Source organism: Acinonyx jubatus, chromosome C1, assembly GCF_027475565.1.
Source record: "Acinonyx jubatus isolate Ajub_Pintada_27869175 chromosome C1, VMU_Ajub_asm_v1.0, whole genome shotgun sequence".
Taxonomy (NCBI): Eukaryota; Metazoa; Chordata; class Mammalia; order Carnivora; family Felidae; genus Acinonyx; species Acinonyx jubatus.
The window spans coordinates 136,370,927-136,443,015 of NC_069381.1; the positions used below are offsets into that span (position 1 = coordinate 136,370,927).

Genomic DNA, 72,089 nt, shown 5'->3' on the forward strand with positions numbered 1-72,089 from the left:
ACCAAGCCTCTATATCATCCAAAGTTACCATCATGCCAGACTATAGCCAATGGGAGTGAAGAATTATCCAAGAGCAGTGAATATGGTAAGCAGCTTCCACCGTTGAGCAAAATTCTTTTCTAGTAGTCTGTGGCCCAAACTTGGGAGAGTAGGAGTAGGTGAGCATAAAACATTCTCAGAACAGTTTGGTTGCCACCCACAATAGGGAGGACAGTAATGGTGGCACAACAGCATCATCTGCAGCCAGCACAAGCCTCATAATGGAACAAGCAATCCACCGTTAAGGTAACCTCAGCTTCCCCTAAAGATTCAACTGTTGTTGAATGACACAGTTATGCCAGTCATTCTCTTATAGGACAAGCTGGACCACTATTGCCTACTACCTGGCTCTCAAGGTCAACAGAGTGCAAAATCACTAATAATAATGGACCATTTACTGAGAACTAATGCCACACACTGAATTCAACACCTTTTCCTGCTTTATCTCATTTTGTCCTTGCCTTAACTCAATGAGGTTGGAACTATTCTCATTTCCATCTTCCAAGAGAGGACATTTACCAAGAGACAACTTAGAGACTTAAGTTTTCCTGCTCAAGATCATGTGGCAGATAAGTAACAGAGCTGGATTCAAACCCAGGAAATGTGACTCCAAAGCCACTTTTTATCTCTGATTCACAAGAAAGACTGTCATCATTAGGGCAGGGATTTCCTCACATAGGCATGGGTATGTGATTTCATTCTTCAGACCGCAGCACTGCACTGATTCCACAAAGTGGACCAATATTCCTCACATCTGTTTATGTGTGCCTTTCTTAGTGTGATATATATATATATATATATATATATATATATATATATATATTGACTTAAGAAAGGACTTTAGATGTTCAGTAACTCTTGATGATCTAGGAAAGTTTTCTAGGAGATCTGAAGCAGAGACTAACATCAGTTCTTAGATGTCTAGTGGCATTCTGAAGTATAGCTACACAAAATAGAGCAGAGCTGGATCTTTTGAGAAGCCTCCCTCTCTCCTGTGGTGATGGAAAATGACTATGACACAATACCATCAACTCTGACCCACCTGACCAAAGTCCATGAAGCTCAGCAATTTTCTCTGGCAGTCTACTTAGCATCTGTCAGAGCCAAGCTTTACTGGGAAGGACGGGCATTCTAGAAAAACTGTCAAATAAGATTTACATTCCAGAAGTTGTACTGGACATTTCTCCTATGTCAGCTGCTTTTAAAAACTGTGTGGGCCCCCCTATAAAGTATCCTAAATCCTACTGGCACCCTGGGATCAAGGAGGGGGGGTTCTCCTTGGTACAGAAAACCCACTAAGCAATCACACTTAGCTTCCTCATCTTTCCTCCCTCGGGGGCTGTCAGTGGGGTCTTTAATAGAGTAAAGAAGGAGAATTAGGTGCTATCTTTCTCCTCGATGGAAAGCTTTAGCAAGGTCATTAACATTACCTTGAGAAATCTCCCATTTTTCATTAAAACTGTGGCATTGAAATCCTTGATCAACCCAAAAAAAGTTTAAATCTATCAACTGCTACTGGTTTTTTGAGCACTGGAAAAAAGATAGAAAGGACATGGTCCTGCCCTCAAGGAGCACACAAACTAGTTGGCTAGTGTATCAGATATACATTCCCACAAAAAATGCTGAATAACAAATAATCATGCAAAGTAAGCACTTAGTATTTACATATCTGGGGTTGTTAGGTGAATTTGCTGATCTTGGGTGGCTTTTCTCACATGTCTAGGGGTTGGTTGTCTATAGGCTGGTCAAGTATGGCCTTAGCTAGTTTGACAAGGGTGACTAGTGTTTCATTCCCCTTCTGGGACCAGCAAGCTATCTTGGGCATGTCCTTTTCATGGCAACAGTAGAGTGCAAAAGCACAGGCAAAATGCACAAGCACTTTTTAAATAGGATCTGCTAATATCTTATTAACCAAGGCAAGTCACATGTCCAAATCCAGATTGAAGGGTGGAAAATAGACTTTGCCTATTTAGTGAGAAGTACTGCAATGTCACGAGACAAGGGGCAAGGATACAGAAAAGGCTGAGATGTGGGTCCATGAATGGAATCAACCCATAGCAGACAGGTAAGAGAGAAATGCAAAAGTGTATACATGACCACGCTCCCTGGCATGGTTTACCCATGGCTAACTCTGACCTATGGCTTCAATTTACTGTCTCCTTTCACACCCATATCGCTTTCTTCATCTCACTAAGAGACTTGGTGTTCTCTCACATCCTGGCCTTGGTCTAATTTCTATCTGCCTGGAAGGCCATTTCTTCCCCCATCTCACCTGACATTTGCCCAGTTAACTCTACTCATTCTTTAGGCTTCAACTCACACTTCAATTCCTCTGCTAAGTCTTTTTTAAACGCTTGAACCTGAGTTGGGACCCATCTGTGTCCCCTCCTCCCCCCTGTTCTCGCCCCCTGTGGCACGAATAAGCTATATTACCATTTACTGTTTACTTGTCTTTTTCTTCCTCTAGACTGTATATTCCAAGAGGGAGGGACTGTAGCCCCAGAGCCCAGCAGTAAAAGCAGTAAATGCGAGATGAATGAAACTGCTCAGAGTCTTGACACAAGCCGGGAAGGAGAGAAAAAGGACAGTAAACAACACGATCAAGGAGGGAAGAGGAAATTTCCTCCTAAAACAGTTAAATAGGAAAGGTGTAGACTAGAGATGGCCTTGAAAGCTAAAAGAGACATGTAGGTTATGTGGATGGATTCAAATACCACTGAAAGTTTCTGAGAAAGAGTGTGTGGCGACGATTCATTTTCAGCATATACTTAAGAATAGCGCGATCCAACAGAAATAAAACATGAATCACTAATGTGGGCCCACATAGGTAACTTTACATCTTCTGAAAGCCACACTTTAAAAAGTAGAGGTGAAATTTATTTTGCTAAAATATTTTACTTAATCCAGTGTATCCAATATACTATCATTTCTATGTGTAATTAACATAAAAAAATACTAATGCGTTACTTTACATTCTTTTTTTTTATACTGTCTTTGAACCCCGCTGTGTAGTTTACATGTCAAGCACAGCTCCATTTGAATTAGCTACATTTCAAGGGCTCGACAGCCACAGTGGCTATGACTACTGTACTGAACAGTTCAGGTGGGGGCAAAGAAGTCATCCAGGAGTAATTTCAGGGCGGTGATAGCAATGAAAATGTTGACAATGTTGAGAATGGAGAGAAAGGCAAGTGTGTGACATTCTCCTGGCAGAATTAGCATGTCAGTTTGTCTGAAAGAGAGCCTTCGCACTGCTAACGTATATTTACACATTTGGCCTTCAGTCTGCATTGGAAAGGAGAATCAGTTCACATACAAGCTGTGATTTTGTTTATATTTCTGTTCTCAAAGATAGCTATTTGGTAGTGAAACCTACCACCTTTATCCAAGCCATGAAAATAGTGAAAATACTTTTGGAGGCTGATTTCCCTAGTGTGGAATGCAAGATTTGTGAAATTCAAGCATATCTGCTAGAATTCAAGCCCATTTTTATGTGATATGGGTCACAATCAATTCAATTCCACAATCACTGAATGAGTTCCCACTAATTGGAAGCTTGAGCTACTGAGCAATTATCCTTTGCAGAAGAGTAAACAAAAGCATAATTTATTAATTTGCTATTTATTCCCCCAGTTATACAATTAGCTAACTGTTGCAGACTTACATTGTGGTATGTCTGTATGATGTAAAGGTACATAGACATAGTTTATTCAATTTTATGTTAAGCCATACGTGGAGATGATCTATTCTGTGCCTTTTCAGCTATCATGTCTTCATTTTACAAATGAAAAAAATTTAAAAAGAATAAAGGACTTGCCTAAATACAGTCAATGGGAGATTTAATGAGAGTACCCTGAGGTTATTTCTAAGGCTATTTCTATGGCTATATGTGTGTGCATGATAAACGAATAAAACATATTAATTTATTAAATAATTTCCTATCTTTGGAACTATTTTAAGCATATATGTTTCTAATAAAATGAATTGCAAGTAAGACCTCCAGTTCTTAAACAGAACAAAACTTGATTTGTCCCCAAACTGTATCTTCATATTAGCAGAACTCTCTTATTCTTATGAGCATCTTTAACATATCTTTTTAAATGATCTGGATTGACTGTCTAGACTGTTTCAAGTTCCCTGGATAATTTCACAGCTCCCTCTTTGCTCTGACAATGTTCATATGACCTTGAGTTAAATTAGAGAGGTTTCTTTTCTTCTAAATGTTTCATATGCACTACATACATTACTTAATATTGGAGATTTTTGCTTTAAAGGTATAAGGGAAAAAATTTCCTGTTGAGTGATATTAAATATCACTTATCTGAGATTATCAGGTTACATGACTACACATTTTCCAGCCCTTTCTTTCTGAAAAAAAATCCACTGTTATTGAAATGTAAAGAAATTAATGCATTTTTAATCAAATCAATATACATTTGCTATAACAAGAGAACAATCCATTTTGAGTTCAGCACTGTGTTTTTTAAAACTAATAGAATCATGGCAGGTCAAGAAACAAATATATTGGAACTTAACTAAATGTGTCTGTTTTGTTGCTAATACTAATATGATTTCATTAGGAGCATCTGATAAATCTCAAGGGTTTGGACATTCTCTTCTGCTTTTTCATATAACAATGTGGGCAATTAAGAATTCAACAATTACTTTAAGAATTCAGAAATTACTTTCCCCCTGGATAAACTCACCTCATGAGAAGTGAGGACCTGCAAAGGTGAGACACTCTGGATCCAGTAGGGAGTCTCCAATTTTGACACTAAGGAACTTATTATATTCTTATACCATGTCAGCCTCTGAAAGGTAGGGACGCACCCAGAAGCACCCCATAATTTTTTCACTAATCACATACAAAGCCACAGGATGTCAGAGACTCTTGAAGTATTCTCTAATCCAAGCCTTTCAGCTGCAGATTCGATGCAGAACATAAACCTAAACTCTCCCAGAGTTTACTCACATGTCCAGTTAGCGCCTCTCGAGGTAAACTCCCCATCAGCCTCTTCGAATTCTACTCTATTTTCTTTGTAACTAAAGGAATGTTTGCTAAGGTGCAATTAAGTGCAAAGAGTTCACCCTTTAAGCTTTAAGGCATTGCCCTTGGCTTTAGCTTTCAGAGATTTGGTGAGCAAATCTGTATTCACCCTGCTCAGACCCTTCGTGACTTTATAGACTTCAATCACATCCCCGCCAGCCTTCATCTTTCATATTATTCCATCCAAACTAAAGACATCTGAAGATTTGAAACATTTGGAAGCATTCCCTTTCATTTCCAGCCAAGATAAAAATAGAGGCTTCCATTGTGCTCTCAAGGAAAAAAAAAAGTCTATGTTTTCGGTACTTGGGGCTGTCTCAAAAAAAATGAGATCTCACAGACTATATCTCTAGAGAAGGCACATGAACAGGAGACACTTAGGCCCACAAGAGACCCAAATCTAAATACCTACATCCACTCTCACCTTTAAAAGACTCCTCTTGCTTACGCAACCATTCCGGAGTGGGGATGCTGACCCATTTCTTTCTTTTGTATGTATTAAGGGAAAGTTGCCAGAGGAGGAAAGTGTCCCAAAATATTTCTTCCACAAATTATTTCTTCTTTATCTTTATCTTCCACACAGCTGTTGCTGATTTCTTTGATTTAATAAATTGTATGTGTTTTTTCAAGGTAAGAATATTTCTCCTAGCATGAGCTGTAAAACACAAATGTCTCTGAGTTAATTTACCAGTTATCTACACGTAGACTGTGAATTGCTTTAATCAGATTGCTTTCCTTACTGATACTCATGTAAGATGAACACTAAAAGAATTGTGACTTTTTGACAAGAAGAATAAAAACAGAAGCACAGGGCACTAACAAGAAAGTTAGGTTTGAACTGTCAGATCAATAAGGAGCATTGGACTACCAGCAGATAATGTAAGGTCCTGATCCTTGGGTAGGAGAAGAGAAGAAGGAGGAAACACAGGCCAAAGAGACAGAAGAAAGTAGGAAAGAAGCCAATACACCCAGATTGTAGGTATTTTCAAAAGAACATTTGTTGAAAGTTTAATTCTTACAATTGTCTTGCAAATTACAGGTTATTATGCCAATGTACAGATATGAAAACTGAGGCTCAGAGAATCTAATGAAGTTTCAAAGTCTACATCTATCACTTATTGAATATTATATACTAAATATATAAATTTTCTCAGAGAATCCTCAAAATAATTCTAGGAAGTAGGTACTATTGTATGCATTTTAAAGTTGAGAAAACAGGGGCACCTGGGTGGCTCAGTCGGTTAAGCTTCCGACTTCAGCTCATGGTTTGTGGGCTTGAGCCCCACGTCCGGCTCTCTGCTGACAGCTCAGAGCCTGGAGCCTCCTTCGGATTCTGTGTGTGTCTCTCTCTCTCTGCCCCTGCCCCACTTATGCTGTCTCTATTTCTCATAAATAAGTAAACTTTTAAAAAATAAATAAATACACTTGAGATAACAAACAGAGAATTTAAGGTTCCAGGGATCCGGAACTAGTAAAGGACAGAGCTGGGGTTAGAACCCAGGTTTTTCTGACTCCACGGCCAAGGCTCCAAACCACTAAGCAGCACTATCCTTCTACCTCAAAGTCAAAACTGTTCTGCTACACCACAGCAATCCAGCACCCTGCTGGCGATAGAGTTTGCTGCTTGGGGTATTCAGTCAAAGATTTTTTAGCAGGCTTTTTTATAACCCCATCTCCCTTTTTTTGTTGTTGTTCATTAAGATTACCCAGTAAATTCTCATACTATCCTCAGTTATGCAAGTTTGCTCACAAAAGCCTTTCCAAGAAACCGGGTGTCCGTGGTATTGGTTCCAGACATTCTAATGACTACTTATGTGTCTTAGCATCAACCACAGGGACCACTAGGGACAAAGTCACATCAATGAAATGAGAGGATTAGAGCCCTCTTAGCACCAAAATTCCATAATCTTTTTGCAGTCTTCTGTCGACTTGGCGAATTGCAAATCTTCTCCTAAGTATTAAAATTTTGTGTATATTTAGCACAAACTGGAGAAGGTAGAGAACCGTTGCAGATTTGTTGTTAAAGCTCCATTGTTGTCCCTACCGCACACAATGTAATGTTGGAGATAATGTATCTGCGGCTTCCTTGTGTGGATACTCCACAATATTAGCTTTGAGGGTTTGTGTTTGTTTAATTCCATTTGCAAACTGGATTCCACAGTGTCACCAAGAGTAAAGCATCTTGCCATTCAGCATCTATGGAGTAGAGAATATATGCCACAAACTTCAGGAATAAACATGAATGTTGACATATAAATTGTGTTCTGTGAGAACTCACAGTATAGAGGAGGGACCAGACAATTATCATAGCTAGCTAACTTTTAATGAGCATCCGATATATGCCAAGCAGTGCTCTGAGCACTTTACATGGATTGTCTCATTTAATCCTCATGTGTGGAGTATGAGGTAAATACTAGTGATATCCTCATTTGACAGATGAAGAAACCGAGTCTAAAGGAGTTAATTAGCTTTTTTAAAATCACAGAGATAGTAAATGCTGGAGTTTGGATTATACTTCAGGCTTTAGGTTTTAGCTTATACACTGGCCCTTCCTGCTGTACTACTGTCTTATAGTACTTTAGTAAAATTTATGACAAAGGTATCCATGGGAAGCTGTAGGAGCAGAGATAAGGAACATATGACCTAGTCGGGGCTTCAGAAATTTCTGGAAAAGTATGTCTTGAGTTTGAGGTTATTGATTTTTTCTTTGGAGAGGATCTTTTCCTTAGTATTGATGATCAAATAAATTGGAATTAAATACTATTTATTTTTTATACCATTATTATTACAATTGAGACAATTTTTATTTCATTCAAAAAAAGGGATTGGGGAAAACCATCCAGTTGGAAATTACTTATTCAAGTTATCTGTTTGAATTCAACCCAAACTTTAAAATTATTTGAACAAGTTATCAAGAGAATAAATTCTGAATAAATTCAGAGCTATAGAACAAACTGAATGACCTCACATGTAGTATTTTAAAAACCAGCAAAGTGTGTCTTTTTAGAGTTCTCTTAATTGTGCTTCAATTAAAAAATATTAATAATGTGATTTTTGCTTTACTAGTGGGGGAAAAAAGGAACAAGGGAGGTGGTAAATGCTTTCTGACAACACCAACCTGAAACTCTGGCAAAACTGAAGTTTACTTTGGATGTCCTAGGCCAGCCTTATCTGATCAATTTCTGTTATTTTCCTTAAGCATGGCCCTCAATTCCAACTCCATTTTCTTCTATTATGTGATGTTGTTCAAATCAAAATCAAAGATGAAGTTCAGACTAGAGAGTAAAAATGGACTTGTCCATGGGACACATTTGTTGGGGTCAGAAGGGCAAAGGAGTGAAAGCCAGAATGTCGCTGCCTGTAATCATCCCCTCTGATACTACAAAGAACAGACATTCAGTAACCTCTGAGAGATGATGAAACTCTGGAGAGCATTCTCACTACAGGAAGGTGGCAAGGAAGCCAAAATAAACAACACAACTTTTAGGCTCAAGCCCACACATGCTTATGACAAAAGGTATTGACAAACTCATCTTCTCTACCATCACCTCCCACCCTCCACCATACCCTAAGGCAGAGCTGTGAGCCACGCCTGACTTTGAAAACAATTCTTAGGTCATTAGGCACCATCTATAAAGTCCAGGCACTAGCTAACTGGAGGCTTAATGGTACCAAGTATCAGTGGGTAAGAGTCATAAGACTTATTCTCTTCACTTGCCTTCTTCTACTCAAACTGTGGCCCATCTACATTTCCACAAATCCCTAAGGGCAGATTTTACTTACTCACCTTTTACCTACCAACCTGCCAGGCAGTCGCTTACTTTTAAAGATGACTCCCTAAGGGTAGTTAACTGGGAATGCTCTGTGTCTTGAAATGTCTTTAATTGCTTCCTTATTTTTGTCTAGTTTTTTGTGTGTTCCAAAATGACCTTAAGGTCTTTTACTGAGCAAATCTTTTTATATTAGCCTTCTAATCATTTCACGATTTTTTAAAAATTTATTTTACTCTAGTCCAGCCAAAAATCAGAGTACTTAAATAAAACCATCCCTTGGTGTCACTTTCAATTCCAAGATTTCATGATCCCATAAGAATTTTTACTAGAAGTATTGGGGCCAACAAAGAAAAGCAACCATAAAAGTGAAACAGGATTGTTTTAGGTTCAACACAAAGAAGGAATTCTTAAAGATATGAATAAATTAAAAGTAGGACTTTGTATGGGAGCCTGGGTGGCTCAGTTGGTTAAGCAGCCGACTTTGGCTCAGGTCTTGATCTCACAGCTCGTGGGTTTGAGCCCCATTTCGGTTTCTGTGCTGACAGCTCAGAGCTGCAGCCTGCTTCAGAATCTGTATCTCCCTCTCTGCCCGTCCCCCACCCACACTCTGTCTCTAATATATAAATAAATAAATAAATAAATAAATAAATGTAGAACTTTGTATAATACCTTTCTATGGTGGGCCTTGAGAATAAACTATCTTTGAGGATAGATTAGACTTGATTATTTCCTGAGCTCCTTCCTATCCAAAGACAATTGTATTTATACCTTAAATCAGTGTTTCTTAAAATGAGCTCAGGGACCATAACCTCAGAATTAGTATGTTCATAAATATTCAGATTTCTAGGCTTCACCCCAGAATGCACATTTTTAGCAAACCTCCCAGCTAATATTTATGCATCATAAAATTTAAGAACCACTATAGAATTAAGAAGAAACTTCCAAATAGTATTTCTGAATGTTTCTAAAGAGGTGAAAATTAGGTATTAAGGTAGAAATCTTTGCTCTGAAGATTGGCCCCTTCTGTAAATACCAAATCACAATGCTAGAGATCTCTGAAAAAGGAAAGCAGTCTAATAAAAATCCCTTAATCTTTTCGTCTGCTAAAGTATTTTCAAAGATTTTTTTTTAAACTCACTATGAAATGTTTAAAGTCTAAAGAGTTCAGAGTTTGTTCTGATCCAACCCATTCATTTTACAGGAAAGGAAAGTGAGAAGGGAAAGATTACAGCTTACCCATGGTCAGTCAGCTAGGAAGGCCAATGGAAGGCTTACAATTCAATTGTTGGTCCTTGTTCCAGTATTCACCTCAAGGTGAATTTCTGCCTATGTGGACTATTTCTACAATATGTTTTCAACAACGCTCTTTGATTTATTTTGTTTTAATGACAGAGATTTCTTTTTAAACTCAAAGATGAGCAAGTCACAAAATATAACACTTACCACTCAGTATTACAACTCAAATTTTACCAAGATCATTCTTTAGTACTCAAAGTACTAAAGAGTTGTGGTAGCTACAACTATATTTTAGATAAATTGATCTATTGAGCGATTAAAAGATACACAGATGAGACCTATATATGTATGGTAGCTAGGGCAATTCACAGAGACATTTCTAGCAGAGCTATTAAATATTCTAGAAAAGGATTGCCTGTCATTCTGCTCATATAAGTATATCTAATATTCATACATTCATTCAATTTACCAATATTTGTCACATGCCAACCATGTGCCAGGTATTATGCCATTCTATTGTAGTTGCATCTTTTATGGAAATTAGGTTCTAGGATTAGCACTAGAAGCAAAACTCACAGAATCAAAATTACCATTGGGAAAAAAAATCTATTAGGAAGGTTTATAACCCCTTCTCCCAGTTCCTTCTCTGACCGAGCACTAGGTGAAGTTCTTAGTTTGCTTTTAGTGACATGTTGTTGTTAAAATTAAGTCTCCTTAAACATTTGAATCATTGTGCATAGAAGTACTCAGTGTAAGAAGCACATAAGGACTGAGACCAACTCAGGAAACAACTTGGGTTCACATCTATCTCTTGCTCATTTATTGGATGAAAAGGCAAGCAGAATCATCCACTCCATTTAAATTATTTTTTTCTTCTCTTTTTTCCCCCAAGTGGATAGAGTTGAATTCAAGTGATTTAAATCCAAGTATGTTGGGACCTCTTGCCATTTGTCATAACCTGTTGTCATTTTGCATCATACTGTTCAATCTACATGCTATTCTCTTAAATTGGCTCATCTACACCCACTGGAAGGAAAAATGTAAGAGACTTTCTGTCAAGGGGGGAGCCTCAGTTTTAACCTCTCTATTGCTAATATCTTCAGGCTGCTATTCAAGTACGTATTCAGTGTTTTACTATCTTCTTGGCCTTGACCTCCTGGCCTCAAGCTGGCAGCTCAAACAGCTGCTATACCCTGGAATAAAGAGTTGGTTCCCTGGCTTGGAAACTGCTGACACTTTTCCATAGTGCTCCCTAAGCTATTAGGTCAATGGTGGATCCTAATTTCCTTTGATTTGCATAGTATTCGCTTCCTACTGCGGCCCCATTCTCTACATGAACCCCAAATCCTGGAACAACTCCAAATAACATATTTAGATCAGTAATAAAGTTCGGTTACACTTCTATAGTTTATCCTATCAAATTGCCTAAGCTCTGAGGAGGGAGGGAGAAATTGTTTCCAGAAACCATCAATTCACAGCCCATTTATCAACCCTATAGAACAAAGGGTACCATGTGGCACTGAATTATGGGGATTCTTGTCCATTAAAAATAGGATTGACAGCAACAGCTTATTTCACAGAATCCTCTAACTGGAGGTCATTAAATCCAATGACTTCTTGATTGGCCCTGAATTAAGAACCAAAAGATGAAAGACTCCACATTTCCCATCTCTAATCTTATGAGCCACTCAACCTAAATCCTGAGCTTTATTGTCAAACATCATACTACGTGGAGTAGCATAACAAGCCCCTAACCAGATCAAGCTCACTCAAGCTACAGTATAACAGCATCAGGATTAGTAACTTCCAGGCTAGTGACCACAAGCCATGAAGAGCTAACATTTCTCTAGCTTTGGAAAAATCTGAAGATATCCTGCCACCAAGAGAAATAGTAATGGCACAGCTGGCAAGCACTGAAACTTGGGACTCAGTTGTATTTTATTTTGCTTTCATTCCCCAGTTCTCATTATATTTCCAGCCCCCATCCTCTTCAATAAACATATCTTAATGAAAGTCTTTAAGAAAAAAAAAGTGACTAGAAAACATGTAAAGAAATATTCTTTAATACATGAGTGGTAATTAAAATGTGAGCATGCCCTGAGGGCAGAAAATGGATCCCTCTGTTAGGAATTTCAAAGCTAATAAATACAGCAATATAAATACACCATTAAATTGCATTGTAACCAACAAACAGACATATGAATTATTGAGCCATACATAAACTTTAGGACCTGACTGCAGAAAAGGCCAAGAGCAACCAAAAAAGTTCCAAATTAATTGAGCAAGTAATAGGATACAGGAGGGTAAAAGGTTTAAAATGGAACAGCTGAAGCCCTGAAGTACATTCTCAAGAGAAGAACACCACGTGGAGAGAGATACAGAGAGAGAGAGAGCAGAAGAGAAGCAACATGGAAGAGTTCAGAGGTTATTCTGCTAAATGCATACCTTGTGGCTTAGATCTCAGCACTGACGCCAGTTTGATTCTGAAGATAGAATATGTTTCTAGAAGCACAGCTGTGGAAACAAAATGAGATTCTATTTTAAATATAATATAGAGCACTGTCTGTGTACCTTTATTAAAAGGCTACTGCAAGCTTCTACTTCTGACCCTGATGGAGTATCAGGGACCAGATTTACCCTTTCACCTTAAGTAACTTTACAAAACAGACCAAACATATGAAGCACTAGTTTCCAGACATTGGACAATAGGAAGCACAGGTCAGTGATGCCTGAGTGAAAGAGTACAAACCAGGTGAGTTTTACTTCGACTGCTCCCTTTTACTGCCTTGAGAGAGTATCTAGGCTATAATGGAGACAGGCTCAGCCAAACAGAGCCTGGCTTTCTCCCTGAGTTGAGAAGATAGAGCTGACTAAGAAGGGAGGCCAAGTAGGTAGAATTCACAGCACGCCGTACCAGAGAGGGGAATCTCGTGTTCGAAAGATATACAGAGGGTTTCCCTGAGTACTCACCTGACAGCCGACAAGGACACGTATGTGTGAGGAAATTACTGAGGACAGGTAAAGACGGCTGAAAAGAAGCAATCCACAGAGTTCACACACATCTGAAAATAGTTCCATTTCTCCCCTGCCCCCACCAGAGTAGAAAACCTTATAACACACAGAGCATCAGGTGGAGGACTCAGAAGGCTATCGACTCAGTAGTGAGAAAAAATTATTCCTGGACGGAAGGTTACTCCACTTAGCAAATTTTCAAAACAGGCCTACCGGATCAAACTGTTTCCAAGTGACTTAAATGTGTCCAGAACAAAGTTCAAGCATATTTAAAAGAATGCAAAATATATTCAGCACCCAACAAGATAAAATTCACATTAACTGGCACCCAATGAAAAAACACCAAGCATGCAAAGAAGCATAATGAGGAGAAAAACAATGACTAGAAACAGATTCAGAAATGACACAAATGATGGAACAAGTGGGCAAAAATATTAAAACAAATACCACAACTATATTCCATTTATCCAAGGTAGAGCAGTGTCTCTCAGCTTTGGTGCTCCTGCCATTTGGAGCCAGATAATTCTTCATTGAGGGAGCTGTCCTGTGTACTATAGGATGTTTAGCAGCAGCCTGGCCTCTACCCACTAGATTCCAGTAGCATTCCCCATGCTCCCCTGTGACAAGCAAAATATCTTCAGACATTTTCATCCGTCTCCTCGAGGGCAAAATTACCTCTGGTTGAGCACCACTAAGGTAGAGGAAACCATGAGCAAGTCAAGGAGAATTGCTCCAAAAAAATTAAAATTTCTATAGATGAAAAATGCAATCAGATGAAAAATACACTGAGTGAAATAAACAGCAGATTAGACGCCACAGGAATAAAATGAATAAACCTGGATCTAAAATGACAGAAACTCTCCAAAATGAAACACAGAGAGAGTCTACCCTGTTGTAGAGTTGTTTCTCATAGTACCTGTTCCATGAATGGTGTTAGCACATCAGCTACAGGGCTGTTGTAGTGAACCAGTGTAATGAAAAAGGATGGTAGGATGAAAACAACGGTGGCGATGGTAGGAAAGCAGTTCCACAACTGCTACTACTAATAGTGTACCAGTATAAGGACTAGCTAACATTGAGTTTTCTGTACCAGACACTTTGCTAAGTACTTTGTATGCACTCTTTCATTTAATATTCACAGCAATCCTGAGAGTTAGAAATCACCATTCCTGTTTACAGATAAGGAAGCTGAATTTCAAACACTTTCAATAAATAGCAAAGATCACAGGATCATAGGATCACATAGCTACCAACCGTAAAGGAGGAATTGCAACCTACATCTACTCTACTCTAGAGACTGCTTTTCTAACCACTGGGCTTCCTGATACAGAATGACTGGTTGAAAGCAAGGTATTTGAGAGAGAATTCAAAGAAGAATCAAAGTGGAATTTGATGACTAACTTGGATGTAGAAGAAAGAAAATACAGCAAATGGAAAATATATTTTCCAAGAAAAAGCAAAAGGGTCAAAAATATAAATAAAGCTGTATACACGCACAGCCCATAGAACTTTAGGGCTGGAGGGAATATGAAAGATAATCTCTTCCAGACGCAGATGCACATGCTCACACACACACATACACACACACACACACACACACACACACACACACATGCTTTTAAACAGCAAAATAAATACAAATCTAGAGACTTTGATTTCCTTTTCTACATTTGTTGAGTGTTTTAGTTTTTTAAATGTTTTTATTTATTTTTGAGAAAGAAAGAGACAGAGTGTGAGCAGGAGAGGGTTAGACAGAGAGGGAGACACAGAATCTGACACAGGCTCCAGGCTCTGGGTTGTCAGCACAGAGCCCAACATGGGTCTCAAACTCACGAACTGGGAGATCATGACCTGAGCCAAAGTCAGATGCTTAACTGATGCAGCCACCCAGGCGCCCTTGAGTGTTTTAAATGACTTGTTTAGTTGCCCCAGCTAGTTAAAGGCTATGCCAAGACTTAAGCTCTAATTGTGCTCTTTCTACTCCAACGCCCTGTTTCTCCTGTATAAATATGTAAACGTGCCTACCCCATGCCTAACACATGGCAGATTCCTAATAAATATTAGATGTTTTATTGACAACCAATTAAGCCATTCAAACGACTTGTGCATATAGACACAGCATTACTGCACGGGGGCAGATCCATTCTGAAACTGCCTCAGCTTATTCTTCACAGAATAATCTTATTTACTATCAAATGGTATAGCCAAGTCACAGGGACTGGAGAAAGAACAGATGTTTTCAGGATTATTTCCCCTCACATAGTGTGTTCTTGAAACCCTCTCATGTTAAAACACCTAACACCAGAGCAGAACGGGAATAAAATAATCATCTTCACATAGACAGCATTACCCATGTTTACAATCCTTCACACAAGAGGGATCAGCTGATGAAGGCAGCCAGTCTAAATGTACAATTATAGGAGCATGACGAAAACCAGGTGAACCATTCACCACAGGGTCTGAATCATTCAGACCCTGTATCAGCCCCCAAACCAAAACGGTGGCCTTAATCCCTTTATCCCCACATTCTGCTCACACAATCGGTATGCCCAGTTAGAGATGGTTTTGTCTGCATGAGGCTGCTGTCCTGAGCAACATGTGATATGATTTGCCTTCAAAGAACCTCTCCATCGCCCTTGGCACCAACATTTCCTAATGTTTATGTTTTTGAGACGAGAGTGTTGGTGATAAAGCTCTCGGTCACACGGAGGTGCCTTTTTGCTCTGGCAGTTCACAAGATATTCAGTTTTATTTAATGGCTTAACTGCTTCATAATTGCTCATATTCAGCTGCTCCTAAGCCTGAATGATCTCAGCTTTTAATATGCCTTGTCTAATTTTTAGCCACATCAATCTATACAAATAGCTCATCACTACTCTGAAATGCTAATGCTTGTCACATATTTCAATCGCCTCTATAAGACCTTGTTCCTGTGTTCATAAATCTTGTTAACATTTCAGGACCTTTATTTTCTTGTCCAATGATTCAAAGATACATATAGATAGATATAGATATAGATGATATAGATATAGAGATAGATATAGATACAGATATAGATGATATAGATGTATAAGACCTCATCTTTTCCAAGGATTCAATATTTTTAAAATATGAAATAAAAAAAGATAAGTGACTTCTTTTTTACTAAATCTACTTAACACTATTTATAATTATTTGTAGCATTTTACACCTTCTGCCTTGTTTTCATGGTTATTCACATATTTTTCTTACCTCCTCTTCTTGTTTATAAACACTATGGGATAAACCAAGGAGACAAACAACAACTGGGGGGGGAGGGGTAAGAGGGGCCAGAGGCCACTTTTCAAGATGTTATCTGAGAACTGAAAAGTGGGAATGGAAAGTCACAATGAGGACTGGTTCAGTTCTCTTACTTTCTGTAGGAGAACAGCATGCAAATCAACAGTCACGATGTGACAGTGACCTATTTCATCAGAATGTTAATTTCTCCAGTAAGGTAAGTAATTACATCATCAGAAAGGGGTAGGGTAATAACAAGAAAAAGTTTCCAAGTCAGCTTGAAGTGTAAAGATGCAACTGTAACATGCCCCATAACAGGGTAAATGACATCGACTGGAGATCCACAAAGGTCCTCTAAGTTACTGATACTGTCTTTCTAGATTATCTGTTAAGTATATGCTGATATATTAGTCTGTCTAATTATATCCTCCAAGGTAGAGACTATTTTTTTAAAAGCAACCTCTCTATCTTTATGTGCTGTTTACGGTATATCACCCCCACTAAAACATAAGCTCTGAGAATCCTGAAACTCTGTTGGCTTTTTTCACAACAGCATACCCAGCTGTGGAATAAGGCACATAGTAGGCACTCAATGTGCTAAAGAAATGAGTGCTACTAACCTGGTATCAATGTGAACTTAAACTGGTTGCTAATAGGACTGTGCGGCCCTTGGGCCCAGAAGGGAGCTTTCACAACTAAATAAAATAGTGAGTGTCTATTCTTAAAACCAATCAAGTGCCCCGACGATAAATGACTCTTACAATGGTCCTATATTCTTTAGGCTAGACGTCAAATGCTAGACGTGGCAGATCCGAGCAGCAGCCCATCCCTGCCCCTCTTCCAACTCCATGCACCCCAGACACCCAGGCTCAGGAAGAAAGCAAAAAACAGTGGCCCAAGGAATGCGCTCACAGGAGTTGATGCTCTTCCAGAGGATTTTCAAAGCACCACTACTGCTCGTAGGAAGGGTGACCATCTGGTACTATCTCCCAGCTCTCCTCTTCCTTGCGCTCTTTTCTGAGCTGAGAATGTACAGGGTTTCTCTCTCTTTTCGGTAACTTAATAGCAACACAGTACCACAGATTGAACGTTCAGTGTTTGTTTCAATTCCTACATGTAAATATCCATTTTCCTTAAACCCAGTGTCATTACCTTCAAGGGCATAATCATCCACAGGACTGTTTCAGTTGTATCTACCAGAATTCATTATTACCCAAGCACCGTAAAATCATTCACAGATCGTGGTCTTCCCTGAGAGCAGAAAAATAAGGTACTTGACATAATTCTTAACTACATTGACTGGACCTTCCACAAATGTTCCAATAAAAGAATTGTTCTTTCTCCCTCGTCAAGTACTTATTACCATTAATAGCACCTGTTATGACTGAGGCCTTTAGCAGAAAGAATGTTAGCTTAAAATTGTATGTTGTTAGTTACAATTTGCCTGCTGGGAAAAATGTTGCGTAAGTAATAAATACATTTTATTAATAGAAAACTAGGTCAGAATAAAAAAGTCCACTCTCCAACTACCTTTCTTCTCTTTCCCCTAATTTGTGCTACTTTCCAAAAGCTGCAGGTGCTCCCGGGAATGACTATAACAGCTGGAGCAGGGTTCTCCTTACAAAAGCAGCCATAGGGAAACTACTTGCATCAAATTGGTCTCCTGTGTTCTGGCCTCCCTTTCTGCAACAATTTACCTCCATTTAGTTTCTCCTCCCTTTCATTAATGTCACATGGCATCATGATCTGATAAACCCATTCACAGTAAAACATCAGAGGACTAGCATGTCACTTTGCTCAGGGGTATTTGTGTTTCAAAGAAGGTGTGGGAGGTAAAAAGGCAATATTTAAACCAAAGTAATTAATTTCTAATGGAATTTCAAGTCTTTTTCATCTACCAGTAAGATCCAACTACCCACAGATCTCAGAGGCATTCATTTTTTTATTCATTTATCCATTCAGTCACCAGATGTTTATTGAGAGCTTACTATGTACCAGTCACTGAGCAAAGTACTAAAAATGTAATAATATGGCAGACCTAGTCCCTGACCTCACAGAACTCATACACAATTCTCTCAATCTTGGTTCACATAAGAACACTGAAGCCTGATTCAACATTGTAGCCAACACACTTCAAATACCTTTTACTTCTTTCAAGGCCCCCAAACTCCCAGAAATTTCTATCCCGATTTTAACTAAAAAGCATTTCCCAGTTCTGATATCTGTCAAGTCTTTAATTTCTCCTCAACCTCTATGACTAAAAAGTTGATCTGCCAGAAGTGTTCCAAAACTTTTCTCTAAAACACTTCAGGGTCAGTTTCAAATTTACAAACTGGAGAGACCCCTTGAATAGTTTCTCTGTAAAATGATCCTCGAGGTAAAAGTAACAGCTTTCTTCAAAAAGGAAAGTCATTCGGTACATTAGGAAGTGTGACATCACACCTTCCAGCAGCAGCCCATCACAGAAATAAGAGGCCAACTGACCCAAAGAGAACCTGAGTGATAGCAAACAGCCTAGAAAGGGCAATCAGTATCCATAAGAATAATCACTCTAGATGTTTCCACCCGGCCACCATTCTGTCAGAGTCTGTGCCTTGCCCCTGGATACACCCCTTTTAATCATTTCTCTTTAATTGTCAGATAGATTTTTTCTGGTTTTGCTCATATCATTAAATATTTTTCTATTTTGTTTCAGCCTCATCAGTTTCAACATGGATAGTGCGTCTTGATCCCATCCTGCAGAAGCTAGGGGGAAAAGGACAATTTTGCCACTGAAACCTAAAGTTTGACATCAAAATATGATGGGATTTATCAAAGAAGCCAGTGACAGGCAGGAGACATATTTCCAGATGACCTAAGGGTATCAGGTAAAACTCTCAGTGGTGATACAGGAGCACTGTGGATGGCAATAATGGTCAAAAGTCCACTAAACCAAAGTTGTGGTTGTAGCAAAGGAAAAGGAGGTCATTTTGGAGCAAACACCATTCGTAAATTTGGGGACGGCTGAATTAAATTAGTAGGCTGCAAAGAAACTTATTTCTGGAGACAATTTTCAGGGCTGCTCTAGCAGACTTTGAAGACCAGGAATTAGAGATACTTTTAAAAACTGTTTGATCTATATATAGGGAAAAGAAGCTATATAAAGGAAAGGGAAGTAAAATACTCAGCTGGTTCTATGTGAAGCAGAGCAAAGTCTTTTCTAGTAATGTTTTGCATGTGGAGCCATGCTACAATTACTTTAAAATGACTAAGGTTAATAGTTGGAGCATCCAAACAATACTGCAAAAATGTAGAAGGCTATAAGTAAATAGTTATTAGGATATTTGGAAATAAATTTAGACAGGTGTACAAATCTTGATGGTGACTTAAAAAAAACAGTGCTGGCAAAAGAAAAAACTGTAGATAATAATAATCAAGATTTTAAATTTTCCTCTGGATTTAAGCCAAAAAAATCCACATCTAAATCTGACCTACAACTGTGGTCTTCACATGTCTATTTTAAGTGGGTAATATCTATCTTCTGTCTTAAGCTTTTATGATTACTTAAAGTATATAATCCTTTCTTGCTACTATCCCCAACTTCTTTCTTGCAAGGAGACAGACCATTTTCATTACATAAAGGAAATTCCTCTGTGCCCCACCCCTCACATACACACACATCTTCTTTCCCTACAACAACCCCTCCCAGCTATAAAGAAGAGGTTGGGCCTTGGGAATGGTAACTTTGCCCTGCCCTGACTACATATGTCCTCAGGAATCACAGTCCAAGTGAGTAAGGGGTTGAGTAATTCATTTATTCAGAATAGAGCTGTTAATTCACAGTCCTTGGTCATGAATTTTTCCCATCTCCAAGATGCAAAACATTCTACTCTGTCACCTCCATTAGACGAAATTCCAGCCCTGTTTCAAAGTTCCATTCAAGTTCCACTTCATCCACACATTTTCCCTGACCCCATCCAAACAACTTGAACACTTTCTTCTCTCTGAGCCACCTGGATCTCACAGTAAGGACACTTACTGCCAATAACAGAAATGTGGGGCAAACCTAACCATAGTGAATGCTCCTCAACTACAGACTGTGCTGGGTTTGATAGTGTCCATCCAGAACCTCAGAGTAGGACTTTAGTTAGAAATAGGGTTTTCCAGATAACATCAGTTAAGATGAGATCATAGTGGACTCAGGTGAGTCCTATTCCAATGACTGGTGTCTTCATAAGGAGAGAAACACAGATGCACAGAGGGGAGACTACATGAAAAAGTAGAGGCAGAGTTTCGTTGCCACAAGCAAACAAAGCCAAGGATTGCCAACAACCATCAGAAGCTAGAAAAGGCAAGAATGGATTCTTTCCTACAGCCTTTGGAGAGAGCATGGCCCTGTCAACAACCTCCAGAACTATGAGAGAATAAATTTCTGTTGTTTTAAGCCACCCAGGTTTTGATTATTGGTTATAGCAGCTCTAGGAAACTAATACATAGACCACATCTTATACCTGTATTTCTTCAGATTTCACAGAGTTTGGGGTTTATTGCTGATAATCAATAATCAATGTTTGTTGACTAACAGGAAGGCCCTTATGATGATTGTAAGAGTCAGGGAAGCTGGCCTGTGTGGCTATAACTGAGAGCTGGTCTTTTAGTGGAAACAATGGACCACCTCAAGATTGTTGCAAAGAACGAGAGTCCTGCTAGTGATTTCCCAGTGTCAAGGATAGATTCAAGTCCAAGGGGTAGAGAAGAGCAGGGGTTTTTATGGATTTCTTACTAGGAGAGAGGGGTTAGTATATCAAATATATTTTCTATTCAAAATCTCTTGAATAGAGAGATTTCTCTTACCTATATACTGTTTATTTAATTCTTTCTTAAATGGGAGCTATAGGATTAATTTTTTTAATGTTTATTTATTTTAGAGAGAGAAAGAGAGACAGAGCATAAGTGGGGGAGGGGCAGAGAGAGGGGGGGACACAGAATCTGAAGCAGGCTCCAGGCTCTGAGCTGTCAGCACAGAGCCCGACCGGATTCAATCCCATGAACTGTGAGATCATGACCTGAGCCGAAGTCAGATGCTTAACCAACTGAGCCACCCAGGTGCCCGGGAGCTATAGAATTATGAGTAGAGACAAAGATTCTCTTTAAGATAATTTTGCTCAGAGCCTTTGATATGCTAATATGATCATTAACTTCCACAAACATGTATAGTTTTCAAATTTCCCACATTTATTTGATCATGGATTACTTTGGGTTAGAGAGTAATATTTTGAGTTATAGACTTTGGGAAACTCACCTAATTAATACCTTGCCTTGAGATTCTTTGGATGGAAAATAACAGAAAAAAAAAGATTCAGTGTGGCTTAAATAATAAGAATTATTACTCATATAAGTTCTTCATTAAGTGTCTGCAGGGATAGTTAGTTCAGTGGATCAGAATTGTCATCAGGCCCCATGAACTTTTGTCTCTCCCTTTTGCCTTTCTCAGCAAAGGTTGTGTGGTTCCCTTCCTGACTACAGTAGTACCAGCCATCATCACACCATATATGCCAACATCCTCCGGAAAAATCAAATACTATTTTCCCTCATGTGTCACTTTTAGTCAGAGAGGCAAATATTTCCCAGAAGCCCCCTTTCCAATTCCTGTTACATCTCATTGGTCAAAATTGTGTCACACTTCCATGCTTAATCCAACCACTGGCAAGGGGAATTGGGCCACCATGATTGGCTTAAATCACTCATGATCATGATTCATTCTCTAGGACTGGGAAGGGAGCCCCTTAGAATGAATGATTCACACTCCCGTGACAGTGCAGAAGAGGATAAAACATAACCATGGTTATGTTAGTGTGGTAGAACTGTTGTTGGGCCCCATAACAGCCATCCACCCCTTCTTCCATACCAACAGAACCACCATTTTGTGCAGAACAGTGATGTGCTCAATCTCCACCATTTGAATCATGATTAGCTAAGCCATTGTTAGTGATCCCATTCATTTTTGCCTAATATTGGCTTTCTCATACTTATACTATAGTTGGTATAGAACATGTTTCTGGTCAACAAGATATGAGTGAACATCTTGTGGATATATTTAATATATCTATATATCTATAGGTATCTATATATCTATCAATCTATCTATACACAGAGAGAGCCTGAAACAGAGACAAAGAGGGAATTACCTTAAGCCACTTCTTCTTCTACCTACCCCAGCCCCCACTCCTCCTTTCTGTCTGTGAACATGGCTATGTTGTCAGGAGTTGTGGTAGCCTTCTTATGGCCCTGAGATAACCAGCACAAGAGCCAAATACCAACACATTGAGAATGACTGGACAGGAGATTGAAAGAGCTTGGTTTGTTGATGTCATCAATGAGCCACAGAATCCACCATGCATGTTCATCCTCTGAAGACTCTTTATATAACACCTATTCACATCAGGCTAAATATCCCAGAATACAGAAAACAAGACTCCAGAACAACCGAATCCTAGAGTGAAGATACTGTTACAGAATCCCCTAATCCCCACCCATCCAGAAAAAAAAAGGGAGGGAGGGGAGAAATACTGGTTTGGGGAATAGTATGTCAAAGGCAGCCAGAAAAGTACCTACAGCACAAGGTTTTCCTAGAGCTTCTGCTCACTCTGCACCATTTGGAAGTGCATGAAGGAGGCAGTCTCAGAGATTCCCCATGTTGTATGGAGGGGCACACAGAATTGGGAGGAGTACTTCTCTGCTGTGAAGAAAGGAGTTGGAGCCTCAGGGAGATAATGGATGGGGTAAAGAGGCGAATGTTTCTCTTAGTGATTCCCATGATAATCATTTTAACCAGATTTTGTCTGCACAAATCTATGAAGTGAAAAGATGTGGCCCAACCAGGATCATCGGCACTGGTTCTGTATCACCCACCTACCTGACCTCCAGGGTGGTCCTGGCAGCAAACCATTCTTTGGGGTACCTCCCTTCACTCCCTTTTCCTAAACTCCCTCCAAATCTCCTACCCCTTTGTGACCACAGTTCAGTAAAGTACGGGCAAAGCACAGAACTTCAAACGTATGCTTGGAAAGGAGAACTGAAAATGTCAGTAATGAAATGACAGGCGCTGGCAGGGCAGGCACATGCTTCGCGCTGTACCAGTAGCAAAGAGGAACGTAGCAAGCACACAGGATCAGCCTGCTTGCTTTACTCAGATTCTGACCATACCTGCATTCTAACCAGTTATACACAAACAACACATTATGCCTCATTGTGCACTTTCATCCTGTGTCATGAAAGTTTAAAATACTTTCATTTGTTTGTGTATTACATTATTCCAAGAAATACACATATGATTCATGGCTTCTGAAATTTTTAAATCTGAATCCAGGTCAAATGAAGGAGGAGGAGGAGGAGAAGGAGGAGTCGTCAGAAATGGAAGATGAAAACAAGAAAAATAAACAAGTTCTCTAACTAGAGTTCTCCCTCAGATTTCCTCATTCCACACCCTTCCCTATTCAGGCAGGGAACAGAGAAGTGAGTCTTACGCCAGCATGAAAATCCATATTTCTACAATTCTTTTCCAGTGTTTTTCTCAAGGGACTCATTGTTCTAATTTCAACACCAATCTGTCAAAGTGAAAGGTGGGAGAATTTTAATCATAAATTATTTGCATGGAAGTACATCAAGAATTTGCCACAAAAATATATATTCCTTAAAATACATAAAATATTGTTTCTCACACTTTCTAGTTCTTTGATTGCATATCAGCAATATCTCTTAGGCTCATAACAGACCCATGGACTTAAGAAGGTTTCTCAAACAACCATGTCATCCTGCACTGGGCTTTTCAACTAGGAAATAAACAAGACTGACAAATATTCAGCCAAAAATACCATCCAGAATCACAGTTTTTCTGATAAAGGTTTTCTGATAAAGGTTGTTTTCTAACAAAGGTTTTCTGATAAAGTTTCTGTTTTATGTAATCACTGAAGATCTTGTGGGTACAGATCAGTTCCCCCACATCCTCAAAGAAGGGTGCAGGCACGGGGAGGTGGGAAGGAAGTTCCCCAGTTCTAAGGCTTCAGGCACTTCATCTACCTCTGCCATGCAGAACTCCCTTCCCAACTTCCTGCTTCTCACTGATTTTCTATCCTGCATTCTTCAGCCATTGATCTCCATCTCCACTCAGTTCCTAGAAATTGAAATTTCAATTTGGACTGAACTTCAGATCCTTATCTGGATAGGCTTTTGGAGCTCCCTTGACTCTACTTCAGGTGACTAGAGAGGCAATCCCCCCTACCCAATGCCCCCACCTCCCACGGTCCTGCTAGCCTAGGTCAAGCTCCTTGAACCTAGAAGGGAATCAAAAATTAGCAAAAATGAGTTCCGTCAGCTCTTCCTTGAAAGGTAAGCAAAAGGAAACAAATGGAGACTGAACATAAATTTTGCTTTGATATATGATCACCAGATCTAATTTGGAAAAATCCTATGTTTTACCTGGAAATATCACTGTCCTAGGAGTTAAAGACCTCTAAATAGCCTGATCAAACTAGCTTAATCTTCTAAAGTCTATGATCAAAAGATTTGGATAATTCAGTCCCTGAAGTCCCTTTGAGATCTAAAATTCCACAGTTGGATAAAATGAGCAGATCAGAAAGCACAGGTGTATAAATTTCCTAGTAATAAACGTTCCTGAAACAACACAAGAAGCTAGGGGAGCCTTTGAGGAAGCATCAAGCAAGCAAAACTCGGGATAGCTAAGTTCTCTTCTATTTTTCCATTTCTCTTGGAGAGAAGGCAACAAAGATTTGGCTTTACACAGGCTGATTAACAACCCACGAGAAAATCAAAGGTACTTATTTACAGGATTCCTAACCCCAGCCATTTCCCCAGTTCAGTGAATGTTAAATCGTAATGAGGAAGGTAGATTTGCAGTATTGTAATCTGATTTTTTTAAAGTTCCAGAGGCTTTGGTTCAAAAAGAACATATTACCAATTTGCATCCCATTTGGAATGTCTAAATCTTAAGTTTTAAAAGGCCTAAACTTAAAGTATGTACAATAAAATAAACAACAATCCCCTGAGCTCTACTCAAATACAGCACAGATTACATATTTTGTCTTGACTTAATCACATTCTCAGTAGGAAAAGAAGTACAACAAACATACAAATGTCTGGATTTATCCTGCTAAAGTAAGGAGGACATCCAGAAAATAAGACTTGTCCTTGACAAATTCTATCTTCCATTCCCCTGACTTACACATCAAATTTCTGCTTCTCTCCAACTAGTTCTCATTTCCCAGAAGTCTTATTCTTAGCTGACTGTCAGCTAGTCTCTACAGATAATGGCTTTTAGCTGATATTGGTTTAAGGTGTTTCTTTTCCCAGTTGTATTTGCATATATAAGTGAAAGCTTTAAAATCATCAGCCTTAGGTCTCAGGAACTAATTATAATATGGTGGGGAGAGTAGAATGGAATTTAGGAAAGTGTTTTAGTGAAAAATTCTCAATTGACCCACTCCTCCAGTCAAAGCCCAAGGGAGAATTACAAGGAAATATCAAGACACAAGCCAGAAACTGTCACCTGCTGGACTTTCAGATTTGTTTTAGTTGCAAGTGACAAAAACACAGTTCAAATCAACTTGAGTAAATATGGGACTTCACTGGCTCATGGTATCCAAGAAAGAACAGTCAGACATGGGAAGAGCAGAGATACTGCCGAATCTCTGAAATTACCAGAATTGAGGAATCAGGTGCACACTGGATTTTCCTCTATTCCTCACTCTTACCTCTCTGCCTATCTACTATATCCTCTCCCCCTGCAGAATGATTTCCTTCAGATGAGAGGATACATGACCTTTGAGCATTGCTAAGTTTTACATCTTACAGATTTAACCCCTAGAAAGAGGCTGCCCTCAAGCTCTCTCTGGACACCAGTCCACCCAAGGAAAAGACTCATTAGCCCTGTCTGAATCAGCTTTGGACCATCATCTGGGTCCAGAGGGAGGGCTGCTGGGATTGGTCCACTTTCCATGGTGGATCTGTAAGGTAGGGCCTGGGAACAGAGACGTGAAGGGATACTTGGGTGTTTATTCCTATATTAACTATAAGGATGGAAGGAAGGGGGGCATTTTGTAGTAAAGGGATCCAGGCAGACACTCCCACATGCCAGATGTCCTCTACAGCTGGGCACAACACAGTGCTGCTCAAAGCCCCAGTGTCTCACACTGGCAAAAAGTTCCTTCTATATGGAACACCACATGGTTTTAGCTCACTGGGGGCTATAAAGAACATAGCCTCCTTAGGTTAAACTGTTGTAATATAGAGGCAGAAGCAAGATAATATCCAAAGGACACCCAAACAAGAGAAAGGGATTTGATAGATACTATACATTATACCAATATCTACTTGTCCACACTTACCAATCTCTGGGAATTCCCAGAAATAATTGAGGGTGGGATCAGTGGGTACTTTGCTGGAGACTGGAGTTTCTGCAATAGTAGTTAGATACTAGGGTTAGCAAAATAGGAATTAAAGCTGTTGGTGTAGAACATAGGGGATGGGGCTAAGAGCCGGGGCTTTGGAGGTACACTGCCTGGGTTCAAATTCTTGCTCCACCGCTGCCCAACTGTGGGATCTTGGGAAAGTGGCTAGTGACTCTGTGCCTCAGGTTTCTCATCTGTAAAATGGGAATGATAATAGTACATAACTCAAATGGTTGTTTTAAGGATTAGATTAATTTATGTGAAAGCACTTTAAAATTTTATTTCCCAAAAGGATATAGACAAAGACCTTTTGGAAACTAAAATATCTCCAAATCCAAAGAATAAGTCTCCAGTAGTAAAATTACAGAAATGAATAGAACATTTCAGGGCAGAGAGTTATGACTAATACCTCAGTCCCCACTATGCAGACACCTGCTCACCATGATTTTGGGTTCACTGTGCCAGGCGAGAAGCACGTATTTCTCACTCTTATTCTCCTCTTACCAACATCTCTAAGGATCTAATCTCAAGTAGCTTTTTGGATGGCTTAGGAATTCTTAGGCCTAGGCCTTGAAGACCCTCAAAGTTTGTGCCCCATCTCCACTGATTTTAGTCTCTAAAACCTGAAACTTCAGAGTCTCTAAGAATCATTAGGGAGAGGTGGGGGAGGAAGGGGAAATATGCTGTGAAAGGACCGAGGAATATCTCACAATGGATCACCGAAGGAGAGAGGAAATAAAAGAGTGTACATCTGTGCAGCCTGGTGCGGTGGTCCAGGCTATCTCGGAGACAGATGATAACACCCAGCTGCCCTCCGGGACGAAGTCAAGGCAAACAGATCCATCCTTTGCCAGCTGCCATGGCTCTGAAGTAATAGGGAGGCAGAAGACTAGCAGGTTAATCCAGGGCACCTAAGATCAAAGAGCAGCACCTCCAGGTCAGCTGTGCTCCTCCTTCCTGGAGTCAGGGAAATGTCAGCTCAGACACGAAATGGAAAAGTGGACTGACTCCTTGGAACTGTTGACTAAAGATAACCATTGATTGTGAGTGCAGTGAGTGTTTTTCTTTCTCTCTCTTAAAAGGAAGTTGCTAAACTTGTTACTGGAAAGAGTCAGATTCCTTAGATTGTTCCATATGCCCAAATCTGACAGTTACACTGGCACACTTTGATTCCCCATTTCAAAAACGTGTGTGGAGACACAACTGAGCGACTTCCATGTCACATCCTGTTCTCTCAATCCAGCTTTTGACATTTGCAGAGTACTCTTCCAAGGGAATAAACTAAGCGCAGATAGAACTCAGTCTTTTCCCTTTAAGCCATCTCTTCCTTTAACATATTCTTCATCAAAGATGCACTAGAAAACACTGTCTAGTGCGTAGAGAAGGTGTAATTTTTCAGTTTCTCACTGAGACGCAGGTTGGCAAATAGGTTAATTTTAACTTCACAGATTGCAAGGTGTGTGAATAGAACAGCTATATCAAGAACAAAATAGAGCTGAGAAGAAGAGCTGCTCTGAACCACCAAGCTATTTCATCCCTAAGGTCAGAAAGGGCATTGAGGGCTAGTGCGTTAACCACTAAAACAGCACCAGGTTGAGGAATTTCAACAATATGTGCCCCTTTGCTTCTTATCAGGAATAGAGACGGGTGTGGCACGTGAAGGGAAGAAAGGGGTGTCCAAATTTTTCCTGGATAGTAATTGTAACTAACACTGATTAAGTGCTTGCTGCATGCCAGGCACCAGACTAGGAATGTAATAAATACACAGGATCTCGTTTACTCCTTACCACAGCTCTATGAGAAAGGGACGACTTCAGTCTCCTTTTGCAGATGGGGGAGCTAGGACTCAGAGAAATTAAATCATTGTTTGAAATCACATTGCTGACATGCGGTGACGGTGAGATTTGCACCAACGTCTGTCTGGGTTCAGAGCCCACACCCCATTTCTTTATCCTGGCTTGTGCCATGAGCCCAGTGATAAGAAAAGATCATTTGCTGTCAATCCTCAGTTGCCTGGGGCCTCTTACACAGTTTATGGATTACCCAGCCTTACCATTGTCTTCATAGCACCCATTTGTTAGTCTGTTAGAGGAACAAGCCCACAGGGGCTGAGGGCAGGGGAAAGAGGAAACACCAAGTGATTGATTTGACGCACCTGGTACCAAACCCAAGGAGGAAGTCATTAAAACCAATGGGTACAGTGAGATTTAGGGATTACCTGCATGTTTCAGTTATCACAGTATTCACTGTTCTTCATAAGCCTGCACAATCAAGTTGGCTCCAAAGCAGTTTTGTTTGCTTTGCCCTTTTACCCACCTAATCAGCCTAGGCAAAGACTTCACCTCTGATTTTAGGAGAGCAAAGTCATTCTATTTGGAACTTAACTGGCTCTGCGAGTCAGACAGCAGCAAGGGCCCGCCCTTAGATCAAATACAATTTAAGGCCAGTAATGAACAAGGTCATTAAGTTATTTTAAGGTCTCTTACTCCCATTGCCTATCCAACCAGGGTGTGTTTATTCATTTTCAAATGCCAGAAAAGTCCAAAGGAGGGTATTACGTTCATCTTGATAATGAATGGATCTTAGAGGGTGTAGCTGCAGTACACGTGAGTTAGGTTCACAGTTATGTCATTCCCTGGGTAGAGACCCTCATCTCAATGACAGAAAGTACACACACGCACACACGTACACACACAAATACATACTCAAACAAACATTTTCAGTGATAATGTATTAAGTAAAGCTTTGTTAAACACTCTGTTAAAAAAACTGAGTATGAGCCTTAGGATATTAAAAGACTGCCTTGGGGAATGAAGGCAGAATGCTGTTCCTGTTTGATTTGGGGACACAACACACAGAGCTGGGGCTGCATGGAGTATGAAGTTCTGTAACATTGTATGTTAAATAAACATTTCCCTTGGATGAAGTCACAGTTATCTGAATGCTTTGGAAAGAGAGCTCCCTTTTAAATCTTTTTGACAAAATCCATCTCTTGAATGAAATACATCTATTCCTACAGGTCCCAACAGCCACTGATTGATACACAGACACTGGCAGAGACGACCAGCTCCTCACTAACACCCATGTTCTCTATTTCTTCCTGGGTGCTCCAATAGACTGTATTTCTCACCCTCCTCTGCAGTTAGATATGGCCATGTAGTCAGTGAAACGTGGGCAGAGGTGATGCGTGCCCATCTCCCAGCCTGGCCCCCGAGAACCTTCCATGCATGCTCCTCTATGCCCTTTTCCCTACAAGCTGTGCACTTGGAAGCCACATGTCAAAGATGGCACAGCCTCCATTGGCCCAGGCCCCTACATGGCTTCATGAAAGAGGGGCACCCTTCTGACCTGCTCACTTACCCAGTGTCATCATATGAGTAAGAAATATACTTCCATGTCTTAGTCATTACATATTTGGGGTCTGTTCTTATGGCAGTCAGTCTATCCTACCTAATACGGACACATTTTTCAGGCAAAAATAAGCTCCAAATGTGTTAAAATCATTTCAGTTTTGACTGACCTCCTGGGTATTACTCAGCAGAAGCATTAACCACCTATAGATAAGTTCCCTTATTTACCTAGAAGCCCATCTACATAGATTAGCTTGACTGTGAATCAATGTCTACAAATCAGAACATCCACCCTTGAGAGTTTTCACTTAAGACTCATTTTGAAACAACTGTTGGTTTTCTTTCAGGGAACCTTGACACATGCAAAGTACCCTCCTTAATTCACAGGCCAAGAGTTTCTAATGATGCCTCCCTTTCAGCCTATCTGGAAAATGAACACCTATGTCTTTGAAGTGGCCCCCAGGACCCTCACAAGTGAATTTCTGTGATGCTATATAGTAATTGTTTGAGTAAGATTTTTTTATTTACACAAATTGTGCATCAATACCCATCTCAACTGAAGACATAAAAAGATATTCGGTGTTTTGAACAATGCAAGGACCAAGTCGAAAACAATGTGCATATAACCAATGTAAGGTAGATGCTGTTTCTTCAACATTCCATGCAATTACTCTGAAGTATATTTTAAATGGTTTAAAATTTTTTTTTCAAATAATTTTAAAATCTGCATAAATAGCATGCTTAAATTATCTGTTAAAGTATGCAAATTACTTTTTTTACGTACTAGAATATCCCCCCTCTTCCTCATTCCTCCCTCCCCATTACTGAAAAACGAGTCTTTTGAGGAAGCTACTTGATTTCTTAGTTTCTGACCTCACAGATTCCTAGAACAGAAAATCAGAACAGGGACCTGAACAGAGGCCAGTCCTAGAAATTAGGGAGGGAGATTAGGAGGAAGATAGAAGAGAAGATATAAGGGGAAGGAAAGATGATCTTAGCTTAAAAACAAGGGGAAGCAAGTGCCATGTTCAACAACCAGGGATCATGGGGTTGGAAGGAGCAGCTGACGGTGTCCCACAGTTAGCTGTGCAGTGACTGAAGGGAGAAAGAGTCAGTGAACAAGCCCCTCATAGGCTGCTTGAAGCAGTTCAATACTGAGACCAGAAGAGTAAGGTTTTGTTGAAGTGTGAATTCTAAATTCCCTTACTTTTTATTTTTTTAGAGTACATTTACTTTTTTTTTTTTTAGAGTACATTTACTTTTTATTTTTTAGAATATGTTTACTTTAATTTTTCTTAATTTTTTATTTAGAAAGAGAGAGCAGTCACAAGCAGGGACTCAGGCACAGGGAGAGAGAGAGAGAGAGAGAAAGAATCTTAAGCAGGCTCCGTGCTCAGCACAGAGCCAGATGCAAGGCTCAATATCACGACCCTGGGATCACAGCCTGGGCTGAAATCAAGAGTCAGATTCTCAACGAACTGAGCCATCCAGGCACCCCAAGAGTACATCTACTTTAAATGCTCAAATCACATTAGTATTTCCTACAAACGAAGTTCTCAGCCTCCTTGCCCAAACCCTGCAAAGTACTCCCCCGACATTTTTGGTGGAGCCTCCAAAGAGTGAGTCCTATGTGCTTAAAAGCAACTGTCCACTAGTCACCAATTGATGTCTTCTATGGTTCATGTCCACTCCCCTCCTTGAAGAAGCCTCTTGATTGCCACTGGTAACACAGCTCTTAAGAGATCACCAAATAGCTCTGGGGTGGGAGGCTGGGGGCACTGATGGCTCTAGTAAAATGAAAAAGCCAAAACTTGGGGCTGGATATCCATCTGCCTTCTCATCCAAATGCAGTCCATGTTAATCACTGGCCAAATTAAGTAACCATTTGGTGATATGTTCTCTCCACACTTCAGTTCTTCCTCTGTTTCCTCTAATCTTGACTTCTTTATAAACATGTCTTGAAGGCAAAAGGAATCTGATCTCAAAATGGATTCCTGTTTTGGTTTTTGAGGTCTGCCAGTAATTTGTACCATCTAAGGACATCAGAAGCAGCTATTTTGACCATAACCAGATGGCTGCAGCTTCCCAAATTATCTGTATCTTCAGTGTAACATTTTTTCCCATTTGTTTTATGGAACTTTTTGTGAGTCTATTGGTATCTTTTATTTCAGCAATGAAAATTCCCCCAAGGAACATCTTTTCAGCCTCCCTCTCAGCTTTTTCCTAATAGTTGTAAATTGTGAGGCTAAAATATGAATTGAATAATCTGTTCAACTTTATAATGCTGCAAAGAAACATTCATAACTTCCCGGTAGGCCATGCAAATTTATATAGAAAAATTAGTCTGTATCCAAGGCTTAATGTCTCAATCATCACCCTCTAGCTCCTCCAAAAGCCGGACTCAACTCAAAAAAAAAGAAAGAAAATTTGAAAAAATAATATAAACTTTGTGTGCATAAAGTTTTATATATTATGTAAGAGATGTGTGCATGTGCATGTGCGTGTGCGTGTGTGCATGTGTATGTGTAAAACTTTAGGGAAATAAGGTCTAATGGGAAATAAGCCAAAAGTCTAAATTTCAACCAAAGTTGGGAAGATGAAAAGAAGACCCTAAACTCTGGTAACTGGATTTTATTTGGAGTTATTAATAAGAATGAGTTTGACTAGGAAAGGATTCAAATGGAAGCAATGGAAAAGCTGTAATGACCATCACTGAACTGAAACTATGGGATTGTGCAATCTCTCTGTCTCTCTCTCTCTCTCTCTCTCTCTCTCTCTCTCTCTCCTTCTTTCTTAGAGATATGCCCCTCTTTATAAAGGCAGCAAGCTTGATCCCCATCTTTTCCTCACACGGGGCAAGGTTGGGAGATGAGGACTGAGAAGTCCATGCAAGACCAACGGAACTATCTTTCGTACACATTCCAGTCCTTCAACCACACCTTTGTGCAGGCTGGTGTTACTCTGGCAGCACAATGATAAATAATGCCCTTTTCAACATAGTCTGCCCTGGTAAAGGCTTCAGCTGTCCGTTAAGGAGGGAACTGGCTCCTCAGGGAAGAAAAGGGAAGATGGCTGTGAAGTCGGGTGGAGAACTGTGGCTGCAGGATGTTATGCACAAACAGAGAGGGTTGGAGTGTCAGTCTGCATTTTTCTGCACCTGATTTACATTTCCTATAGTAGTCCTTACATATGTGGGGAAAGATCACCAACTTGGATTAAGAGACTGATCTGAGGAGTGGCTCAAGGTCATTCCTTTAACCTTTCTGTACCCTCGTTTTTTCCTAACCACAAATTAAGAAGAATTCCTTATGATTTTTCCAGGGCAACGATGAGAGTTTGAGATGCTAATGTGCTTGCCATTTGATTGTGCTGAGGTTAAAAGAAAAAACTAAACTAAAATCTTTGTGTTTTAACCTGATACAAGTTGGTTATGTCACAAGGTCTGTGGCAGACCTGGGCCACTCTCCAGGGGAGATGTTCTCCAAGTCTCCAGGTAACATCCCTGATGCTTAGTTAGATCCTGGACTCTACCATCTCTACACAAGTCTCCCTCCATGATGGGGTGGCAGGAGAAAAGAGACTGGAGAGATTTGTGGCATCACCACTGACAACCTGTTGGCCAGAATTTGTCATATGACCTCTCCCAATGTGAGGGGGAGGCAAGGAAGATACAGTTTTCCCATGTACCCAAAAGAATTCAGTGAGAACTGAAAGTCTCTTCTGCTGAGTTATGTAAGGATATACATGGATTATACATAAAACGTATAAAATATCTTAGAAACCATAGACAACAGTGCGGTGAATTATCAATAAGCTCCTAAGTACCTAGGAAACAGAACCTTTGTGCCCAAGACTCAGCCATACGCTAGGACTGCTGAAGATAATTCTTATAGTTCCCTCTCTCAAGGAGCTTTCACTCTTGTTGGAGAGACAAGATATGCTTCAAAGAAATGCAGCTAAACAATGTGGAAATAGTTCTGTTTTAGGAGTCAGAATACTTAGATTCTACTACCAACTCTGTCACTTACTAATTGCATCACCTTGGACAAGTACCTTAATCATTCTCGGGTTCCTCATCTGAAAACTGCACATAAGAGCATCTACTGCATCTATCATACAGGGCTGTGGTGAGGACCAGTTGACATAACCAATGTGCCTGAGACCTGTTAATGATGTGTTTGTTCTCCACATACAAGTTATGACTAACACAAAGTATAACACAAAGTATAACAATACAAAGTATCACAATACTAAGTATAACAATAGTACTTGAACTTGATCCATTTATTGAGCACCTCTTCTTTTATAGACTTTACATAGGATTTCTCTTCTTGGAGTTTGGCTGTGGATTTAAACAGTAAGAGAGAAAGCAAAGAAGCTCAATTCCATGCGTGGCAAGTGGTTTGAAACAGATGGAGGGGCTGGATTTGTGAATAAGGCCTGGTGTTAAAGGCAAAAAGAGATGAAAAGTTTCTAGAGATTTGTGGTTGTGCAACAATATGAATATATTTAACACTCCTGAATTGTACACCTAAAAATGCTTACGATGGCAAATTTTGTGTTATGTGTATTTTACCACAACTGAAAATTTAAAAACAAAAACAAACGAGACAAAACAAAAAGGCGAAAAGCAAGTGGATGTGAATAGCACAAATGTTTCTGAGAACCTGAGTAGTTGTAGGGAAACGGCCCATTGATGAAGAAATATTAAAGGCAGGCTGACAAAAGTGGCCTAGATCCAAGTGTTAGTAGGAAATCATGATAGGTTCTTGAATAGTAAAGTGACATGACAAAAATATCATTTAACAAGATTAATTGGGCACAATATTAATGAATGTTTATATCTAGAGAGAGGCTGGGAGCATGGGCCACATGTGATGGTTTGTTGAATCTAGGGGAACATATCTAGAGCCTAAGCGAAGGCATGGAGAGGAAGAAAATTTGGCTGTGAAGACAAAAACCAACATATTGTGCCACCCGATTAGATGAGGAGGATAATGGGAAGAGGAGAGTCAAATGGCCCTAAGTTTGAATGTGGAAGGAAGCAAAAATGACTTTGTACCTTCTACATGCCATCGTATAAGGAGAGCCACCTTAAATACTTGGTATAACAGAAAATTTGTGATTACTTGATAATACAATGAGAGCTATAGACAAAATGCTCATTTTAACCTATTTGAAGAGGTCACATGAGTGCTTTCTCTTGCAGAATTAAACTGAGGCTTGAGAAGTATATGTCATACCTCTGTCCCATCCCCCTTGATGGCCATCTCCCCATTACCTCTGAACAACTCCATGGTCCTCAGCATAACACTCAAGGCCTCAGATAGTCTGACCATACCGTACTCTTTTGAACCTTTAACTCACTAACCTTTAACTCACTAACTCATACGCCCTTATGCTTCCCGCACGAGATTGCTTAAGGCCTCTGCAAGCAGGCCATGTAGTCTCTTACCTCCATGCCTTTGCTTCTTCAGCTCCCTCTGTATGACATGCTCTTTCCTTCTTCTTTGTGAAGGAATTTGCTATGCTGTGCTCTATGCCCCAGTATAACTTTGTTCTTCTAGCATGTAATTTGATTTATTCAAGTTGGGATTAAGACTAACTGAATACACATCCTTCTGTCTCTAGGCTGACAACTTCATCCAGATTTGTCTGGCACCATTCCATTTTAAAACTGACAGAACCATGTCCCAGGAAATTCATCAGTCTCAGGCAAACTATGATGTCTGGTCACCCTACACTTTCTTTGTTGCATCACAAACCAAAGGAAAGAGATCATCTGCGCTATTGCTATAAGCATCTTATTTGTATTGTCTCAGTCATCACAGCCACCAAAGATGTTATCATTCCCTTTTACAGGTGAGGAGATGGAGGCTCAGAGAAGGTAAGTAGCATGTTTGAGAAATGGCAATGCAGGACTCCAACCCAAGACGTCTGATTTTTTAGCCCATCCAGTGGAGAGTCAGATATCAAAAGGGGTGGAGCAGGAGGCTGACAAATGTTTCCCCATGTTTGTCTCTTATCCAAACCCTGCTTTTCTTAATAGAGAACTATTGATTCTACATTCCAGATATGACAATGGCTAGTTAATAAGTGCTCAATAAATGTTCATTGAATTGAGGTTAACTGATTGATAGGTACCTAATGTGAAGAATAAGAGAAATAAATAAATAATAAGAGAGTCATGAAAAAGGAAATGTTAACTAATTTTCAACAGTACACAAGAGAAAGAGGACTAGCAATGGGCTACTAGTTAGACCTTAAGGTAAAATAAATATATCCAGTCTGATTGCTCTCTCAAGCCTCACCTCCTTTCAATCAGATGGAAACCAGGCCCTCTTTCAACATTTTCACAGAACATTTCCAAGTATTACTTCTCATTTTTCTTATATTATTCCATTTGCATTTTAAACATACAGTGCTTAAAGGCTGGAAAACAATGAAACATGCAAATAAGGAAGCTGAAAGTGTTCTTTGAAAAGTTAAGTGATGAAAAGTAATGGCATTCAAATTCTTTAAATGCAATACATTATCTCTTAAATCCACTTTTCTGTTCCTTTCCTACCTTCCCCCTGCTTTTGTTACTCTCTGCTTTGAAAAAAAAATAGAATTTCACAATAGTTTTTTTGTAGGGAAAAGTAACTTTTAGAGCTTGAATTATTTGTTTTTAATCTTATAAACATAATGCTCTTTTGAAGAAAAAATTTAACCTGGATGGAAAATTTTATGACAATTCTCCATCATTGTTACTTTAAATGGATTATTAAATTAATCTGGATGCATTTAATATTGAATATTCTTGAAATATGGGCTACCGTGGGGGGCAACGCCAAAGTTAGTGACCTAAACTCAATTAAGGGGTGTTTTTAACCAATTGGATCATCACATGGTCGTTCAGCACTTCACTGTGAGAAGCTACGTTCTATAATTTCTGTTTTTACACAAAGTAAGCTTTTAAACTATTCTCTCTCACAATCTGCAAGCTCTTAGAGAAAAAGAAACCATTTCTACTTTATTAACCTGCTTTTTAAAGTGCCCAGAATAGCCCTCTTCATGGATCAATTGAGAGCAAATGTGTCTTCACGATGACAATAGGGAAAATGGCCACAGATTTATTCTTTAAGGACACTGGAATGGTCAGCAAAGCATTGTGTATCTATTTTTAAATGAATTTAAGAGAAGTTGAAAGATCTCTGCGCTCAGAGAATGCCCCAACTACCTCACTGTAAGCCCTGGGCTCCTTCCCTTCACTCTCACAGCTGAGCCCTGGCCAGACTCTTTCCAGATCTGGTTCTGTTTCTTCTGCCCTTTAGTAGATAATCTTGGATAGCATCAGCCCTCAAGCAACGTGTCATCAGTGTAAGAAAATTATGTATCTCGGTTCAGAAATTTGTTAAGACAGGTCTTGCATGAACCAGGAGGTAGATGAAGCTTATCTTTAGCTTAACCTTCCGGGTTTTACAACCTCCTTATTCTCCCCCTCCAGTCAGTTTCTCCCCCTCCAGGCCATCTTTCTCAACACCCTAAGGTGCTTCTCCTATTCTTACCTTCACAAGCTACTTTCCTCAGATTTTTACCTTCTCTGGGGATATTTGTAATTTAAATATAAAAAGTCCCCCCCCACCCCTACACACACACACACACACACACACACACACACACAGACAAATGGAAGCAAGTTTGGTATTTTTTAAATTTGTGAAACAAGTGTACACTTATTTCATAAAATAAAGGAAATTAAAAGAAGAAAATAAAAGGCACCCATCGTCCCACCATCGAGAGATGGAATATATCCTTCTAGATTACTTTCTAAATTCTCATGCGTGTACCAATGAATGAGACCATGAACACATTCTATATTATAATCTATTTTTTCCCCTGTACTCTTGAATTAATAAGGGCACTCAAAGCTCTTTTTTAAAGTGCCTTAATAGGGGTGCCTGGGTGGCTCACAGTTGGCTCACTTGATTTCACCTCAGGTTGTGATCTCATGGTTCATGAGTTCGAGCCCCACTTGGGGCTCCATGTTGACAGTGCAGAGCCTGCTTGGGATTTCCTCTCTCTCTCTCTCTCTCTCTCTCTCTCTGTCCTTCCCCTGCTTGTGTGCTATCTCTGTTTCTCTCAAAATAAATAAATACAATTTTAAAAAAATAAAGTGCCTTAATAAATGCTAGCAGAATCTGAATCTAACATTTTGTATTTTCCTGGTAGAAAAAGATGTGCTGCACTTTCTCTCACCCCAGCGCCACCACCACCACCATTTGGTCAGAATGATATAGAGAAATAAATCACAATTTCCTCTACAAATAGGATTCAGAACAATCCACCAAAAGGGACAGGTCTCACCCCCACCTACTTCTGGGCTCTCCAAAGAGAGACTCCAGGCCTCACTCTTCCTCTTGGTCCTCCTCAGTACTCTGAACAGAGACTTTTTTTCACTCACGGGGTATGCCCTTTCAGGTTGAACGTTCATGTGTTGCAACTCTGGGAACCTATTTTTCTCTTAATTGCTTTGATTATTTCCTCCCCATTCACATTCCCTGTTCTTTTTCTCAGAAGATGTTGGACCTCCAGGTTTTGTCTCTTATCTCATGCATTTTCATATACTCCATTTCTTTGTATTACTGTTTCACATTCCAGGAGATTTCCTCTACCTCATTTTCCAGCTCTTGAACTAAAGTCTTTTTATATAGGCAATAATATTTTTATTCTTTAAGAGCTCTTACTTCTCTGATTGCTCTTATTTTATGTAATATTTTCTTGACTATGAGTGTTTTTTTTTTTTAAGTTTTATTCTGTTTCCTAAATGATCTTGGTTTCCTTCAGGTTTAGTTTTTTTGTCTGTTTATCTTGGTCCTTCTTTCTCATGGTGCTAGATTTCTCTGTGTTCCTTGGCTGTCCGGTCACACTTAATTTTTTTTTTGTATGTTTATTCATTTTTGAAAGACAGAGAGAGACAGAGTACAAGCATGGGTGGGGCGGAGAGACAGGGGGGGACACAGAACCTGATGCAGGCTCCAGGCTCGGAGCTGTCAGCACAGAGCCCCACGAACCGCGAGATCATGACCTGAGCCGAAGTCAGATGCCCAACCAACTGAGCCACCCAGGTCCCCTGTCCGGTCACACTTAAGAAAAAAGGATGAAAGGGCTGCTAAGGGTTCTTTTGCTGCTGCAGCACAAACCAATCTACTTGGGAGATTGGAAGTCTCTGAGTAGGAAACCTAACAGAGAGCTATGTGCACATGGGTAAAACACACATTCAGGCTTCATTTAGGGAGTGAGGGGAAAAGTCAACTCTGAGGCTGCAGACCCTATCCTCACCCACCCCCAAATAAAGAAGGGCACCAGTACCCATATCAAAAGACTTCACTTGCCTCCAAGGTTAATTGAATTATTTGAGAGGTGAAGTCTCAAAATATTTTCCCGGAAATAAATGACTCTAGTTTTCTGAGAGACAGGTACCTCGCTGGTACAGGTACACAGTCTCTTACCCACAATTCTGAAATCCAAAGATCTCTAAAAATCAAATGTCTTTTCCTAAGTTTGGGGCTGACTCATTAGGTAGCAAATCTGACCTGAACAGACTGCAGCTACATATGGTCTTTATTTATCTACTTAAGTGTAGAAATATTAAAGACTATGGTTATGAGGCTCTGTTCCAAACCTACATGAAACAGATATTCTTCTAAGACCCCATTCTTTCAAAGGATTTCTCAAAACAAAGATTGTTTGCTCAAAGGGTAAACTGAATAAAAACTAATTTATTCTTTTAAATAGTCCTATCTTCATAGCAGTTTTGTTGGAGGTTTTTATGGATTGTGGTTTGGTTTTGTTTTTGTTTTTTTCACTTATACCTATGAAATTTCAGAAGAGAAAATAGTCTTAGGACTCAATTTTAGCCAAGGTACCCCATTTATACATAAATGGTAACGTTATTGGTGATCCATTCATTCATTTGTTTTATCACTTGGAGTTGATCCTACATTGAGTTTTCTTGTTCTCTCCCTGATATCTTTTTATGCCTGGATTAGTTTTTTAAAGACCTATTCCTCCTGACACATGTGTAATGGTGAGGCAAATTAACTTAAAATCTATAGTGAAAGACCATGATGAAAAAATGTGAGAAGGAAATATTCATTTAAAAATGATTCCTCACCCAGAGCCATTGGTATCGGACACACATAATTTACCAGTTATCTCAGCTGGGTGGAATAATTTTCCAGGTATATGTGGGGTCATAAGGTGGAAATCAGATTAGCCTCCCTCTTAATAGAGCCCAAAGCTATTAATAATAAATCCTAGAGACATAGTTTAATTAAAAAAAAGCTAGAAACTATTGTCAGACAGAAATCACCTAATAAAAAAGTAATTTATAATGCACGCCCTAATTAATAATTTACCTCCTAGGGTAAAAAAATTATCAAAAGTAATTACAATTAAAACACACTATTTCTTTTTTAAGGATAATAGGATAACACTAAGAAGCTAGGAAAATCTTGAGCAACAAATTCAACTGCTGCTATCACCACTTTCTGTCAAAAATTATAATTAATTTTTAATGCCTTTTTTAAAATACAGAGGCTCCTTTCCCTCAGCTCACAGCCCATTAAACTGGTAATTGTAACTTTACGAATGGTAAAAACTTCTAAACATTGTCTAGTGTATTTCTAAGAAAGATATCCTCTAATTTAAAAGAATTTGGGAAACAACAACCAAATGCTTAAGGCTTGGATGAGAGATTAAAATTGGCTTCAATTAGGCCACATTGAGTTACTGACCTAGAACCAAGTTCTGATTAAACAGGAGACTTCAAGGAAGAAAATTAAATACAAATAGCCTCCCCCAAGCTATAAACATTATAAGAACAGGAACTCTATAGATATTTTTCATTTTCATATCTTCAGCCTCTCACATAGTGTTGTGTGAAATTTTTACACTTAAAAATTGTATGTTGCTTGAATAAGCAAAAGAATAAAGAATTACAATATACACATATACCATATTGCACACCTAAACAAATACAATATTATGTCAATTATAGCTCAACAACCACAAAAAAATACTTTCTCCCATAAACAATTTTGCCCAATTAAAAAAGAAATAATTACAGAAAAAATATTTGAATAAAAATGGTTGGGCAGGGTACTCCAACAAACTGCCCGTATCTTCCTTAAGGAACAAAGTATGTACTTTCCCCAGCTGGGAGCAAGTGCTGCTGGCTGATAACTCTCGGGGGTCAACCCCCTTCCGGGCTTACATCAGCTGAAGAATGCCACCTCACCCCAAGTCACACCCCATCCCCCCAGGTGGCCCATATCCAATGATAGATCTTTGTGGGTATGAAAGGCCCAGACACTACCCCCAAATTCTGAAAAGGTATCCTAGCTTCAAAACTACCCATAGGGCTGACTGAAGACTTTGTTGAAATTCCATCATAGCTCAGTTTCTTTCCTCTGCCCAATTCTGCCCCCTTCCAGTCCCTTCAAAAGGTATTGATCTCAAGAGCGCTCTCTCATGCATGTTATATGCTAATCTCCATTTTAGATACTACTTCCCAGGGGACCCAAACTGTGACAAGATGAGAAAATTAAAGATTTAGAAAAATAATCAGTTGTTAAGCACAATTCCTTGAACCCCTCCTCCATTACCTAACTTACAAGTAAATTTAGTGAGCCAGTAAAGAAGGGCTGAAGAAGGAATGTTTCAGTTGAAACAGACAAGAATCACCATGGACAGATCATCAGCAATGCCACCTTATTGGAAGCCAGTCTCTCAAAACAAATGTAAACCTCATTTTGTTGGCTTGATGTCTGGGAGTAGTGATGCCCCAAAGGAGTACAGCCTGCTCATTAATAACATGGAATTAGGTATCCAACTGACCTGGATTTGAATCCTTTCTCCACAATTTACTGGCTGAGTGACCTCAGGCAAGTTACTTAACTTTTCTAAGCCTCATAATGAAGATAACAATACACAAGTTGTGAAATGCTTAACAATGAATGCCTAACAATGCTTACCTGGCACATAGTAAGCACTCACTACATTGTAACATTCTTACTACTTTCTAAATATTTATTACTAAGGAGGCAGAAAGATAATGTCCTTCCATTGCCAATCTCCCAACCTGAAAACTACATGACTACTATTATTGCCAAGGAGAAGAATAATCCTCTGCACCTTGGTTATCCGCATTCAGGTATGAAAACACTTAATGCTTATTCACCAGAACATAGGGGAAGAGGTGTGGGTAGACCTCAAACCTGTCTGCTTCTTAAAAGATGGGTGGTGGACAGAATATTACCTATTTGGGGGCATACTATAAAATATAGTGCATGACCTTTGGAATATGTGCTGAGCTTTTATATCCACACGCAAAGGGTATGGGCTGCTTATCTTCAATGAAGATATTGTCATTAAAATAAAGTTTAGGAGACTTCTGACTTCTACTGTGACAGAATAAAATAAGTCAAGAGTAAAAGAAAAAAAAAACACTCAAAAAATCCTCTCTCCCAAAAGCAACTATAAAGCTGGACAAAATAGTCAAAAGCAATCATCTCAGCACTCTGGAATTTGACCAAAGACATATAACAAACTGAGAAGCATTTATTCATGACAACTACTAAACTTCTAAACTTTGGGTAAGGACAGCACAAGTCTGTGGCATTTTGCCCGAGGCTACAATCATCTTTCCTTTAGTTCTCAGACTAGTAGTACAACCAGAGTGGGACTGGCTGTGAAAATAATAAGCTTTGCTGCTGCTACTGTAGGGGATTCACTTGATTTGGAGCATAGTTAATTTAAAAGGAGATCTGGTGGCAAGGGAGGGCCAGGTCTCCATTAGCCTGAGCTTGCCTGTTTGGGGCAAGCAATGGATTGGTAGAGTAGCCAGAGTTTTTAGAGGTAGTTGTGGGATATGAGACATCCAGAGGGGATGTGATTCAAATATCCTGAATTTACCAGAGGCTGGGCACATACACAGCCACCCACACTGTTCCTAGTTGACAGAGCTGAGTCTGGGCATATGAAAAGGAGATTCAAGAGAGGTTAGCAGAAGGCAAAAGATGATGCAGACTTGAAAGTGACCTGAAGTTTGAATATACTCCCAGGCCTACACCAATCCATCAGCAAGGAACAGAATCCATACTGATTCAAGGTATTTGAGCATAGTCTCTGACCAATTATTGACAAACACTAAGAAATTTAGGCACAAAGATGATCCTTAGAAAGTTAGACTTAAGAATAAAAAGAAGAAGAAGAAGAAGAAGAAGAAGAAGAAGAAGAAGAAAGTGAAGAAGGGGAAGGGGTGGGGGAAGGGAAAAGGAAGGGGAAGGGGGCAGGAGAGAGAAGGAGAGGGAGAGGGAAAGGAGAAAAAGGAGAAGAAGAAGAAGAAAAAGAAACAGAATAGAAACATCAAGGGCCACACACTGCAGAGGAGACAGACTTCATAGGTTTAGACCAGGCAATTTATTAAACAAACAACAAATCCTTCAGGGGGAAAAGTCAGAATCCAGAATTGCTATAAGAGATTATCTAAAATGTCCAATATTCAACAATGAAATTATGAATTATGAGACATGCAAAGAAACAAGAAATTATGACCCATACTTGGAGTGGGGGGTGGGGCAAGCAGGGAGGAAAGTAGTCAAAAGACATTATTGACACATCTGAGGGAATCCAGATGTTGGATTTAACAGACAAAGACTTACAAGTGGTATAAATATATTCAAAGAATGAAAGGAAACAAGAATTAAAGGAAAATATGATGACAATGATTCAGTAAATAGAGAATCTCAATAAAAAGACACAAATTATAAAACAGCCAAGTAGAAATTCAAGAGTTGAAACTACAGTAACTGAAATGAAAACTTCACTAGAAGGTTTAACCTGAAAATGTAATATGGAAGAAAAATGTGGGAGCTTGACAAAGGAGAAGAGAAAATGCAATTAATTACTAATCTTTCATTAGACATAATGGAGGCCAAGTGACAAACTTAAATGAAAAACTCAAAGTGCTTAAAATTATTGAATCGTATAATTGCCACAGATGAAGTTTTACGTAAGTAAAGTATAACTCAATAAAGCCATTTAAAAAAAAAGGGCGGGGGGGTGCCTGTGTGACTCAGCCGGTTAAGCATCTGACTTCAACTCAGATCATGATCTCGTGGTTCGTGAGTTCAAGCTCCATGTTGGGCTCTGTGCTAACAGATCAGAGCCTGGAGCCTGCTTTGGATTCTGCCCTTCCCCTGCTCACAGTCTGTCTCTCTCTCTCAAAAAATAAATAAACATTAAAAAAAAATTTTTTAAAAACCTGAGCGAGAACACAGCACATACATACATATTTGGAATCATTTCTGGAAGTACTCTGCCACTCCCATTCTCTCCTTTTACTCTCTCCTTTGCTTTTTTTGTGTTCTGGTTTTTTGTCTGTTTGTTTGTTTTTAAATCCTCCATCACTATCTTTTCCTTCTCCCAGGCCATGACATTTGTGACACCCAAAACCCATGAAGATCACTCAGGCCCAGAAATAATACTCAAAGATAGTCTTTGAGTCACAGATATTTTCTGATGGGCCTGCTCCATGTTCAGATCTCCCCATTTTTTTCTTAAAGAAGAATTTTTTTTTCCCACTGAGCAGTCTGACTTCATAAATCTTAAAAATAAATAAATAAATAAATAAATAAATAAATAAATAAAGTTGGATACCCAAAATGACAATTATGACAGTTCCATGATGCCTAACATTCAGACAGGGAGCTTAAGAAATCCAAAGGCTAGTTAGGTCTTGGGGCACCTGGGTGGCTCAATTAGTTGAGTTCCCAGCTCTTGAATTTGGCTCAGGTCATGATCTCAAAGTTCGTGGGTTCCAGCCCCATGTCGGGCTCTGTGCTGAGCATGGAGCCTATTTGAGATTCTCTCTCTGCCCTTCCCTCGTGCTCTCTCTCTTTTTCAATAAATAAATAAATCAATAACTAAAGCATTTAATGAAAAAAAAGCAATCCAAAGTCTAGGTCTCATATACATACTTGACTTTGGCTCCATGATTTAGTACAACAGCAATTTTTATGTAAACTTAGATGTCTCAACATAACGGTCAACTAATTTGTTATATATGTTTTGTTATTTATGCCAATGTTTTCTATGAAAAACATAACTCCATTTACTTATGCGCATTAATTTGAAGCAGGTTTTGGGCGGAGGATTCCTTGAAAATTACCATACATAAAGGCAGTATCTTTCTGTAAGATTAGTCAGATACAGGAAGAATTGGGCAGCTTTTCAAAACTGAAGCTGAACATGACAGATAGGGTCTAGCATCAGGTGGGAAAAGTTACACAGTGTTCTTGGAGCCTGGTGATAATACTGTACTGGCTAAGCTGGTACACTTAGTTGGTGCAGTATGCTACAAGGACATTCAAATTAAGCTCCTTTTTACAGTGCTGAAAGGACATAATGTGATGCAGGCTTCACAAAACAAACTTTTATCAAAAATGAAATATCAATTTTTAGAATTCTACCCAAGCCAGCAGCTTGATCTGGTGGGAAAATCTAAGGCAGCATGCCCTAATAACAAAGCCTTGGGCTGGGAATCAAGAATTCATTCTGGTTCTGCAGCTACAAAGTTATGTAACCTAAATTATGGCATTGACATTCGTTGGTCCTCAGTTTTCTCATCTGTAAAATGAAGGCGTTGGTCCATCTGCCCCCAAGTCCCCTCTCAAACTTAAATATAAATGAAGCTTATAAAATAGTATTCAGCCCCACCTCAATTTTTTAATTGCTTATTCATAAAGCACTTTTAAATGTTTACCCAGGACTGATTGTTACCCTCCTTGCATAGTTTGGCAGATGATAATCCTACAGCAGATCATGAGGTCTTCAACGACACCAGGTAGAAACTTGTTATAAAATTTTACCAAATTGTCTATATTATTAAGGAACTTCCAGAGCCAAATCATGACCAGATATGAAAAAAGTTGAGATTAACATCCATAAGAATGCCTTCTTCCAGACATCTTTGTCTTTTGTGGAATCATGTCTGAGTTTTCACTTTCCATGGAATTCTTAAAAATTTAGTCAGAAATGAAGTAGAGATCAATTCATCAGCCTTTTCTGCCCAAGTTATTCACTGCCTGTGTGCCTCACAAAATGTACCCCCTTCTGCTTTCAACATTATTTTGGAATGCATCTCCCAGTGAGGGACTTAGGGAAATGCATACTGAAAAGCAGAGGTAGAGGGTCTACCCTAAGGTGTTCTGCCCTACTTTCAGTAGGCCACCTTGAGCAAAGAGAAGCCAGACAAAAGATGAGGAGGAAAAGAGAGAATAAGCTCACAAATTGAGAATCTAGTCAATCTACTTCATAGGTTGAGTAATAGCTCTATAAAAGGAATCGTGTTGCCCCCAATGCTCCTTAACTGAATCAAAGCTCCTACTTTTGTATTTTTCTACAAAACCTCACTGCTATCAGGTTTATTTTTCAAGCTAGCTATTTCCTTGAATCAACTGGTGGAAATTCTCTAATTTGTATTACCTCTAGTCTTAGTCTTGGGAGCCTATCCAGTAAAACAGGAACAGGGAAATTTGCATTTGGGCTCAGAGTTTTCACAATTCAATCAGCAGGTAAAAGAGAATCATCTTGCAAAATGTGTGTTATCTTTAGATGGTCCTTAGCTGTCAATAACCAAGCTCAAGGATCACATTTGATAATAAGGAACATTTGCTTTTCTCTAAAGCTGTTGAAGAGTAGCCATGTTGTAAGAACCTAATTAAAAAAAAAAATGAGGCTTTATTTTAGCAAATAGGCAATTGTCTTTTCTAAACCATCTCTCTAATGCTATTTTAGCTATACAAATTCAACTCTTAATAAAACAATTAGAAATAAATATTTCATTCATCATTCTCCACAAGCCCCCTTATAGATCCAAGGTTATCTTCCTACCCTGGATTTTCGTTGACTATATTGATTCTCCCCAAGAATCAGGGATGAGGATTCATCTGAAGATACATGACCATTGGACATGATTCAGGGATGTGGTGCTTGAAGAAGCTCTTCATGGTCATACAGTCCTCCTTTGCCTGACCAAAGCTTACATCAGTTCTTATACCAAGATGGATACACTACCATCTGTGATTGTTAATGAAAGATGATCCCAAGCCATAAGAAGCAACTAACCCTCACCACAGCAGCTGGACTCTGTCTCCAAAGAGACTTATAGGAGAATTGTTGCATGCATAGCATTGCTTTGCAAGAATCTCATTAGATACAGTGTGGTAACCAAAAAATATGAACAAGTACAGCTTCAGAAAGTGAGATTTACTATTTTATTCTCAGTTCCACATACTTTCCGAATTTCATGAGTAGAAAGTCATTGTTTCTCTAATTTCCACAGAAGCAATGATAAATCATTTTACATTATCCATCTGGAAGCAAACTATGAAAGGAGAAAAGTTAAATGGGGGTATGAAAAATAAAGCCAAGGTTATTCCCCTCAACCATTGCCCTAAAGAGGTGGCAGACAGGGACAGGCCATACATGGGTAGGACAGAACAGACACAAGTGGGGTACTGTATCCTTTGTAAGAGTGTCAGGACAGAAAGGAACCAGAGGAAAACTAAGGCCTTATAAGGTAGAAAGGAAAGTAACATGTCTAATGAACTTTAAAAGGAACTAAATTTTTCCCACAAAATTTCTTGAAACAAAACCTAAAAAGTCACACCATTTTAGATCAAGGGAACAAAACCCAGTCAAGTGCAAGGATAGCAAACTAGGCCCAGAAAATTGGTGCTGTTTGAGAATGAAGGCTCCATGTTGCCAGATCTTCCCATTTGGTAAGAGACATTAAGAATCATATATAAAATCTCCTGACTTTTAAAGTGATTATGTGGCCCAAACCAAACACCTGTGCACATTAGATTTAAGCTGTGAACCACCAGTTTGCAAATCTCTCACTTCACACAATGATGACACTGGGGCTCAAGAAGTTTACATTTAAGGTCTAATAACCGCTTGTGGGCAAGTGCAGGCCTGGAGTCCATATCTCTGTGTTCAGTCCATACCATTAACTAAAACTGGCTTAACCTAAATATGTCAACAATATAAAGAGTGCAGAGAGGAAAAAAGAGAAGAAAAAAAAAAAAACTACAGGTGGATATGGACTCTTCCACTCTTTCCTATTAGCTACCCAATTTGCAAATGCACTGCTGAAGAAAAGAACCTAAGCCTTCCCAACATGCGTGTGCTCTGCTGTGAGAATCAAGATGCTTACAGATGTGCAGCCACAGATCCTTTGCAAGATATGCAGGGATACACAGAACACTTCTCAGATTAGAATCAGACTCAAGGAGTGCAAACCATCTTCTTCTAGGATTATGACACTTTCTCAAAATGACAAGCGTGTTGACATAAAGCAATAAACACAACTGACCAGTATTTTCTAAGAAGTTTTACTCATTAATGCCTTGAAATAACAAACACTATTTAAAAGCCCTTAAAAATAACTCATACTGCAGTATTCACTTGTTCCTGTTGAGAACTGAGAACAAAAATAGCCACTCATGGAGACTTGCATAAGAATAATGTGCTACAGTTTTCAGTAAAATCACAACCAATTCTCTGTGGTCATAGGTAAAATTCACAAAACTTTCACAAAACAAGATAATGCAAACTCAGGAAGATATTTCACTCCTGTAGAGACAGAAAAGCAGAGTTGTGTGTAAGAACGTTATTGAGGAGTAGTGACTTGTATCTTGCAAGAGTGTGGAATGGTTATGTATGCATAATAAGTTTGCAATAAAGTTGGGGACTGGTGTTCAGCACATTTGCCTTAAAGGAATCTTTAGCTGTGAGTTCTGGGGTAAGAATTTTAGTAACTAATACTATAAATACTATCAGTAAAAAATTTTTTGACTGTATTCTAAAGTGTACATACTCCTACACAAGTAAGATGTGATATACACAATACACAGACATTTAACATATTTTTATAATAAAATTGACAAAGCATGGCTTAGCACATTCACCAGCTGAATTTTGGTTTTTTGTCTATTTCATTTAGACCTATATAATCAATAAGGGGAAATAGTTGGAAGAAATTCCTTTACAGAAAGGCTGATTTAATTTCTCATGCAATGTTGCTATTTAGTTGGTCTGCTTTCTGCCATTGCAATCTCAGAACTCTGAGAGTATGAAATAAATTATACTTACCACAGACCATACAACTAAATGTTCTCTTATGTTATCAAAAGGAATCAAATTAGAACAGCAGTACTTTGTAAATAGCTGATCACATGATAAGGCATTAAGCTAGGAGGTCATTCTGTAAGGACATATGAGCTTTAAAAAGATCTAAGAAGACAGGAAACTGAACCAATAACTAAATACTACCATGATCTCATGCTTCATTTTGGGAAACAGTGTAGTGGCAATAAAGAGAATTTTAGGACTATTTTAGATACAAGTATGCAAGGATGGTGAGCTTGCTGTCTGCAAAGGAGCTAACTGCTCCCTTATAAATGTCAGAACCAACCTCAGAAGGATCCGGGCCAATATAACATCATCTCAAAAAATAACATCTATTATTATAGATCATACTGCAAATGGTAGTTTGAATCATACCATCCATACCAAATTAAGTTTCCAAAAGGTAAATCACGTAATTCCTTCCTTAATTTTGTGGCACATTCCTAACCAGGTTCTTAAGACCCAACATTCTCATAGGCAACAAATGTTTGCTTGCTCTTTTATGATTATATTTCCCATAGTGAGAAATAGTTTTGTTCTCCCAAACATGTCATGCTTCTTAATGAAGATGACAATTTTCATCCCTTGTGTTGCCGGATTCACCATCTCTCAGGGATCAAGATATATTCACCTTTAAGATGTATTTCTTACTATCTAATGATGTTTTGTACACTAGATGCTTAATACATGCCTGTTTATTAATATTAATCTAACCTCCCTTTCATGCATTCAATCAAATATCCATTTAGATAATTCAAATAAAAAATTGAAATGTGATGGGGTGCCTGCGTGGCTCAGTCAGTTAAGCGTCTGACCTCGGCTCAGGTCATGATCTCCTAGTTCGTGGGTTCGAGCCCCGTGTCGGGCTCTGTGCTGACAGCTCAGAGCCTGGAGCCTGCGTCGGATTCGGTGTCTGCCCCTCCCCTGCTCATGCTCTCTCTCTCTTTCTCTCTCTCAAAAATAAATAAACATTTTAAAATATTTTTAAATAAATAAATAAATTTGAAATATGAAATGTCTGCTGGGTTTTTTTTTATATGCTTTCTTTGATATACTTTTACCAATTAGGGTTTTTTTTGACTAAATTTTCTGCATTCCATAAAGTACATTCTCTCCCTTGACATTCTTAGATTTAGTGTTGCAATCAAGGGGAAATGAAATACTTATTTCTAATACTGTTTGTAACAGAAATATGGTCCTTAAATCACTTCCTTACATGTACTGACATATAAGAGTTCCATCTTCTCACGGAGAACCTACAAAGATTACAATACCAACCTCCTGTGTCATGAAACTTAATCCCCCAGTGTCTGGCCAAGTTTAAATTGGAGCACATCCACTGTGCTTTCATAATCCAACAAGATGCAAGTAAGAGTTCTGGGACCATTTATCTCATCCTTCTCAGTTGATGGGGATCCCCGCCCCTTTTTACCCTGCAAAATACTCTTTGGCATGGTCCTTAAGCCGCTGCTGCTTTTGGATTTTCAGTTAGCAGCTTGAGCTGACAGTGTCAAATTCCAACTGTGTTAGGACAGAGAATGTGCCCACTGTCTGAGAATCACACCTCTATGGAGGGCCTACCTCGTACACATCCACATCAGTTCTCTAAGCGGCATATGGTAACAGGGAGAGACCAGAGTTGGAAGGTAGAAGACCTGGCTTTTGGTCCTAGCTGTCACTATTTCTTTTTTTTTTTAAGATTGCTTTATTTATTTATTTTTTTAATTTTTTTTTAACGTTTATTTATTTTTGAGACAGAGAGAGGCAGAGCATGAACGGGGGAGGGGCAGAGAGAGAGGGAGACACAGAATCTGAAACAGGCTCCAGGCTCTGAGCCATTAGCCCAGATCCCGACGCGGGGCTCGAACCCACGGACCGCGAGATCGTGACCTGAGCTGAAGTCGGACGCTTAACGACTGAGCCACCCAGGCGCCCCTAGCTGTCACTATTTCTAATAAAAAGGAGTAACCCTTTAAATGTATTTCTTCATGAGTCACATGCAGAGTTTGAATAAAAATGTTTTCTAAGGTACTCCAGTCTTAAAAATCTACAGTTTCAATCTCTTAAAATCTCTTAGAGTAGCTTTCTCATCTATTAAATGGGGGCACTATATAGATTAAACTAGACAGTAAACCTTTTAGATCAGGGACTTTATCTATTTTGTCACTGCTCTAGCCCAAGTGACCAGAACAGTATTTACTAATTTGCAGGCATCCAGTAAGTATTTATGGAGTGAATTAGTGGATGCTTTGAACGGGAACAACAGGAATGTGAATCCTTCTTAATAGTTGGCTACACAGATGTTAACCCAGGAGATGATCCAATAGTTCTCCCTGTCCACTGAGCAGTACCAGCCACAACAGCTGTCCCACACTTTAGATGTTGCCTTCTTATCTCTAATGCAATTTAACATCATGCCTATTTCTAAAAGGCCCCATGGTTTTTGTTCCAAATCTCATAACTCCCTCAGCAACAGTGGTAGAATTACAGGACTGGTCTGGATTACCCCATTTTCAGTATTGTGCACCCACTTTTTCGATGATGTTGCCAACTGAGGACAACATCAAAGACTCTTGTTTTTAAGTGGTTGCCTGGGAAAGGCTGTGCTGTCCCCCATCATCCTTATGGCATGAGGTACACATTGATCAAAAGTTCTGAATTATTTGAGGCAGATTCAATTTCAAAGTGTCTTATTACCAAAGAACATGTCAGATCATGTGTATCAATTTTTGTTTCAAGATATGTATCTGCTCTCTTCTCTTCTACAGTTCTTGTTTAAGAAATTTAGGACACCATTTCCCAAAGCATTTTCCCCAAAACCTAGTCCTGAGAGATTCTCTGTGATAAAGAAAGTTTTATAGGAAAATACTGCATACACGATGAATATTACCAGGTTAAATGATTCTATAGAGGAGAAACCAACTTGTTTTTCTAGCATTTCCCCAAGTTTTGTTCACCAGGAAACATTTTTCTTTTTCAACAACGCTTATAAACATCCCTGGAATGAAGGAACATTTTTTGAGAAATGCTCACAAGTCTGTTGTAATTTGGGACAAAGAAGGAAATGCAACATAATTTATGAAAAAAAATGACAACCTTCAAATTAGTACTGATAAAAATATTGTAACCTTAAATTTTACCTGTGAATAAACTTCACAGGGAGGAGGCAGCTCTAGCTTTAATGGATGCTGGCATTAAGCTGTTAAAAGGAAGAGCCCCAGTAAGGCATGCTTTCTTCACAAGGGAACCGTCTGTAACCCTGGATATTACAGTTCGGGGGGTGGAGGAGGAGCATGCACGGATATCTTGAAACAATAAACTGCCACAGAGAAAAGGGCTTCTGACCAGTAAGGGAGAAATGCAGGGAGGAGATCATCTTCTCTCTGCCCAGTTAATTCCTCACAGATTTAGTTCAGATGTGGAAGAAAGTTTTGTTGTAAACCTGTTTTAAAGAGTTACCCACATTTGGGGGAAAACACATATCCTACATTTCTCCCATTTGATACATTTGTAAAAGAACAAAGGGAAAACTTTGAGTCAAAGACAAGTGCAATTGACAGATGTCATGTGTGAAGCAGAAAGTACTGTACTGGAGAGTTAAGTCCAAACAGGACTGACTTCTATATGGGTGTACTAGCTCTGTGAGACATGTGCAGAGCCTAATAGCTACAGGGGGGTGTTCACAAGTTTCCTGATTGCTTAATACAACTGTGGGTGGTCCTTGGCTTCTTCTGATTTGACAAGGACACACACGGGAGTTCTACGGGGAATTAGGTAAGCTGTCCTCTGTGCATTCAGCAACAGGCACCTGGGCATCTACAATTTATTAACAGCTCTACAACTGATTGGGTTGCAGCCAGAAGTGAGGACCACTGCTCTAATTCTCTTCCAGAAGATGCTTAATTTCCTTGGCAATGGAGGTTAAGAAAGAAAGGAAAAAAGAGAGGTCAGAGATGGACAAAACCAGAGTCAGGATTCTGACTTCTGTGGCATACCCTTCACATGTCCTGTAGAAACTCCCTGGGCAAGTTGGTAATTGGTTGTGGGTGAAGAGTGATCAGAGATAGAGACTAAAACTGACTTTAAATGACAGCAGTTTACAGAATACTGTTGAACATGGTAAAGCGTGAGCAGGGAGAAAACGAGACTTTTACAAACCTCAAGAATGCTTATGTAGTATAAGATTATTCCTTGTAGCATATTCATTGTAACCCAATGCCCAAAGACCAATTTCTTAATGCCATTACAGGAAAACATCTTTATTTGACAAAGCCCTTCATTACAGCCCTCTAGTTCCAACTTCGTCTTCGCATCTTAGGTGGCCACTAAGAGCCCCAGCCAGCATTTACTGAGCTCTCATTACATGCCAGGCAACATGCTAAGCATGGTAAGCACAGTGGCTATTACTCCTCACCACAACCCAATGTGATGAGTAATGTTATTCTCCTCATATGCAAGGAAAAGTGAAGCTTGGAGAGGTTAAGCAACTTATTCAAAGTTACATTGCTGGGAAGTGAAGGAGAGAGGCAAGGCCAAGCTGGCCCCTGTCTACCAGAGTCCCTGCTGTTAATCTTGTCATGTCAGGCTGCCTGGATGGACGAAGCTTAATTGCTACCATACTACCTCAAAGGTGTGTAGTCTGTGTTCTTGGTGAAGACTAGGCATAGTTGAATCTTTGCTACTGTAAAAGGGTGTTAGAGCTGTCAGACTCTCCTTATCTCTCTGCCTTCCCGAAGGAGGATAACATTCACTCTGCAGGTCCAACATCTTTAGAACTTATACATCAAGGTGATCCATGTTTCACTTTTTCTTGATTTGTAATGAAGACCCTTTTGCAGCATCACATGAAGGTATGTCTGAGAAGCAGTAGTTCATCCATGCTGGATCCAGGTGGTCGTCTGCTCGACCTGCACCCTAGCTCTGAATCTGGTGGTGTCCCTGGTTATACTGATGGTCAGCTTTGGTGCTCCCTCTTACAGAGTTCCCTCTGCTCTCAACGAGTCCCTTTCAATGTTCAGTTTGTGTTCATCCAGTTGAGGATGGAGCCCATTGTCTGTATACATAGATGACAAATCTCAGTCTTAGAATATAACAAATAGTATACTCCTCTCCTCAACTACCATTTGCCAAGTAATGGCAACAATTTTCAGGAACAGATTGTGAGTTTCATTCCAAACAGGTAAAATACCATTTAATCAGTTCTGCTTAGTACAGCAATTTCCAGGTCTCCAAGGATAGACCATGGTAACAGTGCTTTGCTGATCTGGTTTTCACAAAAAAAAAAACAAAAAAAAAAAAACAAAAAAAAACAAAAAAAAAAACTATTAAAAGAAAATCCTTTAGAACAGATGTGTTGACAAATCCCTGTCCACAAAGCAGTCAAGCTATTTAACAAAAATGTTGGTTCAGTATTTGTTCTATCTGTTATAAATGTGTGGGTTTGCTGAGTCTCAGTGGGGGGTGGGTTGGGGGGGATGTGCTGGAATGAACCGAGATAGAAGCATTAGCAGAGCCAGGTAAGGATGAAAGAAAACAGCAGTGGTGTAAAGTAAGAGGAAGTCAGGGACAGGGAGAAAGGGAAGACAGGGCAGGACACTCAAAACCAAAGTTTCAGAGACAGTTACCAGAGAGCAGAAATCAGGAAACCCTGACATTTACCATTCTAAGCAATGCTAATTTCAACAGTTCTTCCCGAACACAGTCATCTTAAATCATCTTCCACTTCACTCCTTCTCTTCCCCCCAGTATACTTCTCTCAATTAAAGAAACTACTAGATTCTTGAGCCTTAAATCTGGGGGTCTTCTAGACTCCTCTCCCTCACTCACCGCCATTGAGTCAACATCCAAGTTCCAATAACTCTTCCACTTTAACTGTTGCTCAAACCTGTCTCCCTTTCTCCATTACTGCCACCACCTCTCCTGCAGACTCCTCCAACCACCTCCTACTGACTTCAGTCACACCCTCCTGCAATCCATTCTTCACCCAGCAGCCCAGAGGGCTTTTATCTAAAATGCATCATTTATGCACACACTCTTTCTACTCCCATTTTTTTTTTGCCCCCTCCTTCTACCTCCCATGCTGACCTGATGCTTAAATTCCTTAAGTGGCACCCTTAGGGTATTCCAAATAAACTTCAAACTTTTAGAATGACAGACAAGACCCTCTAAGACTGGACCCTACCTACAATGCCAACTTCATCTTTTCACCCATCTCTTCCCCGTCCCTATCTGTACTCCAGCCAGCATCCTCAGCTCCTGAGTGTTTGCATCTTTGCACATGCACAGCTCTCTGCAAAGAATGGCTCGTCACCCTCACCAGCTCATCCTCCAAGATATACAGCTAGGGCACAGATCAAGCCGATTCTGCCCTTCTCCTGAGTTCCCATGGTCTTTTGAGCTTGTCTCTCTAGGAGCCTTTGTCATTGTCACACTGTCTTTTAATCTCCAAAAGATTTTAATCTCCTCAGGAGCAAGAACGCTATCAGGGTTCCCTCTACATAAACCTAAAGCTCACCACACAATAACTACTTAATGATTGCTTCTTTTTTTTAATTTTTTTTTCAACGTTTATTTATTTTTGGGACAGAGAGAGACAGAGCATGAACGGGGGAGGGGCAGAGAGAGAGGGAGACACAGAATCGGAAACAGGCTCCAGGCTCTGAGCCATCAGCCCAGAGCCTGACGCGGGGCTCTCAACCCACGGACCGCGAGATTGTGACATGGCTGAAGTCGGACGCTTAAACGACTGCGCCACCCAGGCGCCCCAATGATTGCTTCTTGATTGAAATAATTCATGCCCCCATCAAAACTTTCAATGTTAGGAAGCTAGAATTTCCAAAGAGTACACACCAAAGCAGAGGGGGGAAAAGAAAACTTTCCATATCCTGCAGCACAACGTTTTTACTTTAACATAATTTGAATTTAACAAAACCATCTAAATAACCCATCTGGTTAATTAATTTGGAATTTTTACCTGCAAATATGAATAGGGGTTTAAAATAACTTTGTGATACTATTTGAATTGTTCTCTCTGATGGAATCCTATCTGCAGTTTAATCACAGTGTTTATTGATGTTTCCATAAATGTATCTGTACTGAAGCACAGTTTATTTTCCGGACCACAGAGCTCCAATTTCAACCACCCCAGAGAATACCCATCATTTTCATCCAATTCCTTGACTTCATAGGAGGTCTTCCTTTCTCCTCAATGGGACAAATGAACCATTTCCCATCATTTAGGCTCACAGTTGCTGCCGTAGTGGAAGTCCTTTGCACAAGAGAGAACAATTCATTAGGCACTCAACAATACTACACTAAGTGCCATGAGAAAATTAAGGACCTAGATAAAGACCCTGCCATTGAGGAACCTCCATTTTTAGATGTCAATAGTCAGCAACGTGGGGGAAACCGCTGTTAGTCCTCTGTTCTTCCCAGATTGTCCACCTCTTTTCCCTGTTTGCTCTTTCTTTCCCTTTTCTGCTTTACTGGCCTCTCTGTCTCCTCTCTCTCTCCATCTCTCTCTCTTTTTTCTTTCTGAAGATTCCCTCACTCCTGTCCTCAGACATAGGCCTGACTCTGAAAATCCCAGTAACTCCAAACTCCCAGGTTAATACCAAACTTTTCTCATCCACTCCCCTCCACTTCTCCTGCCCCAGGCAGACTCCACAGGGAGTCCCTGAATTCCCTTCCCTTTCTCTGCAAATGATTTGACTTCTCTGTGTTAGAATTTCTATTGATGGAAGTCACATCTGCACAATCTTCTGCAGAGTATTGCTATATCAAATGAAATGAATATAAAAATATACTAACACGGTAACATGCTACACAATTCCCATCATCATGATGACGTTTATGATCATTTTTTAATTAAAATAAGCATATGACTGTCACATGAACCAAAATAGCTCATTTGATGTTGATTTATAACTCTGCTGAAATACACAGTCCCAAACCAACCTTAATTCTTAAGAATATGTAATGGTGGCTGGATGGGAGTGCTGCAGCGAAGAGTAAAAGGTGGGGGAGGGCCAAATTGAGTGGCAAAAGACTGGGATTTCCACACGACCCCTTTCAGAAGCATTGCTTCATTGACTACAGGGACTATAATAATAATGCCATTAATAATAACAGGTAATATTTATTAAGTAATCTGCTACGCACTAGGCACTCTTTTAAGTGTTTTCCATGTATCCACTATCCTCCCCACCACCCAATGAGATAGAAACTGTTATCACCCTCATTTTACAATGAGAGAAACTGAGGCAAATAAGGTTATATAACTCAGCAATCCGGGTCTGGAGCCCACACTCTTGACCGGTGTGCTCCACTGACTTTCAGCACAGAGCTACACTTAAGCACACAGGTTATAGAGTCAAACCGCCAAGCACTGAAGCTGCTGTACCACTTACAATAAACCTCAGATTAATGAGTTAATGAATGCCCAGCACATGACAAGCACACAGTAGATGTTAGCTAGCAACACACTGCCTCAATTTGCTTTCTTTGCTTCTGAAACAATGAACTGGCTCTACTGATTATCCCAAGGCAACACGGTTTTTGAAGCCAAAATATCTAAAATAAGACATCAAATGGAAACCCACATAGACACGCAGTGAACCAACTGAACTGAGATCATTAAATATGTCAGGCTCAGTCCCTCCCAGACTTAATAGTGGGATGGGGCAGCAAGAAATCAGAAGCATTCATTTTGCCGTTTGCTCAGCACTACGATGGTCCTCTGTGAATAGAATTAATTGAATTTTTTTTGGCCCCAAATCAATCCATACAGGGTGAAGCAGACACAGCCTAAGGTCTGTCTCTCTAAACAGATAAGGTGAAATAGAGAGCAAGGCAATTTTAGATCATTTTAATGCAGTTAGTCCTGTTGAATAATTTAAGCCAAAAATCCCTGTTTAGATTTAATGAAGGTTTTAAAAAATGAAATAATTTAGGTAATTGTCCCAGATTTCTATTGCACTTTGCTTGTATCCACAAAACTTAAACTTGCAATTGAGAAACTCATTTTATACAAGGATCAGGAACTCAGCTTCTGTTCAGGTGGAAGGAGAAATCCTTTCCAGACTACACGTTACCTGATTGGGACCATCCTTATCTAGTTTTCTTTCATGGGTCCTGGGTGAAGACTTCCAGTGTAGTCTCTCCCATCATAGAAAAGATATGATCAATTATTTCATAATAGGGTATGAGTTACTCAGTATATTACCCCTTCCTGGAGTATTTGCAATTTAGGATAGAACCACTGTAGGAAGGAAAAATTTAGCAGAAAGCAATGAATCACTATTGGTGGCATTTCAAACATCCACAGTAGGCCTATATCCTGGAGCAGGGAAACTTCCCAGCTTCCTGTCAGATCCACAGGCTATTTACACTATATAAATTGAAACACTTGAAACTTTTTGGCATTTTAAGGATCAGAAATAATACATTTGGATATTATAAAAACTAAAGCAATATGAACTTTCATTAATGGAAAATAACAGGCAATGGGATTACCTATTCAATATACCAAAAAGCTAAGAAATAAAGGGCATTTTCTCACTAAAAATGTAGCTTTTTTTTATATTGTAATATATAAGCCCAAGAAGATATTCTTTTCAAATGTAATGAAATATGTAAGTCTAACCATGATATTTGGCGCCAGATGTGTAATTTTTCTAGATATAAATAAAGTGTAAACAAGCACATTTGTCACTCAGGGAAGGTACTGACTCACTAAATAATACACATTTTCAGAGTAAGTTAAAGGGTCAGAACGTGTGTGGTAAAGCTATGTCTCTGCATGCACATAACATATATTATGTATGTGCTCCCAAGAAAATCACCTCTAACCAAATTTCAGAGACATGAGACAAAGTCTTAAGCTTTCACTAATTTTTCTTAACAACTGTTCAACATGATGATGATATTTATAAAAATTGCAATTGCATAGTTTAAGAATTTAACCATTGTCGTCATGAGAACTACCATCTTTAATAGCAAAATTATATTGTGTATGTATTGTTGGCTGTAGCACAATACTATATAGTATTTCAGTCTACGTCCTACATGTAAAAATTTTTGAGTTGTGATAAGATACACATAACATAAGATTTGCCATCTTAACAATTTTTAAGTGTACACTTAAGTATTAAGTATTTTCACATTGTTGCACAATAGGTCTCCATAACTTTTCATCTTGCAAAACTAAAAGTCTATACCCATCAAATAACAATTTCCCTTACATTCAAGTCTTCCTTATAAGATTGTTCCAAAGACTAAATAAGGTATTATGAATAAGGCACTTAGCACAGTGTCTAGCATACCATAAGCGTTCAAAAATGGTAGTTGGTACTGATATTGGAACTGATGTTGGAACAAGAAGGCTTGAGATGTACACTTGTAAGAACCTTATCATCTTGTTGGGAAGAGATTACTATCTCACTTGGGACATCTAAGTGATGACAATGCACTCTAGGACATCCAGAATGTGTTGTAGGAGTTCAACAAAGGAAGAAAGCAATCTATCGAGTTCAAAGCATGTAATGTTCATAGCACTTATGAACTTGGGTGAAGGACAAAGAGCTTCTTTCCTTTATCTCCACGAGTTTTTTTTCCGTTGGGATCATGCCCAGGCTACAAAGAGTTGCAAGCTGACTTTCTCATTCATTGTACCTCAATATAGGGAGTGAAAGAGGGAGTCAGAGGGAAACTGACTGAAAATCCAAACCAGAGGTGGCAGGACCTGGAGACACAGACATAGTAGGAAGGAAGGACGCCTGAGAAGATGGGCAAGTTTTAAGGAGTCAGGCAGCAGGCAATAAGCACAGATCTGGGTAAGAGATGATTAGGTCTCTAAACATATCAAGTATTCAACTGCAGGCATGGAGACCAAAGGCAGGACCCTAGAAACCTGGAAAAGGATCTAAAGTAAGATATATCCCAGAGCAATTGCTGTATGAGGGAAACTATCAAGGTAGTCCTAGGGATGACATGGACTTGATTACTGAAATTGGGTACTGAAGCAGAATAAGAGCCTGACTATTAGCCCTACCACAGAAATAGGTGGTGGACCAGTAAGCTGAACATCTGAGTTTCTCAATCGATCTCCTAACAAAAATTACCCAAATAAAAACAGGGTAGGGACACCTGGGTAGCCCAATCAACTGAGCATCTGACTCTTGATTTTAGCTCAGTTTATGATCACACAGTTCATGAGACTGAGCCCCATGTCAGGACCTGCACTGACAGAAAAGAGCTTGCTTGGAATTCTCTCTCTCCCTCTCTTTCTGCCTCTCTCTCTCTCTCTCTCTCTCTCTCACACACACACACACACACAGTAAATCAATAAACTTAAAAAAAAAACAGGGTCATGGTGGCAGACTTAATGCAGATGTTCAGTTTGAAAGAATCAAAGGAAAAATGGAGTCAAGGAATCAGAGTGGTTTGCTCAAGAACCCTGTGCTTTCTGTTAACATTAAGTGACCTGGAATGCAGACTGTGAGGTGAGCTTATGCCCCTGACACTTACTAAAGGTCTGTTGAATGAATTATTTGTGGCTACTGACTCATTAAGCTCTCTAGCATGATGCCAGCCACCTCTTACCAATAGTCAAGTCATTCATTCATTCATTCAACCAACATTAATTGAGCACCTACTGGTCCCTATTCTGAGTGCTGTGGATACAGAGATGAATAAAGCAGTCCTGAATGGCTCTCAAAATGCCCCCAATCTAATAGGCAGTGAGAATCTTTTGGCAACCAGGAATTTGTGGATCAAGCACTCTTCCCCAAGTGTTAATCGTTTCCTACCAATGTTATACAATAAAACTGGAGTACATGGTCAGTGATTCTTTGATCCACATGAGAAGACACACTGTACCTCTGCACATGGATAAAACTGCAAGAGACTCGTTGGACTAGATTAGTGTAGTAGAAGCAGCAGCAGCAGTAGAAGTGGCAGTAGCAGCTATAGTAATCAGAATTGGTAGATTTCAGGATATATTCTAATGTTAGAGCTGATAAGCCTACCAATGAATTGGCTGTTGGGAGTGAGACAAAGAGAGAAATCAAGAATAACTTGTGTTTTATCTTGCTCAACTGGTAGAGTGGCAATTCTCTTTACTGAAATGAGGACAACTTGGAGAGAAAAGGGGTTAATCAAGAGTTATGCTTTAGACACATTAAATTTGAGATGCCTATTAGACATGTAGGTGGAGATATTGGAAAGCAGTTAGACAAAGCACTGGGGAAGAGACTGGAGTTGGAGGTATAAGTTTGGATGCTACCAGCTTTCCAATGGAACAGGAGGAGATCACTAGGTAATGAGTAGAAAATAAAACAGACTGAGCCCTGGGGCATTCTACTACTTAGAGGTCTATAAAAGAGGAAGACCCAGCACAAATTACCAAGAAGGAGCAACCAGTCCAGCAGCAGGAAAACCAGGAGGGTGAGAAATCGAGAATTACAGAGCATCCAGAGAAAATAAGTGAGTAAAGGATATAGAAACACTGTGACTGAAAAATGAAATACAAATGGATCTTGGGAAAGAAAAGATACTCAATACCCCTCATAATTAAAAAATAAAATAAAATTTACTAATAAAATTCACCTATCAGATTAGCAAAAATCAAAAAGTTCAGTAACACACCACATTCACATTGGCAAGATTGCAGAGAAACAGCCTCATGTATTGTGGGTGGGAGTATAAATTGGCACATTCTCTATAGAGAGCAACATGGTAATATCAATATTTTAAGTGTGAATGGACCCTTTGACCAAGAAATTCTACTTCTGAGAAGTGGTCCTTTAGTATATTTATACTTGTGCAAAATGATAAATGTGCAACAATATATATTGAAGAACAATATTCAATAGTAAGAGGTTGGAAATAACTTATATATATCATCAGGGAACTGGTTAAATAAATTATGACTCATCCTGAAATAACTAATAAAATTATGGGAATTGGTTAAGTAAATTATGGTTATCCTGGAATATAATTCAGCCATTAAAAAAATGAGGCAGCTCTACAGGTACCATACGGAAGGTTCCTGAAGACATATGATTAAATGAAACAAGTCACAGTTTAGATTAGTATCTTTGGTGTATTATCTATCTCTGATACAAGTAAATAAAAGCATATATATATATATATATATATATATACCTGTATACATATATCTTTGTATTATCTCGTGCTTCATGAGTTTGAGCCCCACATCAGGCTCTGTGCTGACAGCTCAGAGCCTGGAACCTGTTTCAGATTCGGTGTGTCTCTCCTTCTATGCCCCTCCCCCGCTGTGCTCTGTCTGTCTGTCTCTCTCTCTTAAAAATAAACTATTTAAAAAATTTTTAAAAATCACAAGGCAAGATGGAGTTCCTTGGTGATCTTTGTAAGGGTGAGCCCACTGGAGTGGTATAAAAACCCAGGGAGAGTTAAGTGAGTAGGAAGTGATTTAAGTGGTGATCATGAATATAGTTCTATGGTGGAAAAACACTGGACATTATTTCTACTTTTGACCCAGCCATTTCTTACCCTCTCAACCTGAACAAGTCACTTACTTTCTGTGAGTCCCAGTTACTTAATGAGTAAGTTGAAGAAAGCTACATTTGCCCTGCTTACCGGAGAGTATTCTTATTGGGTTCAAATAAGAGGATGTTCTTTAGCTGGTAAGCTATGAAACCCAATTAGGTAATACATATCATTATTGTTATTACTACCTAAGCATCCTTGTGCTGCAGGAAAAAAATCCTAAGAGAAATATTTTGGAAAGCTTGAAATTTAGTGTTTGCTCTACTAGTCCATGTTTATAATGTAATCTATTATTACATTCTAGATGTGTTTATATTGTAATATTGCTACTTTCTTAAATGCCTTTTTTTTCCAAATGAAAATATATTTTATTTCTGACTTAAAACTCATTGATTTTAAAGGCATGGCTTTAAACAAAAAAAGCTTAAAAATCCTATTGGTTATCTTTGCTTTAACATTATTTTGATAACATAAATATACATAAATCATAAAAATAAAATATTGCAGTATCTCATTTCCCAGAGATAACCACTATGAACTAAATATTCTTTTCAAATCCTTCCAGATATGTCTTTATCATAATCAATATTACACACATTTACTTAGGATTTGACCCCCCCCGACACTTCTCAATCCAAAACTGAAACATTAACTACACTGTCCCCTCCAAACACATTACCCATCTAGATTTGACTTACAATGAGAAAATCAAGAGCATTTTTTCTGTTATGAAGAAAACCCATATAAAAATTTGGAAAGAACCCATTTTGATTTTAGTTCCTTCCTAAATGTTTAGATTCCCTAAATGTTGGGTAGAAGTTGTAGACCTAATTTTACCTTGCCAGCTAATTCTTATCTCATTGGAAGCTGGGGCAATAGTGTGAATAGATGCCCTGCAGAATAAAAAATGTAAAACTCCCTCTGCTACTAACCCCTTTGACCAAGATAATTAGGAAGCACCTAATTTAGCCCTGAACATTCAGTAGTGAATAACATATTCCCACTTGAAAGAGAAATTTTAAGACATAATAAATATTCTTTTTAATCAAATTAATCTGTGTTTGCATAAGCAGCTCCATCTCTAGGGCAGGTCCAAGATAGAATTTGCGCATAAATCACACAACACATCTCTATCTACAAATGTGAATTTATGAGTTATAGAAACTTAGCACTACAGGGGTAAAGATAAAGATAAAGACTTCTGTTTTCCTTCTCACCATTTAATTGTACTTCATCAAGGCAACATCAGTACTTGTACCAATACCAAACCAATGGGAAAGTAGCCAAATTTGGCCATATAAAGAAAGTATTCTTTCTTTCATCGGTTGCATTAGTCTGCTTGGGCTTCCATAACAAAATACCATAGACTGGGTGGCCTAAACAACAGAAATTTCTTTTTTCATAGCTCTGAAGGCTGAGAAGTCCAAGATCAGGGTGCCAGCCTGATCATGTTTTTTTTTTTTTTTTTACGTTTATTTATTTTTTGAGAGACATAGAGAGACTGAGCACAAGTTGGGGAGGGGCAGACACAGAAGGAGACACAGAATCCAAAGCAGGCTTTAGGCTCCGAGCTGTCAGCACAGAGCCCCACATGGGTCTCAAACCCACAAACCATGAGATCATGACCTGAGCCGAAGTCAGACGCCCAACTGACTAAGCCATCCAGGTGCCCCCGGCCTGGTCACTTTTTAGTGACGGCTCTCTTCTTAGCTTACAGACAACCACCTTCTTCTTCCTGTGCACTCATATGACAGAGAGAGAGAGCCAGAAAGCTTTCTGGTATTTCTTTTTATAAGGGCACTAATCCCATCATGAGGACCCCATACTCATGACCTCATGTAACCCTACTTACTTCTGTAAAGGCCCCATCTCCAAATATAGTCACACTGGGGTTTAAGGCTTCAACATATAAATTTTGGGGAGACATAAACATTCAATCCATAATACTGGTCATTTCTGATGAATTTTGCAATTAATAGAATTATAGACAATGTAAAGCAGTGAAAAATGCCCTGGATTAGAAGAGAATTGAGTTGTATTACAAGTCATTTGTGTCTTTGAATATCCATCTCTTCCATGTGCTAAACTGAGACAGGTGGACTGAAGACTCACCATCAGAATTAATATTCCCTTTATTCAGAGCAAAAAGACTGTTCCAGCACTTAATTTTTCTGACATCAGCCAAAATTAATTTCTATCCAGCTGTGAAAAGATGATTGAATTATAACTCCCCTTCCTTTTCAAAAATTATCTCTTTTCCAAACAAAAATCCAGTTTTGTTTCTAGAAGCAAATAAATTCCAGTACCTATAGGAGAAATGGCTTTAATGTTGCAAAAGCATGTATAATTTATATATCATGACTGATGAAAGAGAGACATTGGGGAACAATCCACCAGAGAAAAAGTTTAAATGATTTCAGGTTTCTTATTAATTTCCCTTCATCATCTCAGCTTCCTCTCTGAATTTACTCCTTCATACTATGATAATGTTATTACGACCAGACTTAATACAATTAGTAATCTTTCCACTGTCATAATGGTACATAATTGCCTACGCCTCATCAGTAAGGGTAATATACAGCTCGTGTGGCTGTTATAAGACACTTTTCAGATACTTGGTATACTTAGGATTCAGATATCTTATGAACTGTAAGAAGAATAACATAAACTCCAAAGTTATTCCATAAGTATTGGAAGTTTATTACTGCCATGTAACTCAAGCAAGGCTTAAATTTTTTTAACTAGAGGTAGGCATAGAAGGTATTTGACCATAACACCCACGAAGCCATAGACATGATTTCTACACGACAGAGGACTATTTTTCAGTTTGAATCCAGACACTAGCTTGCTCCATTATGTTAAAAATCCATGGAAACACATATAATTTTTTTCCCAGTCTTGCAATATAGGGCAAATCAAAAAATTCCCAGAGAAAGCAAGTTGCAGCAATGCTTACAAAGAACAATCCTATTCCAGGGACAAAATAAGGGCAAGGAATTTGTAAACGACAGGGGAGGCACAGGAATCCCTTTTACATTTGATGCAATAATGAATTTGCATTGAATGTAATGCAAATTACATCTGATGCAATTACCTAAAGAAATGATTTATGAAAACTCTACTTAGAGGCTTTCATATGCAACTGTAAATGTAGCAAACAAACATCCTCCTACAATAGTAATCCTGAGTCTGAGGCAATACACACCCATTCCGTGGCAGGCAGTTGTAGAACATGCAGGGTGTAGGATCTGGAAAAGGAGCTGTGCAAAGGGATTAACACTAGGTCAGAGATATTCTCTGACCCACACTTACCTAAGAGGCCACCAGTTCCTTCATGTGAAGAGATGAATGCCACTGAATTGAATAACACTCAGTACTCATTGTAAGTTTTGTATATGTATTTAAGTACAACCTAATTTTAAGTATAGTAGTACTAATTTCATATCATGGATTTAGTTATTCTCAGCTATACATAATTCCTTCAAACCTTACTAAAGAATGTTGTCTAAATCAGGTGATTCCCAAGACCTCAGCTAACAACTGTAGTCAAGATTCAGCTGCCCAAAGTGACCAGCGTAGGTAAGTGTTACTGCTGGCAGAGGGTGCTTGAATAGGTCATATTCCTACCTGGGTATATACACATTATGTCAGCCTTTAACTGGGCACTAAACTTGTGCACTGTAGTATGCGTGGCATTGTCCTGGCTTCCAGAAACATGCAATTTAGTTGGAGAGGCAAAACTGATATGCATACACTCACAAATTTAGCAAATGAGGGCCTTTGTACAAGACATTATGCTAAGCAGAATACAAAGAGGAATGAGACTACATGTCCTTGACCTCAAAATGACTACAATCATTAAATAGAAGAGGACATAATAATATCAAAAAATAGTAATTTCAAACATATGTTGGGTCACATTTTGTGTCAGGGACTGTACCAAGAACTTTATAGCACATTGAGGGATTTCATTTAATCCTCATATTAACAATACAGGGTAGGTGTTATTATGCTTATTTTATAGATAAGGAAACTAAGCTCACAGAGTTCAGTAGTGTTTCAAGGTTATGAAACTAGTAAGTAGGACCTGTTGGTCTGACTCCAAGGAACATTAGTTCCCCTCTGTGATATCGCACTATGTCTCCCACAATACACAAACTGTTATTACATGGAAAACATCTTAAAAGCAGACCCATGAACACAGTTTTAATAGCAATCATTCTCAGCCAGAGGGAACTAGAGATGGCCTTTGAGCTGACCCCTGAGCAATGGCAAGGAGTCTAATAGAAGATGAGTAACTACAAGAGGTTGGGTCATTCCAGGAGTCAGGAGGCATAGAAATAGGAGAGCATACGTTTTGTAAAAGAGACATAATAATCTATTTTGGTGGAAACCTAAAAATAATACAGTGGAGGGCACTTATTTGTTGGGATAAGCACTGCTATATGGAAATGGGGAACCACGGGAATCTACCCCCAAAACCAAGAGCACACTCTACACACTGTATGTTAGACAATTTGACAATAAATTATATTTTAATTAATTAATTAATTAATTAATTTTTAAAAAGGAAAATAAGTTGGAACCAGGCTGGAATCAAATGGTAATAAGCAGATCTTGAATGCTACTTTAAGGGGTTTAGATTATTTGGTAGATACCAGTGATCTATTGAAAGGTGTTTTGAGGAAGAAGGGCATAAGCAAACAGTGCCTCAGTATGATTAAAAAAGGAGATGATAATTAGGTGATGATACATGACAATTATCAGCAAATATTATCTCAGTGTGGAGTAACATGCTGGGTGCAATATTAGGAGAGAGCTAGTAGACTGCTTCAGAAGTGGCTAGTTAAATACCTGATTATAGGGGCGCCTGGGTGGCTCAGTCAGTTAAGCGTCCGACTTCGGCTCAGGTCATGATCTCGGGGTCCGTGGGTTTGAGCCCCGCGTCCGGCTCTGTGCTGACAGCTCAGAGCCTGGAGACTGTTTCAGATTCTGTGTCTCCCTCTTTCTCTGACCCTCCCTTTTCATGCTCTCTCTCTCTCTGTGTCTCAAAAATAAATAAATCTTAAAAAATAAAAATAAAAAAAAGAATGGAGCTCTGAAACAGTGTAACAATATAAGGTTGTACAGAAGAGGAGAAACCAAAAAAATAAATAAATAACCTGATTACATCTTGACCAGAACCATCACAGTTTAGACAGGCTGAAGAAGGTGTATACATTGTTTCATCAGTTTGATCACACTGGAAGAAATGATAAAGAAGCAAGGAAAATAAAATAACAATGTATAATAATAGCTAATCTTTGTGGAACTCATATGATGTGTCAGGCACTGCCCCCTAAGCTCTTTACAGTAATAGTCTGGTGTCTGCTGAGCCCAGATTCACTGCAAAGGTGGTTGGATAGTTCCGTGAACTATTTAAAGCAGACTATCTGAGAGTTCAGAGAATTCATCCCTTTTCAGGGGATTAGATTACTAATGATATCAAATAGAGTCTCCTTCTCCTCTTGAGTGGTCATAGGTAAACTACTCACCCCTCATCTTTCCATTTCCTAAACTCCATAAGGATCGTTTGCCAAGAACATGCTTCCATCTCCAAAATTACAGTTTCTTTTCCACGGGTTACAATGTATGGTGCTTATTTCGGTGAGCCTTCCATCTCTTTAGCAAACTTTCTCTTCTCCAAATCAGTAGTGGATAGCTTATTTCTAGGAAAAGCTCTTCGGAGAAAACTGATTCCCTCCACTGTGTATTCATTCTGGTGTCATTTCTGCATTTGTGGGACTTGCAGCTCACTGTCTCTGACTGCCCAAACTTTCTCAATGTAAAGAGGGAAAATAGTTGGGAAACAAAAAGCAAGAGAAAGATTTTGTGACTGCTATCAACCTTGCCTAACAAAGGAGATTTAATCACCTGTGTTCTCACTCACAACATACCTACTATAGGTAAGGCATATGTTTAATAAGCCACATCAGGATAGGATGGGGTGGGGGATACTACTTTGAGTCAAATTATTATATGTAAGTTCTTTAATGATGGAAACTATTTCTTCATAATCTTTGTATCTCTGAGTTGGCCAGCCCGGTGAACTACACACTCTAGACGCTAAATAAATATCTGTTGAAAAAATAATGGATTTTTTAAACAAACCCTAGTTTGGTGAAATGGAGAGGAAATAAAATTGAAACATGAACAATTCACTTTTTTCAACAGTTTGAGGTAAAATAATTCATAAAGAATGAGCAGAATGGCTAAATTTGAGCAGAATATTGGGTTTATAGAGATTCAATAATCTATTCTTTTATATAACCAATAAAATGAATTATCTTGAATAATAATAATAATAATAATATTAATACCTGACTATTTAATTTAGCAACTCAGGCTGTTATCAGGTCTTCTGTCAGGTAAAAGAAAAATTATATACATTCTTCTCCCTCACCCTACCTGCTTTGCCCATAAGCTCCTCCCATTTCAGTGAACAATGTACTGGGTTGAATGATGCCCCCCCCCCCCACCAAATAGATCCAAATCCAAATCTCTGGAACCTCTGAAAGTTACCTTATTTGGTAAAAGGTACTTTGCAGATATAATTAAGTTAAGAATCTTATGGCATGATCATCCTGGATTTCCCCCACATGGGCCCTGAGAGACAAAAGAGCAAGAGGCAATGTGACCTAGAGGCGGAGACTCGAATCATGCAGCCAAGGAATGTCAGTGGAAGCCAACAACCACCAAAGCTGGGATTCTCCCCTAGAGTCATCAGAGGGAGTGTGGGCTTGCCAATACCTTGATCTGGGACCTATGGACTTCAGAACCGTGAGAAAATACATTTCTGTCACTCTAAGCCACCTAATCTGTGGTAATTTTTTACAGCATCCCCCAAATCTATTGCAAATGGCCAGTCTTTCTTTCCAGGTGGTCACCAAAACTCCTGGAGTTTTCCTTTTTTTTTTCCTCATACTGCCACTTCATCCAATAGGACTACTTATAAAATATACCAGGAGCCTGCCCAATTTCTCACCACCTCCATGTCCTGGATCAACCCCTTAAAGAGTCTCCATGATCCCACCCAGGCCCTCTACAATCTACTCCGAAAGCATCAAACAGACTGAATCTTTTAAAACTTAATTCAAAATGCTGCAAGTACTCCCCATTTCACACAGAATAGAAGCCGAAATCTCCAGCCACCACCTGACTTCATTCCCCCGGCCCTCCAGAACACAGCCTCCACCATCTTCCTTGCACCACTTCCAAGACTCCAGGCATGATCCCACCCCCACCACGAGGCCTTCGTCATTCCCTCTGCTTGGAAAGTTGTTTCCACGAGTGCACTTCACGTCCTTTAAGTTTAACTCAAATGTCACCTTTTCAGAAGGGAGTCAAAACTTATTGAATAAGTAATTAAGTGAAGAGATTTGAGATATTTTTTTATAATCAGCAGGCACTTTTACTTTATAATTATTCTATTTTCCCTATTATTGTTCTTTTTTAAACACATGACCTGGCTTTAATGTCCCCTGCTTATTTTTTCCACCTGTTCAAATTGATAACGTTTCATACATTAAATCCACAATTACTTAATGACCTTGGATGATGTGGAAACATACAATGTTGTCCAATGTTTTCTGAAGTAGTATGTCATACTTTGCTCAAGTAACTAATTAGTTTTAATATGTGAAATAAGTGAAGTACTCTTTTCTTTGCAACCAGGGAGACAATGGTATATCCCCTCACCTTTTCCCAAAGTTACAAACTACTGTCAAACATGAATAGTGATTAGTTAATGAATAATGTAAGAGAGTGGTTAGAATAACATAGAAAGTTAGTTTCTAAATGAACAAACCTATCAAAGAAAAAGCTCTTTGTCCAATATGGTCAGGATGGTAGCAGGTATATCATCACTACAGGAAGCAAGTTTGACTGTCAAGTTGACAAAGAATAATTACAATTGTCGGGCAGAGAAATGATGAGCTTGTGGGAAATTGAGCATTCCAAAATTCTCACCAAAGTGTTGACTTCATGTTATAGTCCCAAAATTCATCTTAATGCTATAAGATCCAACACACTTTTCCAGAAGTCATTGTTGCCAGTTTTCACCCTGCCAATTGTGAAATGTTCCAGTGTGATTTTTGTGTTTGTTTGTTTTGTTTGAGAATTCATTATCGCATTGTCAGATTCCTAGGTCATCACTTGGAGGGGCAATTTTAGTAGTGTTTTAAATCACCCATGTGATAAACCTTTTATTTGGAAACGCTTCCGTCTCAATCATCCAAAATAATTTCATAATCTCCCTTGGATTGAGAGTTTATAGATCTGAGGCCTATACATAATTCTTTCCTTGGCTAAGATAATAAATTTCCCCAAGCTAAAAGGAACTTTCCCAAACCACGTTGAAAACAAAATTGTGATGCTCTGTCAATTTCAACAGCTCAAACCCTTTTCAAAAAAATTTCAAGCAGATCAAATACTTCTACAAGTTAGGCACCATGGGTCTTTTTCTTGTTTTGCTAGGTACATGGTTTGTGGTGTTCATAACAACACAGTACTTCCTTTGAAGTCAGTATTCTTGAAGTCCCTACAGGCACTTGGGCTCGGGTAAGTTTCTCAAAGACAGACCTGGTATAATTTGTATAACAGCCCACGGCATTACCAGTTCGCACTGTAATTTTGCCAGATTTTATAAACTAAGCAGGCTTGGCCCTAGTCATTAGAGATGGACAGCCTCCAGGGTAAACCCAATTGCTGTAGAAACTATCATTAAAACTATTATTGAACATGTATCTGGTGCCAAAAATACATCCAACTCATTGCAGTCATTCAGATCTGCAGCAAGACAACGCTTCTGTGCTTCACAAGGGACATATAAATGCCTTGGAAATTTTAACCCAGGGAAATACTGAAATGGAAAAGCACTAGTCCCAGAAGGCACTCCGGCAACATCATCCTGCTCCCTCTGATTCTGGACCACTTCCAGTTCCAGCATCCTTTATCATCCCTTCTGTAGTCAAGAGTCTGAAGGGAGGCCCAGATGTAATTTCATCGTGTTTGGCCAATTTTATCTCCAAAACACTTCTCAAATCTATCTCCTCTTTCTTCATGCAAAATACCACTGCCTTAGTTCAGTCCTTCCTTCTGTTGACCTGGAGTAACACAA

The 72,089-nt window shown here is 39.1% G+C and overlaps 1 long non-coding RNA gene across 1 annotated transcript; it reads right to left on the reverse strand.

Moving 5' to 3' along the window:
* Window positions 1-4,515: 4,515 nt before the first annotated feature.
* LOC113595353 (uncharacterized) lies at window positions 4,516-37,739 on the reverse strand. Its single transcript, XR_008295337.1, has 3 exons — window positions 35,616-37,739; window positions 12,541-12,609; window positions 4,516-5,741 (listed from the first exon to the last, which is right to left on the reverse strand). It is a non-coding gene; the product is annotated as an uncharacterized LOC113595353 (long non-coding RNA).
* Window positions 37,740-72,089: the final 34,350 nt, after the last annotated feature.